Source organism: Protomyctophum parallelum, assembly GCF_964188405.1.
Source record: "Protomyctophum parallelum genome assembly, chromosome: 14".
Taxonomy (NCBI): Eukaryota; Metazoa; Chordata; class Actinopteri; order Myctophiformes; family Myctophidae; genus Protomyctophum; species Protomyctophum parallelum.
Window position 1 is genome coordinate 17,752,836 of NC_139709.1, and position 64,265 is coordinate 17,817,100.

Genomic DNA, 64,265 nt, shown 5'->3' on the forward strand with positions numbered 1-64,265 from the left:
AGCCAGTTATACCCTGGCATTGGTACGTATCTTCAATACGTCACTCTCAAGCCAGTTATACCCTGTACCCCAATTAACCTAGTAAAGAAAGCGGACTCACCGTCTTTCTTCTTCTTGAAGCCTCTGGGAAAAGTAGTTTCCGCGGTACCGAGAAGCTTTCTCGTCCTTATGGAAATAAATCAGATAATAATCCGTAATCGGGAGACTTCGCTGCGCTGTGCGGGCGGGGTTCAACGTTCTTACATCTTAAAGTCCCAGCCAATTATGGTCTGTGAGTTTATAGTAAATGCTTCTGTGTTACTTCACGCCAGGAGGCGCAAACTCCCATAAGTGAGCAGCCTTGTGAAGCTGATTATTAGAACCACAGTATACTACTTATTAACTTACAAATGATCAACTTGTAAATTACATATACATAAGGTAATGCCTCTATACATATATGTAATCTGAAACCTACCTTTATTACGTCACCATCGAAAGCCAGTTATATCCCGTCACTCACCTGTATTAATTACATCATTGCTTGTTATGCTTTGTAGTTCCTGTTGTTGATTACGTAACCGATCAATCGTTTTAAAATGTTAAACCTAATAACTCAATATTGAAACCAATATTTCACAGAGAGGCTGAGATTTGAAAGTCTGTAGTGGTCGACATTACTTGCGTGCTCGTGTGCAACGCGCAAGCTAGTAGGCACTCTAGTAGTGCCGTTCTAGTTATTATTATTATTATATGCTTTTTGGAATGGCTGGAAAAAATGAAGAGTTTACATAGTACACATAGTGTATGCATAAACTTTCCTTAATGATTATATCTGGTTTCAGTATTTATTTTCTCTATTATTAAGGTTATTGTAACGGTCAATTTGTATTGGGGATGGGGAGGCAGGGGTCACGAGACATGGTCAAAGCATTTCCGGGGGGCCTCAGCCAAAAACATTGACAACCCCTGGATTAGACAATGCCACAGCAGTCTGAGAAGCAGAGAAACATTGTTGTGTGACCTCACAGTTGTTTTTGTTGATGTTTCTCTGGTTGCCAAGGTGATGAAGAAGAACAAGCGTGAGCGTGATGATGACAGTGTGCGTCATGGCGACCAGTACGACACCCAGCTCCTGTGGTTCCTGATGAGACACATGAGGAACAGGCGGCCCCAGAGGGTAGGCTTCCAGGACACTGTACATTTTGGTTTGTGAAAACAGTTCTGTGGACATTGTGTCAATATTTGAAATATGGCATCCAGGGCAGGATGCTTAACAACAAGGAAGTCAACTGAGTGAGTGCGTGAATGGTGAGTGCGTGCACAGAAAATTCCAAGATCTGTAAGCTCATGCGCTGTGGACGCTTGGAGCTTGTATATACACGGAATAACAATAAACATTTCACAGAATAGCTATACCACTTTGAATTAAAACAATCGTTGTGCATAGGGGGAGTATAATGGCACGATTGAAACACGGGTTGTTCAAGGACGCTCTGTGATTGGCCAGTCGCTGCGATTGGCAGCCTAAACCTAACCTCAGTAAAACTACACCTAACCCTACCATCAGTAAACTTAACTTGGGGGCGTGGTTATAAGCACAACCCGTGTTGGATTTAGTATGTCGCGGAAGTGAATGGTCCGTGCAATCATAGTTTTTGGCATATCTAAGTCAAATTAAGCTCTAATCAAGCCCCGAAAATATTATAAGCCATAATGCAAATAAATACGGTGTGTGTGCGTGCGTGCACGAGGGGATTTTGGTCGTTTTTAGGTGGACACGATCGGTCGTTAGCTAAAAATGCTATTTAAATTATAAATCCTGGATAAACCACAATAAATAAAATCTCATTCTCTCGGGCAAGGCTACCTGTGCAAGGGTAAGTTTATCTCGTTCTCAGTATTCAAAGAGTTAAGTTCAACTCGTTATTGACATGGACAAAAAATTGTTTTATTTGACAGCCTTGCTGCACTCGCAGTTTGCCCTAAAAAATATGGCAATGCCAAAGACCAAGTGGCCAATCTGGTTTGACATCATTGTCAAACCAGTGTAAGGGGATCATCATTAGCTGATTAATAGGCTTAATTTGTCCACTTTCTAGATGGCCGGCCTGAAACGTACCCATACTGTAAGTGCACTGACGAGGCATCCGCCAATATTAATACTGGGAATAGTTGATAACTAGAAAAAGTGCCCTTCCGGGCACAGGTCTCCACCAGGTTATCCACAGATCCGTGCAGTTAGAGGTAAAAACACTTTTGGGCCAGTTATAGCGCCACCTTGAGGCTGAGTTGAAATTGTTCATGTGGCATTTCGTCCTCGGCCTAGTGGGAATGTGGGTGCACAATTTCACGGAAATCACGCGATGTGTTCATGATTTGCAGCATTTTGTTTGAAACTGAGCACTCCTGTGAACTTTGGAAGCCAATCTTAACCAATCAGGATGGAGTCTGATAAATCTGAAAGACCCGTTTCGTTGAATGGCTCTAGAGAGACTGTGTACCAATTTGCGTGATGTTTGGACAAAATCTGTAGGTGTACTGTGCAAAAACTTGTTTTGCACAAAGCGGCCTCCTGGTGGCGCTATAACAGGCCGTTCTGGAAGGTTTGGGGCAGAGGTTCATCGTTGGCATCCAGGGAGTGTGTGTGCAAAATTTGGCATCGACCGGGTTGTTTTGCACAAAGCGGCCTCCTGGTGGCGCTATAACAGGCCGTTCTGGAAAGTTTGGGGCAGAGGTTCATCGTTGGCATCCAGGGAGTGTGTGTGCAAAATATGGCATCGACCGGGTTAACGGTGGCCGAGATTAGCTGTTCACGGACACACGGACGGACACACAAACGGACGGACGGAGTGCAAAACATACTCTCCCCACATGCCTTCGGCCTGGTGGAGACAATGATCAAATTGATCATTGTCATTGATATCAGGCTTTATGTGAGTGTAGAGACACAGGAAACCATATAACACAATTTTCTGACCGGAATCAAACCAGAGATGTTGCAATTATGTGCTTGATGGTTGATGGTGCCTTTTCGTGTCGATTTGTTGATATGATTTATTTTTTTAATTATGACAAAAACTCTGTGTCCACAGACTCGTCGTGAGGGTGGGGAAGGTGACACGGATGAGTCCTGGAGCTCTCCAGACTCCTCTGACGAAGAGGAAGGAGCGCCGGACCACGTCCAGTGCATGTCCTCCTGAGCCATACATGCATACAAACAACACACACACACTTTATTGTTCTAGAATTGATGCACATAGGCAAGCATGATTGACACACTGGCACACACAAGGCACACATCAATGTACAAATACATTTTACTCATAGGGAGAGTGACCGAGATGCTTAAAACCTGGTTTTCCCACGAGACAACAGTGTACAAATGGGGGACTAGACATACGCCCTTCCAGTGTCCTGATTTTTGACTATTGTATGAAGAAAGTTCTGATGTGCGCTTATGTCCCTATAAACCACTTGGAGGTCCCCTGGTTGTGTGGTTGTGTGTGTGTGTGGTTGTGTGTGTGTGTGTGTGTGTGAGAGAGAGAGAGAGAGAGAGAGAGAGGGAGAGAGAGAGAGAGAGAGAGAGAGAGTGAGTGAACGGCAAAACGCCTCCACATTGAGCACCCTTTAGTAAGCTATAGAACACCAGCATCCAAGCTCCATCCTTCTCCTTCCCTTATAGCACGTCACCATTCTCTCCCCTTTGTAGCGTAGTCTATTTATATAAGAAGGGTTTAGCAGGAGGGCTTAAGCCTGATTGTACCCACTCCTTTCCCCTTACACCTCACTTTTTCCCCTTACACCTCCCTGTTTCAACACCAAACCTCAGTAAGGGTGACTGACTACACACTGTACGATATTGGCCCTCTTGTCCAACATAAAATGTTCATATCGTAGCATAACAGTGGGTGGAGAAAATGTCATGAGCGTTTGGCATCGATTAGTGTGACATCGTCACTGAATGATAATACTTTGGCTGATGTTGGTTGTAGTATCGTCAGAATGAGAGAGGTAGGCTCAATTCAACGTACGCAGTCTGGCGACTGTCACACTGTCACATGTAATGGATGTATATAATGGCCAGAATTGAGCAGTGTGCAAGTACCTTGGTTGTGTCCATTATTTGTCTTTTAGTCCTGCTTAGCAGCAGATGCTCTCAGGATGGCTGTGTCACTCCTGCTTAGCAGCAGATGCTCTCAGTATGGCTGTGTCGCTCTGTCGGTTTCTTCACCACTTTGGTCCCAAACAACATATTGGATTGCCATGGGGTTGGCTGTGTACCTCCCATGAACCCCAGTGAAAGCCTAAGGATTTTGGTGACCTCATGGCATTCCTCTTTGCCAAGCTTTCCACTTGCAAACAAGTTATCTCAGAATCTAATGGGACAGGTAACAAAGAAAAGATAAGGTATTAATTGCATCAAAATCCAATGGGAAGATTGCTGTGAAACTTGTTGAGTGCTTTCATGCTCTCTGGGAGGTTAACCCAAACTAGATGAGCGACCCCACATGCTATGATCCTCCATGCGCCTCCTTGAGGCCAAAATATCAAAGGATGCACCCTACAGATGTTGGTGGCCCCCCCATGGCTTGTCATTTAGCGAGTTGGGTGTAAGGAGCAATACAGACTCTAGGGACTGCTAACAGGGCTTTTAGATACTAGAGTCTTGTGTTTTTGCTCACTCATATGACTACTAGGTTTCCACGTGCCGTCTCTCCCCCTCAGACTCCTCAGAAACTACACCATCCCCTCCATTAGCCTTTTCCTGCACAACTGGGTGCACTTGTAATCAGGGATGTTTTTTGGTTTGAGACGACAACAAAAATGTGCACTTGTGTACTGTGTACCAAAGGGGGAATGAGTGAATAATTAATGTCTTTGTTAATGTCAGTTGCTTGCACTTACCGCTTCATTGGAATGCTTCCCCTGGTTAATTAAAAGTGTGTTCATTTCAGGTCATACAGGTATTCATCCTGTAAGATATATATATATTTTTTTTCTGCTTTTGTTTTATTTGAGTGGGGGGGGGGGTCTTTTTGCACTTAGCAGGCGTGTCTGAGCGCCAAGCCGAGAGAAGGAAGAGAGAAACTTCCACTTTGCTTCCACCAGCACCCCTCTTCCGCTTTCTCACACCAGTCCTGGACAAGAAACCCTCTCCTCATTCCCCGGATTGTGGACATGAGAATTCATGAAGCTGACTGAAGTTATAACCAGACAGTATATTAATTTAATAATGTGCATATAGGGACTGTCTGGGAACTGTGGGCTTTCTCAGAAGCTGGGCCACCTTTTTGTCGAATACAAGTGAAACAGACCTGGGTCAATTTGTACTTGAAACACTGCCTAAAGAGCCACTTGAGTGAGTTGAGATTGCTAGCTGGGTTTTCGTTTATTGGACAAATGTATTCAATTTGTTCACACTGTGTTTCTCAACTGCTTTCCTTAGGAAGTGGGGACACAGGCTGGCTGTTTTCTATTCTACCCAGATAGTATATTGCTTTCACCAATGTCCCAGGTCTAAATTATGGCTATTTGTCACTGTTGTACAATTAAGTATAAAATGGAGTGTAAGTAGTCTCACATAGCCAGACAATCAGATCTCCATGTGCTGATACATCTGGTAACATTTTCTGGCTCAAACATTTTGGAAATAAAAAAATTACTGCATTGCAGAGCCAGTGCAAAGATTGGTTTTCAAAGCAGTAGACAGAGGATTGTTAGATGCCATTCTTGTAGCCGTTATGCCCAGATATATTTTGATGTCAATCACCAGACATATCAGAAGGTGGAGCTCTACGATTGTCTAGCTATGCAAGAAGACTAGTGTTGAAGTTGTTAACCATTCCCAGGAAATACTTTTGACCCAGGTCTAGTATCTGAGAGGTTCCACATACCACTTGAGATGAGGGGTATCTTGCACTTCTCTTGTATCAACGGGGGGGGGTCAGTATGCTTGCCAGGCATTCGTTTTGTGTGAGAGCGATAGAGCCCCAGCTTTTCTCATTTTCTATGAGAACTCTAGTTAGTTGAATTTATATGTACATATATAAATATATATTAAAAATGTAAAGAGAAAGGAAAAAAAAAAGTTTGTTAGAAACTGTTTGACTTCCAAAAGAAAAAAAGAAATGTTTGATTGGTATTGATCCAGAGGTTTATATTCTATACTGTATAAGGAAAAAGTACTTTTGAAAATGAAGAGGGGGGGGGGGGGGGGGAACAGTTGACTTTGAGACATTGTTTAGTTTTCCCTTTACAGACTACATTAAGAACAGGAAAGCAGTCGGTTTGATCATAAATAGCCTAGTTTTGGATCCATCATGTAAAGACACAAAATTACACTTTTTAAATATTTATCTGTTGGATAACCAGACATTCATATCCAGATTTTCCTACAGACTGTCTTATTTGTTTTTTGTTCTTGTATTGTATACATTACATATTAAGGCTTTTGATCAATTTTCTTTCTCCACCACTGCCTGATATTGTGTTCTACCAGTTCAGTTGGACATGTACGATTTGTGCAATAAACAAAAAGACAGTGCTCTTTGTGTAGTCATTATTAGAGTTCGACCCTATATTATTAGGCAACTATGCTTAAACAAAATATCGTTCCAGACATAAGTAATTGCTGAAGGACTCTGAAAATAGGGATTTGCATCTGACTGAAAACTCAGACTAAAGTCCTTTTCTCAAATGATGAATTGTGATGTACTGTACTTGAGCCTGATTTAGTTAAGAACAAGTGTCTGACATTGAACATTTTCAAAGTATGAATTGGGCTGTCTTGGGAAATTTGGCAAAAATATGTATGTATCAGATAGAGATCACAATATATCAATATATTTTATTGTCATGTTTTCTGTCTGTGCATATAAATTGCCAGTTTACAGACATACAAGGTTATGGATGTTTACTTAATTTTAAACCATTCTCTTCTCATGTCGATACCAGGATCGACACTGCAATTACTTTTGTGTATTTCTAAACCATGTAAATTCTCAGAATTGAAGTGTGTGTGACTGACTGTGTGTGTGTGTGTGTGTGTGTGTGTGTGTGTCCAAAGGTTGTGCTTTATTATTACATCTTGTGTACAGGTAGGCTAACCCCTTATAGTCGATGATTAGCTCTCTTTGGTTTTGTCAACGTTGAGAGCCAGGGTCTGTTCTCCACTTCTCTCCTGCAGAGTGTAGGGCTGTAGGCTGTCTCATCGTCCGTGATGGGGCGTGTGTGTGTGTGTATGTGTGCTAAAAGGATAAACCCAGGAAAGTACTATGGCTTATTCCATTGGGATCCTGTGTGTATTCAATTAATCGAAAATATAAAGCCTTTTGCGGGTCAGACACAAACCAAAGTCATTTCGGGTGGTTTAAACACTGTATTTAACCAGGCTAATTTGCAAACCCAGACTTACGTCATGGTTTTCATCTGTTTACTTGATGAAACCATGGATGAATGCATGGTCAAGCTGGACCTCCAAAAGGCTTTTGACACTGTGAAGGCGTGAACCACTTCATACTGGTTAACAAGCTAAAAGCAATTGGTATTGATAGCATTGAGCTTGATGCAATCCTACCTGGAGGGGAGAGAACAGATGGTGGAGGTGAAAGGAACACTGGTCCTTAAAACAAGGCTCCAGACTTCCCTAAACAAACTAGTCAGGCTACTACTTGGCCTCACTCCCCGAACCCACCTCACCCCTGCCACGATTGGCTGGAATGGCTTAGGGTTGACGACAGAGTAGGCCTGCAGCATCTTGCAATGGGTCTGGTCCACAAGATTTGATACACCACCAAGATACCCATGTCTAAATACTTTAATGTCAACGAAGTCCACACCCATAAAACCAGAGGGAGTTCAACAAACCATGTGCAACCCAGATTCTACAGGACTACATTATTTTCGCTCCTATGCCACCAAAATTGGAACACCCTACCAACAGTCATTAAGACATGCGAATCATTGGACTCCTTCAAAAACAGCCATAGCCATAGCCCAAATGTGTTGACATCATCACATTTGTGATGACTGCTATGGCCGTGTTTAACCCAAGGAGTGTTTTTGTGCAAAACTAATGTTTGGAATGGATTCGGCATCATGAAAAACCCCTAGTTTGACATGTCACAGCTACATAAAGCATGACATTTTGATTTATTTATTTTTGCCTTCTATAGGTCACATTATGCCAATTATGAAAATTGCTCAACATAATATGCAAGTTAGCATCGGGCAGTTTCTACATGCTGCAGGGGGACATTTCTAACATTTCAAACTTTGGTGTACTCAATATGTCCACTTGTATTGTCCAGGTTCACATTCTGGCAAGTGGACTATAATGCTTTATGGTGTCAGTACAGTTTAACAGTTTTGTATTGAGTTGTGCTTGAAATGTAGGCTACTGTAATCCAATCTGTTAATAAATCTTTCATTCAATCAATCAATCAATCAATCAATCAATCAATCAATCAATCAATCAATCAATCAATCAATCAAAATACCACTTCAGCCATTTGAAAATAGTCGATCTCGAAGCTAGATCAGCTATGAGTACTTTCTACTTTCGGTACTTTAAGTACATTTGTATACCAATATTTTGTGTTTTTACTCGAGTAAATGTTTAATTCCGGGTTTGTATATACGGTACTCTAAGGTCTGTACAACTTGTAACAGACTAGTAGTATTTCTACATTACTTTTACCCTAAGCTCTTACTGCCTACCTCCACCACTGGAGGCAGCAGCACCCTGTGAACACTGCGCCATTTCCCACCACACTAGCACTAGCTAGCTGGCTAAAGCAGTCGGAGTGAGAAAGACAGACACACACAGACAGACAGTCTGGGGTCGAACTGCGCGCTTAGTGCCAACACTATCACACAGATTTTACTGAATCACATCCATTTTACTCTTTACCCTCGTGGTGAGTATTTTGTTCAACAGACGTTTTTTTCCTCCATTTTTCCTTCCTTGTTTTGTTTTTTGGATTTTGTTTTTAATTTTTCTCCACGATGCCTTTTCTCTTTTGCGGGTGGATTTGACTTAGCAAGGGGAAGGGGAGAGCTAGCTGCAGCCATTTAGCATAGCTGGGCTGGTTGCCAAAGGGTGAACTGTGTTTTTTTTTTTAAGAAATTCAACATTTTGGACTGACTTGCAGATTTTTCATGTGTTTTTATTTTAGCTTTTTCTTTTTTTGCAACCCATAGTTATATTTTTCTTCCAACAATTCGGAAGTGCATTGTATTTTTGGCAGCTTTTCAACCACATCACCAGCTAACGTCTTAGCATCTGGCTGACGCCGTTAGATTTCGGTTTTGTTTGACAAAATGGCTAACGGCTTCATGTCGACCCAGTTCATTCGGTGCATTAACGTTATCATGTAATGCAACTGTTATGTGGCAGTATCTTTTTTTAAATTGGTGGACACTGGAAACAAAGCATTCATTGACGATTGTTGGTTTCAGTGCAACTGGTAAAATGGTGGTTGTCTGGCGGCAGCTGGTTTTTGTGTCCACGCAGGGCCTGGTTGCTTGCTTTAACCAACCAGAACCTGCAGATGGCGCCGTTTGTCTAGGATAAAGATATAATTGTGTCTTTATTCTAGGCTTAGAGTATATATGAAGATTCTAGGTCTACGGTCACGGCCTGTGACTGTGGGGAGGATCTTTTTTCATTGCCCGATTTTGTCCACAGGTGTACTAGTGTGAGCTGTTTTTGTGGAATCGATTTTTCCTCAAACATTTTTCCTTCCCCTTTTTGAGGTGTTTTCTGACATTGGGAATTTTGGACTGTTTTGGGGGAATACATATTGTTACAAGCACACACAAACACACCATTAATTAAAAGATGATCCTGAAATACTATAATGCATTTTATCAATGGCTATATTTTATCATATTGAGACAGTCCTTAAGTTGCATCCCACACCTTGATTATGTTTATTTTCTCTGTTATATTTCCCCAACACATACCCTTGCCCAGAACATTATGGAATGAACAAAAATGGGACAATACGGTCTACACACATAGAGTGGGCTCAATTGTGGATTGTCCCTGGAAACAAGATTATAATTCCTTAAAATGTACCTTAAAAAGAATCCTCCAACAAATGACACAATTTTAGGACGTATTCACTTTGAACGGACATTAGCCATAGAGTTAGATATATCTAGGTGCTTATAATATGCCACAGAGCTGGCATTACTTGACTTGTGTGATGATGACTGCAATGCATGCACATTATGATGTGATGTAATTTATTGATTGGACATACTGAAATAAAAATGCATATCGTAAAAGATAAAGGTTAACCTAACCATAATTTCAAATGTTCTAAATCAAGCAATGGTCAACCATAGCGCTATGCATTACCAAATGTAGTGCAAGTATGTTAAGATTTGATTAAATGTGAAGCCCTTCATTGTTACACTTTATTAATTGCATTGAGAACTAAGGTCCCTTGAAGAGGAATTTAACTGAAAGGAAATTCATGTGACCAAGCTTTAAATCAAAACCACTCAAGTCTATGCTGTGTTTTACTTTGTCCTTAAAATTCTGAACATACAGTACAAAGTACTGAGCATTGTGTCATGAAGGCTAATAACCACATGGGAGCATATTAAGTCCACATGAGTAGGAAGTTAATTCCTACTAATTAATGGTCTAATCCCAGTTTAGCCTATATGCATTTCAGTATCAGATTTCACAACTGGATGTTAATTTAACTCAAAATGACACTCAGGAATTTACAGTCTAGACTCTGGTGTACAGGGGTCTACCTCCAATCAATACACCTTTTTTCCCATAATCATCTTAACAAATTTTCATTTCATTTTTAGACAAATGTTTAATTTCTTAATGACATGGATTTCCAATTCCAACCCTGAAAAGCTGAATATTCAGATCAGCATTTTCCTTCTGTCATAATTCATGTGAAATGGTCCACTCTATATGTACTGCCGTAAATATAAGATTTCTATCATTGACTTGTTTTGTTCCGTGTTCAACTTGTCCCATGAGTTGCCAGAAGCCTAACCAGGTCATATTTGGCAGCAGATAAACCCTGTACAACTTGACTGAGGTGTGTTTCCTGTCGCCTCAGTAGTATAAATCCCCTGGGAGTCCCGAGTGTGAAGGTCACCTTTGAGAAGGGTGCTGCTGCTATAATTTGCAGAGAGCAAACCCCAACCCAGCACAGCCCCTGAAACTACCAGCCCGACACAATCTCACCCACAGTGTCAAAGAACAGGCAGACGACGTCCCACCGCAAAGACGGCAGACGCCATGGAGTGAGTGATGGCCTCTTTAACTCCTTGTCACTGGGGCATGTTGGTGATAATACCTCTCCTGTTTTCACTGCTGCTTATCAGGACTCCCTAATGTTTGTGTGAACCTACATTTCACATTCTACATGTTTTCTGTCTGGATAAAACACACAAAACATAATGGATACTACTTCTTTTTTTAAATGTCAAGCATCACATGCATCTTCTATGATGGGTACCCCTTATTGACACCTTTTAAAATAGCATTACTGTCCAATCCAATGAGTTACACAGCACAATATATTTGTCTTAGCAGGGACATCTCCACCCTCATACTTGGCTTATTAAACAGACACCAGTTGTCCAGCAGCAGAACATCTGCTCTTATATCTCCATGATATAGATTATAGGCTGACACGGTAAATCCACATGAAATATAATGAAGTTATAGCATACACTTCACACATGACACAAAAAAGGGGTACATAATAGTAACGGCACATGGGTGCAGATTAAAGTCAATCACCACGGTGGGGACTGAGGATAACTTCTATGTTTTTGGCCTTTCTGTTTTCTAGAGAATTCTTGGATCAGTTTGCCTTCGTCTCCAGCAGATGAACAACATTCAACATGTTCAGCATTCTGATCCAGTGTTGACACGCTTTGTGTATTCATGATGGCCGTTTATTCTTCCAGGGCAACTAGGCTGAGCAGCTTAAGCACCACCCAGCTTCACACTCAACACGCACCCCTGGGAGTGGACATCCACTGAGAAAGCACAGCCCTTTGCTTCTCCTAAAAATGAGTTTTACAATCTTCTCCCTCTCGCTCTCCACTTTCTGTCTCTCCACTCTAGTCGCTCACCCACCACCGCCAGCCTGATGGCCAGCAACGTCACCAACAAGACAGACCCGCGCTCTCTCAACTCGCGGGTCTTCATTGGCAACCTCAACACTCTGCTGGTGACCAAGGCTGATGTGGAGGCCATCTTCTCCAAGTACGGCAAGATCGTGGGCTGCTCCGTCCACAAGGGCTTTGCCTTTGTGCAGTACTTCAACGAGAGAATCGCCCGCGCTGCTGTGGCCGGCGAGGATGGGCGCATGCTCGTTGGACAGGTCCTTGGTAAGGACATTCAATCGGACCATATTAAAGCTTAGACCAGTGGTTCTCAAAGTGGGGTCCAGGGACCCTCAGGGTTTCCTTGAGGGGGTTCCAATAATCCTTTAAGGCCTGTACATGTTGGGGTTCTGGGTGTCCTTGAAATTTAAAACGTTTGAGAACCACTGCCTTAGACCTTTTTGTACTTTTCCTCCAAAAAATGCAAATCAGAGTGATGTTTAATGTCCTGTGATGTCCTGCTCCTCAGACATCAACCTGGCTGGAGAACCCAAACCCCACAGGTCCAAGACCCCAGGCACAGGAGGCAAGCGTTCAGCTGGAGACATGTATAGGTTAGCTCCCACACCCCTCCATGGGCCACTTTAGGACAAACCCTTTTGTCACATCCATGGTTCAGTCATATTTTCCATTTCCTCATCCTGTTTATTTTCCTCTCCAGCAGCGGTTCTTCCTTTGAACTCGACTACGACTTTCAGAGAGATTATTATGACAGGTGAGGAGAATATTTCAGATTTATTCATGAAATAATATTTCTTTTTATAACACACTTTACATTTGAAACTAATTGATTGAAATATGTATTAACAGTTTGCAGAATTACAGTACAATTCAAGCACAACTCAATACAAAGACTGTTAACTGTGAGTGGATGACCCAATAAAGCATTACACTTGTTCAATTCATCAAAACATTTAGAGACGTACAAATATACACTTCAATAAAGTCAAAGAGCAGAACGGGAATTCATCATAAAGGAGGTAAAAAGGGGAAAGAAAAAGGGGTGGGTGGGCAGGGGGGATTCAGATTTCACGGGGGCCAGTTTCGAATTGCAGCCGTCTGTAGGTGCCCTTTTGAGAGGGGATTTGAAGGAGTCAAGGGATCCTTTTAATCTCTTTAAAAGGACAAGATCTAAAAAGTCCAACTAGGCAAATGCCTTGTTAAAAAGGAAGGTCAGGTGATCGGGGAGGGCATTCCACAGCCGAGAAGCAGCTGCGCAGAAGGTCCCGTCCCCCATTGTGCGGAAGTTAGTCATTTTGCATTTGAGTGTGTTTGAAGTACCAGAGCGGAGGAAGCGAGTGGAGGTTGGGGGTTTAATGAGTTCCTTTAGGTACGTTGCTGTGGATGTACTGATGGGTGAGGAGGCAGACCTTGTATTCTATCCTGAAGGAGATGGGAAGCCAGTGCAGGGAATGGAGTATGGGTGGGATATGTTCGTATTTCCGCGCTCTCATCAGGATCCTAGCAGCACTGTTCTGAATGTACTGGAGCTTCCCTAGCTCTTGCTAGAAGTGCGGGATGAGAAGTGTGTTGCAGTAGTCGACCCTTGAGGAGAACAAGGCGGAGACAAACGCCTCTAGAGAAAATGATAACCAATGGCGTCATGGGTTTCCATGTGCTCCGCTTTCTCTTGTTTCCATGTGCTCTGCGTTCTCTTTTTCTAGAGTGTACTCGTACCCGTCCCGCGTGCCCCCTCCCCCGCCCCCACTGTCGCGTGCCGTCATCCCACCCAAACGTCCACGGGTCAGCATCAGTGGCGGCGGAAGCAGACGCGCCAAGACCAGCTTCTCGTCTTCCTCCAAGAGCAGCCAGCGGACATCCTCATCCAGAACAAGTACATTCCACGTTGACATGACATTCCTGATATTAATAAACACTAGTATGGACTAAAATACTAAATTTTACTAAACAGTGTAGTAGAGCTTTGTTGTCTTCTGTAGCCAGAGGATGTGTGTTGGTTGAATAAAGCAGTGATTTTCAAGTGGGGTCTTGGGTTATTTGGGGGGGATTGAACAGTGTTTATTCATTCTGAATTGACCCCTCCCTCACTCCAGTGAAGGTGGATGAGCTTCAGACCATCAAAAGGGAGCTGACCCAGATCAAGAGCAAGGTGGACTACCTGCTGGAGAGTCTCGAGCGCATGGAGAAGGACCACAACAAGAAGTCAGGTAAACTGACAGACGGCAAATATACGCTATCTTTGAAACACTCTCAGTTGGGGTACATTTTACCCTATTATTCTAATTACTATGTCTATGTAGTATGCGATTGCTACCTTAAGGGGTCATGGGGGAAATGCACTGTGCAGAGGAACATGTCAACATGGTTTAGAGTTGATACAGAGAACACTATCTAGCACCCTCTGCTGGTCACATTTAAGTCCCCACACTGCCAGCATACTTTAACAGGACAATCAGTATAATGGCACTAACGCAGATCTACAAGCTGTAAGTTTGCAGATTGGCTATGTTGGGCAGAGTGTGTGTGTGTGTGTTCCAAGTGGAGGGAAAACTCAAGGAAGGTCCAGTTTATTAAGGCTAGAGGGTTTAAGTGGTTAACAGTCGGGTTTCTCTGAGACATTCTTATACTTTTGTCTATTCAAAGCATCTTGCTTGGTATCATTTCCACAGAGTCCAAGAGTCCGAAGCCAGAGCCAGGGGAGGTGACATCACCCCATCATTCCAGCAGCAAGAAGGATGAGAGCATAAAGAGAGAGCGGGAGAACCAGGACATGAATGACTCCGAGGAAGAGGAGGAAGAAGATGAGAGAGACCTGCTGGAGGAAGAGGAGGAGGTGAGAGGGAGATTTTTGTACTACTATAAATGCCCCACGTCTTTGTACGTACGTTTGTAATCCACTCGAAAACCGTTTGCCTCACCGACTTCAAATTTGACACACGTATTCCACACCACCACAGGGAGTGCAGTGCCCGGTGTCGAGTCTCGGAGTCGACTCTGGTTGTCCAGAACCACCACAAAAGGCTCTGGTCAGTGGACCTAATGAGCCTAAGTCCCCTCACCTGTAGAATTTCCCATCCTCTGCCTCAACCAATTGATTGCCATGGCAACCCCACATCTGCCATTTCATTACTTAACCAGTCCACTTTACACAGCACTCTTCAGAGACTGTTCAAACGGGTGACAACGTGTACAATATGACAACGGGTATTGCATACTAAGTACCAAGTAGGCCAGTGGCCGACAGGCACAGGTCTAGTAGAACATATTCTGTTTTATTTTATTTTTGGGTTGTTCTATCCTTCTGCACGGTACTCCTTGCTGTTCGCGCATGCGCGCTGCTGTTCACTTCCCTGTTTAGCGCTCAGAAAGAAAGGCTCGCTACGCGTAATCTAGGGAGCTCTCCGTGGTTTTGACCAGATGGCTATACGTCTTCATTTCTGACTTCAACATGCCTCTCTTCCGCCATATTAACGCATCTAGAGAGACTTTATCGTAATCATCGTAAGGTAAGCTTCTATTTTGAAAGAAATCCCGGCGCTGATTGTGTGATGTTGAAGAGATTTACAATATGACATGCCCAAAATCGTTCTGCCGTCTTAAAAGTTGTTAAACAGGCAAAATAATGTTGCATCATGTTTTTTCTCAAACGGGGGGCCACACAGTCCTAGCTTAAAAAACTGACAGAACATTAACTTCCCATAACTTCGTTCTCTGAACCATTATCTATCGCCAACCCTACAGGTGAAGAGTCAAGACAGAGAGGAGGAGGAGGAGGAAGAGGAGGAGGAAGGGGAGCACGTGGAGAGAGACGATGAGGCCGACAGTCTCAACGGAGAAGAGGACTCCTAGAAGAACCGCACCGCCACTCTCCACCACACATCCACAGCTTCCATAGCGATCATGGACTCTTGTTGTAATGCCTACATCGCCATTGCAGATTTAGGAGAAAAATAGAAAGGACGCATACACTCAAGCATGGTGAATCTCCACACTAATGATGTTCCATTGTTCCATAAGCCTCGTTTGATTTTACCTTTTAGTTTTTTCTTGTTTCTTTTATTACAGTTGTCTGCTATTACTGGCTGTATGTTTTTGAAGAAATTATGTGTGCCGTTATTCATCGTCTGTCCAGCGGGGGTGGGGCGCGACAGGAACATATATATGGACAATAACTGTTCTGTTAGAAACCACAGCTTGAAGAAGAAATGCGATCACGGGAGTTCATCTACAAAGTACCGATGACGTTAAAGAATTAAATGTGTGTTTTGTTGGGGTTTTTTTGTCCGTTGAAAGGTTTAATTTGTTCTGTATTATCATGTCACTGTTTTTTATACTATTTCAGTCTCAGTTGAACTGTAATAAAATATTGCAATAAAATATTAAAACTGGCTAACTGTTTCCTGTTTACTGAAGTGTGCTTGTCATTTGTAGTAAAGAAACTAGTCTGATCAGTAATCAAAGTATAATCGATCTGGTGTTCCTGTTTTATTTTGTTAAGTTATGGGAAAAGGAGTTTAAATGAATTACAAGTCTGGGAAACATACAGGGCTCATATGGCAGTATCTGACATAAGCTGACATTCGATTAACTAAACTCATATTTATAATGGCACTTGGATTGATTTGCCTCAATAAATTTGGCATACTGTTATTTGTATATTCGATGGGTACTTGGGGATTTGTAAATGGACATTTTAACCCATTCTGACGATCAGATTCTAAAAATGTCTTCGAAATCCTGACAGTTTTCTGAAAAAGCTATGTTTCTATGTCAGTCGTTCTTCGATTTTTCAAAAATAGCAGACCTACAAGCTCGTGGCGCGCTACGAGCTTGTAGGTCTGCTATTTTTCAATAGCTAAAGCATAACATAATGCTAACACCAAAAGGGGTTCCCGCCCAAAATGGGTTAAAATAAGAAGTAAACATTGTGTTTAAAATAAGGTGTATGTGGTTAAGAATAATGCTCTGGTTATATAAAATCACTCATGTCCTCAAGTATTGTAGTGTTGCCAATGGTATTGACAACCGTCAAAATAAAATTTAAACTTGAGATACATACATTGGATTAGTTTCTAAAATGAATCTTGTCTAAAACAAAATGAGCTCCATACAGAGGAGAAAAAAGGTAAAATGAATTGCTTTAATGATCCCATAAATTGGGATTGGCATTCAAATTAATCTGTGATCTTATGTAATTTTCACATAATGGTTTCAAAATAATTTGCATACATTACATTGTTTTACATACCATGTGAAGGCAATATAGACGTAGGCATCCTTTTCTCTATTATAGTACAGTAATGCATAATAATGGCATCTAGATCAGATCATAGATTGTTACGAGACGTGCAAAGTTGTCTGGAAGGCATAAAAACAGAAACATACATGGTATTGTCAGATTTGTCACATGGGACAAACTACTGAAAGTACATCCATATTTTTTTTTTCAAGATATTTTTTGGGCCCTTTTGCCTTTATTGATAGAATATAGATATACAGTAGCTTGACAGGAAACGGGGAGAGAGATGGACACACACACACACACACACACAGCAAAGTTCGCCGGGATCGGGACTCGAACCCGTGACACATGCTGGATTACCTGTCAAGGTGCCTGGACCACTAAACCGGCCCAGGCCATCTCAAGTACTATTTGACTCAGCTGTTCTTTCAACTCAAGATGATTTTCACAGTGCCCATCATTTAAAATTAGTATCACAAAAGAACATCTGCCTAATTCATATTCATAATATTATTCATATATTCAAATAGTAGGCATCCATAGATTGTTAACTATCAGTTTCTCTGTAGAAGTTCTTCCCTATATCTTCCCTACTGTACTTCATTGTACTTCATGATCTTCTTCTCAGCACATCTGGCACATCTGGCAATATCACGGTCCACAGCAGGAACAGCACAGCTGATCACACAGAACGACATTGATTGATGAATTACTAACTTTTTTGTTAGGCTTTTTTACACTTAAATAATCATTAACTCCATTTGTAAAGCACGTTTGAAAACAAAATGCAAAGTCCTGCACACAGATACAGCAAATACGTTAATCCCATCTCAAATATATGTGTATTTTGGCCCCATTTACACTGGCAGACACATCTAGCCTGAATCAGATCTGTGCCACATCGAGATTGAAATCCGATTGGTTTAAATGAGTCCAACATGTCACATGACTCATTTAAACAAATCAGATTCCAATGTCGATGTGGCTCAGATCTGATTCAGGCTGGATTCAGCTGCCAGTGTAAATGGGGCCTAAGTGTGATCGGCTTAAGCCACTATGGATAAGCTTACTAACTGGACTTCCAAGTTCCAATTTCCCATGGGCCTGTGAATCACCACTGGCCCTTAGTTGCATCTGCAGTATTAGCCTACCTGGTGCTGGTGGAGAAGCACTGCCACACCAATGGCACGTTTTTGTCTTTTCCATGTGTCTGGGAGCAGGCCCCATGACAGCAGGTATGTCCCTTTGCACAACTACATTGTTGGCACCAAGGTTTGCTGAAGATAGAACAAACAATAATAATATTAAGACATCAATTTACTTTGACAGTTTGAGATGGATAAAGTTTGAACATGCATGTGTACATGCATGTGTGTGCAATTGCATGCAGTCGTGCACATGTTCACTAACATCTATTCATATCTGTGTGTGTGTGTGTGTGTGTGTGTGTGTGTGTGTGTGTGTGTGTGTGTGTGTGTGTGTGTGTGTGTGTGTGTGTGTGTGTGTGTGTGTGTGTGTGTGTGTGTGTGTGTGTGTGTGACTTGTGCGTAAGTGCTTATCTTACTGCAATTGGTTGTCCCGTTCCCCAGGTTGTTTATCTGTACAGTGTACACACACATTTGTTATTATACCATTATGACTTGTGGTCGTTTTCATTCAAGATCAAATTGACGCTAAAATAAATTGTCACTACAGGATGGTTATAATGTTTGTGTGTCTTACTGTGTAGCGATCTATAACACTGTGACTGTGCACATCTCAGCACCCACTGAGCATTGTGAGCATATACCTGTGTTTTGGTGGCAAGAGAGAGATCTGTTCCATGTATGCCTGGAGCCAGGCAGACGATCACCGTGGCAACCAGCAACATCAGTTCTCTGGTCATTCTTAAGCAGAAGAGGGCTAACAATGAAAACTAAAAGTTAAAATCACACTATCAAAATATACAAGACAAATATAAACATCAGAAAATATATGAAATTACTCTACATGAAACAATAGTAACCTACAATGAAATTGAAAGTTAGAAACAAGGGCTTGTATTAGAGCTTCTTAGTGGCTCTAAGGCAGTGGTGGAAAGTAACACAGTACATTTATTTAAATACTGTACTTAAGTACAATTTTGAGGTATTTGTACTTTACTTGAGTATTTCCAATTTCCAATACTTTTACTTTTAATCCACTACATCTCAGATCCAAATATTGTACTTTTACTCAACTACACTTAGTTGTACTACTAAACTACTAAACTTTAGTTAGGCCTACTAGTTTTTTTGTTTTTTTGTACTATTTCTTATTTATTTTGTATTAATGGTGCATCATAGTGCACCATTAATATGAATTGATTTAGATGACTTGACTGGACTGGACTATGACGGACTAACAGTTTATGCCATGCCATGTTTCTTTCTTTTCTTTTCCTTTGTTGACACTGCTGTGTGTTATGGTTGCACTAAATAAAATTTCATATGTTTCATACAGTGACAAATAAATATCTTATCTTATCTTATCTAGTTACTTTGCAGATTTTGATTATCATACAAAGCATACATTAACCACTTCAGCCCTATAGTAGGCCCTATACACATTTCAGCCATTTGAAAATTGCCGATCTACAAGCTCACGATGCGTCGCAAATATAATATCTTTATACATTTGAAAACTATTGGTACAAATGTTGGTCATACATTTGGGATTTCCTTTTATTTTGAAGTGTACCATAGCATAAAAAAGTGACTGAATAGATTTTATTTTAATACTATACTATTATGGAAGATTGTGATCTTAATCTGGTTCCACATGACGATTATTATTGCACCCAAGACCAACCAACTAAACAACTAAATAACTGACGTTACAATTATCAATTTGTTGAGTAAACTGCACATCAGGTTTCTGTAAAGTAAATTGTCAACATATTACACACGTCTTTGCTGCACTTACCTGTGTTTTAAGATCAGTGATCGCTGAATTCTCCTTGGTTCCTCTCTGCCTGTCTACCTGTGTTTAATTCATGTAGATGTGTTAAACTAGATCTTTATATGGCGGATGTTTAAGGTGCCGAAGTGGGTGGAGCTACTGGATAGCTAGCCTGGCATTGTCAGAACTTCATGCTCCCACGTTATCAGTCTGGTAATGCCAGGCTGATAGCATCATTTTGAACTGGGGCCATGCAGGTGGGGATTTCAAGCTATTTAAACCTGCTTTGCCATTCCCATGAGGAAGCTTTCTACATTATTGTGTGCTCGCTTCAGCTTAAAAAGGCTGAGCTATTTTATGACTTCCATTGCTGAATAGAATGATGAGGATGTTGGATATAGATAGAAAAGGCAATTCTGAATAGTAGGCTATAATGAATCCATAACTCGATGTCTGGGCCGGTCCAACTAATTAGCAAAGTATACATTTTAGGCCGGTCAGCATTTCAGAACTCTACTCAGGGCAAGACCACTAAACTGGTAGCTTGTACAATGAGGCTGGATTATCCTGACCTGCACAGCCTGGATTCTGTCTGAAGAGGGAAGTCACTGGATTGAGTTCACTCGTGAGAACGATTGCTTCCATTTTCGCATTGCAACTTTTCAGGAATAGAAAGCCTGCATTTTCTATTAGTTTGGATTCCCCATCAATGATGTCACTGGTGTACGGGTTTCTGAACTATGGCCAGGACTCATTTTATACTACAAACTATAATGGTTGGAATGGACATCCCACAAGTTATCTTGGCCACTTACATTTCTTTCTTTCTTTTTTTCTTTTTTGGGCCAGGCTCCCAACTTTGATTGATTCCCATGAAGTTTCCCATGAGAGTTGGGTTGGTACAAATCGAGAGGTGTTGTTAGTAGACAACTATATGAACAGATTTATGAAGAAATATATTGGTAAGCATTTATTTTGCGGATTGGTCAAACAATGGGCTAATCCTTTTTGGACGCAAATGCAGGAACTGAGACCTCAAAATAAACGCAGGACATCAATAAAGACAGTTAACGACAACCGACAACTTTACAGTACATCACAAGCCCAAAAAACACTAACCACATCATTCTATAACAATGACTTGTTGTCACCCTGTTGTGTTTTCATTTGTTCCTTGTTTCTTTTGGGTTTTACTTTACTTCCGTGTATCTTTTATTTTGCAGTAATCTAGATTTTCATATATTACATTATATTACATTACTGGAAAAAATGTATTTGTTTTGAATTCATGAAAAATGTAGCTTCTTTTGGGAATGTTTTTAGAAAATGTTTTTAAATAATAATTCAAAACAAAACAAAATATAGGAAACAAAAAAAATAAAGGAACCCATACAAATATGTCTGTGACCCTCAAATGGGTCCCGACCCACTGTTTTGCACTAGGCAACCACAATTTGACATTGAGTCCAGAAAAAAACTAAGTCTATGGTCTTTCCATCAGGACATTCAAACGTTTGGTTTGTTAAAACATTTTGAAGAAGAAAAAGATACATTGATCTTATATCAAGAACAAAATGGGCTCCATACAGAAAAAAAAGGCTAAACTAGTTAATTGTTATTCATCATTAATTAATGATCCCCATTGAGATTGATGTGTGATCTTCTGTAATCATTGTCATTTTTACATAACGGTTTCAAAATAATTTGCCTACATCCTGGGTTAGTTCACATTGTTACATACCAAGTGAAAACAATTATAGACAGGCATATCCTAAGCATATCTCTATTATATAGTATATCCTAAGTTCCTAACAATGCGTTATAATATGATCATAGATATAGATAGATATATTTACACGTAGACATGTGGATACCGCAATTGCTGTTAATTGGAGCTGCCTCCTATTGTTCCTCAACGTTTGGTCCACAGACCACCAAATGTCCAAATGGACTTACGGATCTGTAACTCTGAGAGTTACAGATCCGTAAGTAGTAAGTACAAATGGAACATATTTGAGTGCATGTTGTTTTTTCATCTTTCATCAACATCTTTGTCAGGGCTAGAGGTGACTTTCACAGTGCCCATCATTTAAAGATACTAACACAAAAGAGGACCTGCCTAATTCATATCCATAATCATATATTCAATAATATACAGTACATCCATAGAAGTTTCTCCTTAGTTTCTTCCCTTATTGTCAAACTTCATTGTACGGTATCCCAATGATGTCCAATGATCTCCATTAGGTCCTCAGAACAACTGACCACATCAGGGCACACAGCAGGAACAGCACAGCTGATGGGAACACAGAATGACATTCAATGATGAATTACGGTATCATTAACTCAATTTATAAAGCAATGTCCTGTCCTGCACACAAAACGAAAAAATAAAGCAAATAACCACAAATAATCCTGTCTCTCCACATCAATATGCTTTCTCTCTTCTCTTAAATACAAAATATGTATACTATAATAATACTATATTCAATGCCAGACAGTGTTGCGGGCCGGAAATAGCTTGTAGATTGTCTATTTTATTTAACATTTCCATGGGCCTCACCACTGGCTGCAGTGTTAACCTACCTGGTGCTGGTGCAGAAGCAGCTGCCATGGTGGTTGGTGCTACCATGGTGGTTGGTGGTGCTACCGTGGCTACGTTGCTGGTAGGATCGTTCAGATCAAGTGCAGCTGTACGCAGGACTGTTTTAATGGCACCAAGGGCAAGGGTTGCTGAAGACCGAAACAATAGTACTATTAATTAGACATCGATTCACTTGACAATTTGAGGCTGATAAAGTTTTCAACTATGAATATGTGTGTGTGCATGCATGCTTCCTTATTTGCATTTGTGCTACCACTTGCTAATACTTAAACAACCATTGATATTATTGTGTGTGTGTGTGTGTGTGTGTGTGTGTGTGTGTGTGTGTGTGTGTGTGTGTGTGTGTGTGTGTGTGTGTGTGTGTGTGTGTGTGCGTGCACGTGCGTGCGTGCGTGCATGCGTGTGTGAGTACGTTCATTATCATATTATCTATATCAGTATGTGTCTGTGCGTAAGAGTGACTATTGTATGCATATGCTTATCTATGTTTGACCTATGACCTATCTATGTTTGACCTATCTATGTTCTATTTTGAAAATGTGTTTTTTTTTCTATCAAATTGTTTTTTAAATGTTTCCATGGTCATGTTTTCTCTTGTTCTCTGGGCTGGTTGTCAAACTTCCGAGCTCTGGTAGAGCAACTACACGAGCCTCCACAAGTGGTAACTGTATTCCCAGGTGTAACAACTCACTCGGACAGTCTGCCTTCTCAATAAAGGGGCAAACCTTTGGAACTCCTTGCCTATATGGTACTAAAACTAGAGACGGGCGGTAACGTGTTCTACAGAGGACTCAAACTATGGTTGGAATCAAATCAACTGTGCTCACATGTATAGTTTCTGACTGGTTATCTGAGTGATTATCTTTACTTTACTTAATTGATTTGTAGGTTAATGTAATGGGTATTGTAATTTTGATGTAAATATTATTAGTATAGTATATTATTAGATTTCTATGCACTTGCATGTACTTTGTGTAAACAATTGTTTTTAGTATAGGTAGGTCATATTTGTATAGAAAGGCCTAACCAGGGACTGGGGTTGCAAATTGGCCTTGGCTATAAACCCTATCTACTGTACAACGCAACGGTTTAATGTTTTTACAACTTGATACATTGTTTTTTGTATTGTGCCTGTTAAATAAACGTATAATAATAAAATATGTGAGATGTATAGGGCAGGCTATACTTACTGCTATTGGTGGTCCCTTTCCCCAAGACGACACTCACGACAGTGACATTGGAGGACGATGCATTGTTGGCCCTAGGAACTTTGAACTCACATTGAATCATGCTTCCATTTACAGAGCCACGGATCTCCTTCACCATCTATGATAAAGATGGTCAACTCTTTATCATTATTGTTGCTATGAATAAATAGAGCAAGCCAGTGTCACAGCTCTTACACATGCAAGACCTCACCGTTTCTACTGGAGTGAGTGTAGAACCATTTTGTAGAAGCATTGTACGGAAGAAGAACATGCTGGTGTTCTGAGCACATACAAAAACCATTGTATCCTAGACAGACAGACAAACAAACAAAGAAGGAAGTAATGAACAACTGGAAATGCTGGAATCACAGGTTGTCTGCGTGAGACGTACCAGATCAGTTTAGTGTTCTGCGTGCGTGCGTGCATGCGTGTTACCATAGATCCGTGCATAGTGAGTCCCATGGCTATATATCCAGTGGACATCCCACTGAGCCCTATATGAAGGTAAGGCATAGAAGCGTTGGCATGGACCATTATGGAGGTGAACGCACAGTCACTGGTCTCCGCTGGATCACAGTCATCTGGTGTCTCAATGCACAGTTTAGTCTCCCCACAGCCTGTACGACTGATGTTAACCTGGTGTACCACACGCACACACACACACACACACAATCATCCCAGTTTTCATTTACCAATTTAACATTTTTTTTCACTATACTATACTATACTACCATGGGCATGCAGGTATTTCAAACTAGATTAAAATTGATGTGTCAATCGTGGCTACTCTTTCAGTATGCTGATGTTCCAGGAGGTGATCCAGTGCTGCTGTTAGTTGTTAGTAGCACTCTGAGCAGTGGTGGGAAACATACACACATCAATACCGCAATATAGAAATACTCCAGAATATAGTAAAAAGTAAAAGTCCAGAATTACAAATTTACTTGGGTAAAAAGTACAAAAGTATTGGTATCAAAATGTACTTAAAGTACCAAATTATGTACTAATTATGCAGAATGTCCTATTTAAAGTTTTCAAATGTCGAAAAATCTAATGAAATTAGCAGATCTACAAGCTCACAATGTGTCACAACGTTATGCATTGTGAGCTTGTAGATCAGCTATTTCCAAATGGCCGAAATGCATATAGGGCTGAAGTGGTTTTGTAATAATAATCTTAATCTACAAAGTAGCTAGTAACTAAAGTTTTCAAATAAATGCAGTGGAGTAAATTTGCCTCTGAGATGTAGTGGAGTAGAAGTAAAAGTACTGGAAAGTAAGTAAAGTACAAATGACTCAAGATTGTACTTAAGTACAGTACTTACGTAAATGTACTTAAGAAACTTACTACAGAAATGGTACTATATATTAGTGAACATCAGTGAAGATATACTGTATGGTGATATTGTTGGGGGGGATAAGGGAAGTTTGAACCTTAACAGTTGTGCTATAACTATACCACTCAGCCCCCACTGAGCAGGTTGTCAGGCTGTCAGGTTGTCAATACCTGTAAGTTAGAGGCAAACGAGAGATGACTTGTTCCATGTATGCCTGGAGCCAGGCAGACGATCACCGTGGCAACCAACAACATCAGTTCTCTGGCCATTCTTAAGCAGAAGAGGGTTAGCGGGCAAACAAAAGAGTAAGCAAACATGTAAATAGAAGCAAATATTGTCATTCTTTATTTGGATCCAGCTTCCTCAAAGTAGTTGCTATAGTCTTCCTGCATGGGGCCCACACAAAACAGTAAAACCAAACAAAGGTTACAATCAAACTGCATCAAAAGAGAAAAAGATCTGAAAACATGTAAAATGACTATGTATGAAACAATGAAAATAGAAAGCTATTAATGTGAAATAACGTTACAAATAAAGGCTTGTTCCAGACCCTCTTAGTGGCTCTGGGCCAGGGTAAAATATTTGTCATACGTTTGATCTCCTGATATTTTAAAAGCATACCATAGCAGTGTATGCTTTATTTTAATTTACAGACATCGATCACATTTGAATTGTCCCACATTATCATTTACGATAAGAATATGATGATGATATGATTATTATGATTATTATTTTATTGCACCCAAAACAAACTAGGACTAACTAATTAAATAAATAAATAAAGTAATGTCAGAATTGTCAATTTGTTAGTTTGTCTGCAATGTAGTATAATTGGTCTCAGTACATCTGATGAGAAAATCATTCTGTTTCATTGTTAGTACTAATTAATATGTTGATATATGATGTAATGCCAATATATTACACAAATGACAAATCTTTGCTCCACTTACCTGTGTGTTAAGATCAGTGATCTAGTATCCTGATGAATTGTCCTTGGTTGTTCCTCTCTGCCTGCCCACCTGTGTGTAATTAATGCACATCTGTTACATATTAGATCTTTATATGTCTGGTGGTTAAGGTGTCCAAGTGGGCGGAGCTAGTCGAGAGCATCATTCTGAACTAGGGCCAAGGTGGGACTTTGAGTGGGTGGTTAGGGTTACCTATTAAAAGCTATTTCAACCTGCTTTGTCATTCCCACGAGGAAGTGTTCTGCATTATTGGATATAACAGATACAACAGCATTACTCGAAAACTCACTGATTACTCACTTACTCACTGATTATTTCAGAAGTATAAGTCCTATTTAACAGTCCTTTATGTAAATGGTAAAAAAGTAATCAGCCCTGGGAAAATTACTTTCTTGATTATTCTTGATTTTCTCTGTTTGGTGTTTTGATAATGTTGAGAAGTTGAGAAAGTGTTAATTTGAGGTGTCAATAATGTGACTAGATTTTCACAGCCGTTTAGTGTGTGTAGTACGACTAGTACGTAATCCACGTAACTCAAAAAAAGTTCGTCCCGCCGACTTCAAATTTGAGTCTTGACACCACCACAGAGAGTGCACCAGCAGGCTCTGGACAGGGCCCAAATTAGCCAAATCACACCAACACCTGATCACCCCTAGATCTCCATATATGGAGCTGGCCTGTTCTGACATCACAATGCTGATCTGACATCACAATGTTGCGTGACCTCGCCCTAACTCGAGAACCGTTCGCCCCACCGACTTCAAATTGTCCAGAACCACCACAAAAGGCTCTGGTCAAGCTATGCCAGTGGACCTATAATGAGCTGAATCATTAGGGTCAATGTGGGTCAACGTGCAACAAGACATATCACACCGCAGGGACAACGCTAAACCCGTCTTGACCCTTTGGTGTAGTTAGAGCTCCCCTCACCTGTATATTCCATGACATCACATTGAGATTAGGCAACACACTTCATATTTGGGCATGCCTGACACAGAACTCCATATATAGGAATAAAGGGACACAGAGAGACAGATACAGAAATCTCCATATATGGGCATGAAAGGGACACAGACAGATGAGTGGAACGGGTACTCTGACACGGGTACAACGGGTATTGCATGGATCTCCAACTTCCATCGTTACCAATTCGGTGCTCTACAGACGGGCACCGGTCCAGTTCTCATAATGATAAAGGAACTGTTTTGGACATACGGTAGGAACGAAGGTTTCCACCCAATAGCCATGATATTCTGTTATGTTCACCAGAAGCATAAAGTCCATAAAGTTGCATAATAAATATTATTATTGTCATCATTGTCATGTGACAGGAAAAATGATACCGTTACACAACCACTGTGGGTATCGCCACAACACATCCACATGATGCTTTGACATTCCTCACAATGCAGTCACATTTTCTCAACAAGGAGGTGCAGGGAACTCAATTGAGCAACTTGAGATAAGATTCTACCGGTTTTACAACCCCTTGCCCAATTTAAGTAAGCCTTGCTGAGCCATGACGCCCAGGCAGGATCCTATCTCCTGTTTCTGTAGCATGAAGCTGTTCCTAATATATGTAGCATGTGACTGTTCGCCGATGACTCAGCACTGCTGGTCTCGGACAGGAACAAACTGCAGGTTGAAAAGGCTCTCAGCTCTGAACTCGGTAATATGCACCTGGCTCGAGTCAGGTTAAGATACCCATGTACCTGTCAGAGGGAGTGCAACAAACCATGTACAATCCAGATTCGGCACAAACAAGGGACTAAATTATTTTCGCTCCTATGCCACCAAAATGTGGAACGCCCTACCAACATTAAGACATGCGAATCCCTTGACTCCTTCAAAACCGCTCTCAAAGGGGCAAGGGCACCTACGGACGGCTGCAATTCGAAACTGGCCCCTGTAAAATGTGAATCCCCCCCCCCCCCACACCCCTTTTTCCCCTCACTGTAAATGTTTATTTTCCCTTTTTACCTCCATTATGATGAATTCCTGTTCTGTTCTTTGGCTATATAGAAGTGTCTATTTGTACGTCTCTAAATGTTTTGATGAATTGAACAAGGTGGACCCTCTTGTAAACAAGTGTAATACAGTCTTTGTATTGAGTTGTGCTTGAAATGTACTGTAATTCTGCAAACTGTTAATAAATATTTCAATCAATCAATCAATCAAGCAGCTTGATGTACAAGTAGTACACCCTCTGGACATGACTTAACCCCAATCCAACCCTTGATGCTGAGAGCCAAGCAGGGAGGCACTGGGTCCCATATTTCAGAGTCTTTGGTATGACCCGGCCAGGGATATTTGAACCCCAACCTTCCAGTCTCAGGGTCGACACTCAAACCACAAGGCCACTGGGTTTCTTTTTACCCATCTATAAAAGCAGTGTAGATTCTGTCTAACACAAACAGTAAATGCCATTGACAATGAATGGAGAATTGGCTGTCGGTATGTTGGTGGAAACTGGAAACCCTTGGCCAATAAGGGACCACCATTCTTGGTGACGTAACTAAGGTATGTTTCAAGGTTGGTATAAGATTTGATTAGAGCGCCCCTCACTTCACACGGGTGTGATTTTATTTTCTTACAAATCAAATTTGAATGTAGTGCAGTGGTTGTTATGTTGTGGCTGCATGGAGAGTTTAAGAAACTCTACCATGTTTGCTTCTTCACACTGGTTTTACTGGTTTCAAGAATGATGTTCTTGTGTCAATATAGTCTTTTGATCACTGTTTATCTTTGTCTGAGTGTTATTGGCAATGGTAGCAAGAGACAGGGAATCAGTTCGGAAGAGATACCAACCGAGAGAGAGAGAGAGAGAGAGAGAGAGAGAGAGAGAGAGAGAGAGAGAGAGAGAGAGAGAGAGAGAGAGAGAGAAAGAGAGAGAGAGAGAGATAGAGAGAGTCAGTGACTTCAGTTGTAGTGAAAAGAGTAGCACAAATTATACGTAATAGTAGTAGGCCTACTGTACACTGTATTGGCAATGCATAAAACACAATAAGGGATATTATTGGTCAATAAGGTTCTTAACCTGTGGACGAATCAGAAACTTGTCTACCAGTGTCATCATAGTGATTTTATATTTTGTATTTGACATGAGAACAATGGCTTCCATTATAGCATGCTCCAGGAATAGAAAGCCCGCTATTAGCTTGGATTCCCCATCGATGATGTCACTGATGGGTTTCTAAACTGTCCACAGCCCTTCTAAGAGACACAGACTGAGTAGAAAATAATGGTACCATATTATAATGAGCATTAGTGGGGAGTGGGACCAGTTATATGAAGATGGGTGAAGTGGTCCTTCAACCACAAGATAATGGGTGATTGGTGACTAGGATGACTAAATCCTAACAAACCAAATGTGGGACAAAGAGGATATGTTCATTTCATATTTATTTATTTCATTTCAGTTACGGTTTTACATGATTATATTTATTTTACTTTGTACTTATTTTTTTACATATTCCATAGCAGAAAAGAAAAGGAGCAGAAAGAAGATAAATCTTATTTATACCAGCCCCTATCATTAAAAAACATCTAATTGATGCTGCTACCAACCATACATTTTATATCACCATGATTACATCAAATAAAAAAGAAAGAAAACAACAAAGACAAAAGAACATAGAGCTCAACAAGAGAACAAACAAAAACAACGCTGAGGGAACAAAATATAAAATAACACTTTATCTAACCTTCTAATTCATATTTTATAATTTTTTTCCTTTTTAAACACTTTCTTTTTTTTTTTTTAAGATATTTTTTTTGCGGCTTACGCCTTTTATTGATTTTGTAAGGGACAGATAGTAGGCTGACAGGAAACGGGAGAGAGATGGGGGGATGACATGCGGTAAAGGCCGTGTCGGGTCCGGGAGTCGAACCCGCGGCACACCGCGACTGGATCACCAGTCCGGTGCCCAGACCGTTACGCTACGGCCTGGGCTTTAAACACTTTCTTAAACTGAAACACTGTTGTACTCTTCAACTCCTGGTTTTGTGAATTCCATAACTTTATACCTGTAACAGAAGTGCACATTTGTTTTAGTGTAGTCCGAGCAAACAGATGTTTAAAATCATGTCTTCTTCTAGGTCCTCATCCTCTGAGCTAAACACAAATGACTTCTGTAACTGTGTTGGTATTGGTAATGATCTGTTTTTCGCTCTGAACACCACCAATAATGTTCGTAATTCACACCTGATAACATAAAAAGCCTATTGGTGTGTGCTCTGAAATCTTCTTTATACATGATTCTTAACGCTCTTTTTTGTAACATAATCAAAGGAGTCAAATTACTCTTGAATGAGTTGCCCCATACTTCCAAACAGTAAATAAAATATGGTAAAACCAGTGTACAATACAACATCCTCAATAAATTCGTATCCAAATCATATTTTACTTTGTTCAAAATAAAAATACTTTTTGACACCTTGGCTTTTATATATGCTATATGATTTTTCCATGATAATTTCTCATCTAATATAACACCCAAAAAACCTAAATTCATTCACTCTTTCAATATTCACTCCATAGAGAGAATAATTTAATCCTTTTTCATATTAGAGAAAATCATAAACTTGTTTTTTTTTTTCAAATTCAATGATTCAATTCTTATTTTTATTAAACCATCTTTTTAATTTATCCATTTCATTTGTAATGCTTTCTGCTACACATTTTATATAAGCCTTTAAATAAAAATGAAATGTCATAGGCCTACCTATATAATTTCAAATAATGCAATCAGTGGAAACTGGAAAGCCAATAGGTTACACGCTACACCTAGCATGAAGGATAACTTCCTTGTTTTTCTTTTCGGTCTCTGAGGCTGTGGAGTGTGGCTGAGGCTGACCAACAACAACAAGTTGGCAAAGGGGCGAGATGACCTGTTACCGTGTGGCTGTACGTAATTATGTCGTCACAATATTGGTTTGGTCTTGATCAAGGAAGGTAAAAAATAAAGTCTGGTGAGTGAGTGGTGTGGTGGTGAGGTGACGCGAGGAGGTTAAGGTAAGGTAAAACAGCCATGGTTCACACGATGACGCTCGTACAGTCATGTTTCAGGGCTAAGGTAAAAACGGCAACGGCCTGAGTTGGCCTGCAGCCGTTTTGTGCTCCCATGACATAGTCAGAGGTGCATGATGTGCCGAAACTGCCAACTGCCAAGCGAACCAAAACTGATGATGGTCAAGTTGGTCAACAGGCGGGTCCAAATCATTTAATGTTGTTGCATGCTTTATATATTACCCCGGATGGCCAGCAGATGGAGCCAAATAATAGTCTAGCATTGACGCTGGACTCTAATTTGTGGTCTAGCACCGACAGTGTGGGAATTTACATTTACCTTTTTTCAGGCCAATTTAGAAAGAAACCATTGATTACATTTAGTTTAATGGATGGTGTCAGGGCATTCCACATTTTTTTATGGTTGGACAACATAGATGTATGAATTATGGTTGGACAACATAGATGTATGAGTTATGGTTGGACTTCTTCTCTGTGAACTGGACTTGTTAAGTTGTTATCCACACACCGAGCATCACAACATAGATGTATGAGTTATGGTTGGACAACATAGATGTATGAGTTATGGTTGGACTTCTTCTCTGGACTTGTTATCCACACAAGGAGCATCACAACATAGATGTAATCAGTGTGTTCAGCAGTAACATAATGAAGCTTGAAGTTTGGCATTGCGTAGTAACGACTTTGGGAACTATTTTGAATGCTAGTCTTTTAGTGGGTGGCGTGAAGGCAGTGAAACTACATCCTATAACCTGGACTCAGTGGACTGCTCTGTGCTTAGCTAGTTCATTGTAGGCCAACCGGCTGACACTGCATCAGTCACCTAGCTGTCTTCATCAGTCCCCAACATTCTCCTTTATGAGGCTGGGTTCGCTTTGTGGTCCAGCCAAAAAGTTCCTCAAGATTATATTGTTGAAGAATACAAATATTTCATACGATACTACAGTATATCAAAATATTCAAAAGTGTAAAATGTAGGCTACTATGTAAAAAGCTGGTACAGTGCTACACTTATAAATCAGTACACTCATTGCTTGTTTCATGCTGTGTTTATTTCAGTCACCACACAGACAACACATACTAGTACAGAAAGCATTACGCTAAATATCAATAGTGTAATCAAGAGAAGAATACATATAATCAGTTTCCAACGTTGTAATAATGATTCATTAATATTATTATTATTAAAAAGCTAAAGCCTTTGTCTCTTAGAAATGGAGCGTAACAGTGTTTTTCACGGGCGCTGGAGTCGGAAAGTAAAAATACCGTAATTTTCTCCATAGACGTTTCAAATCATTATGTTAAGAGTTTTAAGAAAGGGATAATGCATGGCTAGATGGTCATGACCACCTAGCCATGCATTATCCCGCTTATTACATGGCTACTTAATACATCAATTAATACATTTACCCAAAACACAACAAAACAAGGTATTTCCTTGCTTACCGTCTGCCCAGCTCAGCTGCAGCACAGTCGGAAAACAAGGAAATGAGTTGCTCAAATAGAATCCAATTTCTGGTACGGCATCGTCTATTTCTCGCTTCAAATGTTTTCAAAAACATTTTTGTGAGCAATTCTTTGCTGTAAATGCCATTGTGTATGTGTTTACATGGCTGTCATGTTGAATTCAGCAGTAAATCAAGCAGCACAGCAGGTGCTCCTAGCCTTTGATTATGCATCATCGGTCTGTTAGAGCAGAGCGGTTTGTTATCCAAAAAGCAGCGTAATAAAGGATAATAATAATAATACACTATTTGTAGCACACTTTATATTTTTGCAAACCTCAAAGTGCCTCTGCTGAGGACCTAGCATAATGTTACAACAACCAGGACACCTAGGAGAAAGTGACTTCTGACAGCGCACTGTTTGGCTCTATTCATCAGGGTTTAAAAGGTGTTGAGTGAGAATGGTACTGAAGGACGTCTAGGCACCGCTAGGATCTGTTTGGCTCTATTCATCAGGGTTTAAAACGTGTTGAGTGAGAATGGTACTGAAGGACGTCTAGGCACCGGTAGGATCGGTCACAGTCATAAGGCCGCTCTCCAGGGCTGTGTTGAAGACGCCAAGGGAGGCTGACGGTAGAACAAAACATTGGTAATGCATCGATTCACATTCAATTTGTACATTTTAACTATGAATATGTGTGCATCCATGAATTGAGTAGCATACTGTATGTGTGTGTGTGTGTGTGTGTGTGTGTGTGTGTGTGTGTGTGTGTGTGTGTGTGTGTGTGTGTGTGTGTGTGTGTGTGTGTGTGTGTGTGTGTGTGTGTGTGTGTGTGTGTGTGTGTGTGTGTGTGTGTGTGTGTGTTTATTTAATTTTATTATACATTTGTATTTTCTGTTTATTAGAAATCTGGAGAGACAGGGATACCACTGTTCCTGATCAAATGCTAAATAGCAACCATCACAATTTAGAACTGTAACCCCTTAACAAAAACCCTGTTGTTTTAACCCAAAATGATCATTTACACAACCTTTTAAATGTACTTTTTCTTTTTTACAGCTGGAAGAAGCTGCAGTCACTCAAAGTTAACACTATTTAGTAGGGATAGCAGTTTGAAATTGGCACCCTGTGACCTTAAAGAATACTGCAGTAGAAAATGTTTCCCTGGCTTGCTTTCACTGTACTGTATATTAATCCCAACTACCACCATCCTCCCGAAGCCTCTCCTAGTAGTCCCATTTTCACCTATTAATATGGTCAAATTAGGTACGCCAGGTTGAAAGTTGTTCAAAATCACGACACATCGGCTGCAAAATTTAAAGTTAAATAATAAGCGATATATCGGCCTGCCACTGGTGTTATGTATTACAGTCATTCTAGAGCTATTAGGTCTGTGAGATCTGTACTTACTGGCTTCAGCTGTCCCTGAGCCCAGGATGACATGCATCTTATCTTCTACATCCGGAATGTTGAACTCGCATGTGATCTTGTCCCCGTCCACAGAGCTACGGATCTCTGTCACAAACTATGATAAAGAATCAAGATAGATGGTCAACTGTTATCATTATTATTATTATTATTATTATTATCATCACTAAATGGAGCAGCTCTACTTGTCACAGTTATTTAACTCAAGTGCTCAAGCAGTTCTTAATAATTTTCACGTCAAGGACCCCTAAATTGATTGAATAATTTGTCCTCGAAGCCTCATCTGAAAATATTTTGTGGCAGGGACCCCTAGAAAAGAAGATTAAAAAAAAAATCACACCACCAATGTGCAGTGAGCGGTGCCTTTTGAGTCGAGCAAAGTTGTTGACTTACCTCTGGGTGTAAGGAAAAAATCACAACGTGTGAAGTGAGGGCCACTAATATATTAAAGTCTGACTCATGTTGATTAGGGGATGTAATGGTGATGTAAAACAAACGGTGCAAACTCAAACATTAAACGACATTAACAATAAAGAGACAATATGACGTCAATGTGTTTACAAAACAAACATTGAACTAAAGACAAAGTAAGTGTGTGTGTGGGTTGATGAACTGCAACTGCGCAGCTGTAGGTCATGGGACAAACAGACATTTGTGCTGAAACAGACAGACAAACATACACACAAAGCTGTTCTTTGGAGCTGCTGCACCGCTCAAAAAGAAAATGTCAAAACGATTTAGTATAAAATCGGGTTCAAGTGTATTGGGGGAACCCCCTGGGACCCCTTCAATGATGACCCCTGAGAGGACCTGCTTTAACAGGAGCTTACCGTCTGCGTCTCTGTAGTCTCTGGAGTGAGATTACCCTCGCTGTCTTTCTTCTGTGTACGGAAGAAGAACGCGCCATTGTTCGCGTTGTTCTGAGCACATACAAACACTACGAATGGCTACAGAGAGAGAGAGAGAGAGAGAGAGAGAGAACTAATGAATTACTGGACATTTTGAATTTGGCATCAGAGGTTGTTTGAATATTTCCTTTGATGAAAGTAAAATCTTCAATGACATTAGTGGACGGTGTGTATCGTGTGTATCGTGTGTTACCATATATTTGGTAACACAAAATAATTTGATTGATTCAATTTTTATTCACATTTCAATACAAAAACTGCTACGAGGAAGAAACCAGAAAAGTACTAAGACTTGTTTACCTCGGTGTCCTCCAGGTCCCTAGTCAATCCCATGGCTATGAATCCAGTGGACTCCCCGCAGAGCGCGACAGTAAGGGTGGTAGGGCTAGTGGTGGTGTTGTGGACAATGGAGGCGAACATACAGTCAGAGTCCTTTGGATCACAGTCAGCTGGTGTCTCAATGCACAGTTTAGTCTCCCCACAGCCTGTACGGGTGATTTCGCTTACCTGGTGTACACACACACACACACACACACACACACACACACACACACACACACACACACACACACACACACACACACACACATACACACATTATTTTACATTTTATTTCTGTTATTTACCATTATAGCGACACATTGTAGCTTATAGTCATTTTCGCAATCCCCCAAAATAATATTTGAACCTTGACAATCACTTGGAATTGTAGTTAGGAATTGTAGGAGTGTAACTTCAGGAATATTTGGTGTAGCGATCTACGTATAACACTGAGCAATGTTGTCTTTGGTCTTTCTAGTGTTGAGATTGGATGTCTGTTTGAATGGATGAATTATAATACCTCTACGCCAACGGCAAACACAAGATGATGAGTTCCATGTATGCCTGGAGCCAAGCAGACGATCGCCGTAGCAACCAACAGCATCAGTTCTCTGGCCATTCTTAAGCAGTAGAGGGTTAACAGGTAAACAAAGAGAAAGCAAATATGTTAATAGAAGGACATTATTTATTATTGGATACCCATTACAGCTTTCACAAGGTGTTTGCTAGTCTTCCTATGGGGCACACTCTTCTGAGTGCAGATCTCCACCAGGCTGGGTCAGCGACATTTGTGGCATCCTGATATGGGTGTAAGTGAAACCACCTTTGGCTCAATGTGTGAGCCAAAGTTGTGGCCGATCAGACGCGGCATTCATGACTTGTGGCATGTATTGCAAAACCAGCCACCTATATTGCCAAAGCAGCACAAACATGATGCAAAGCTCCACCAGTCAGTAAAGCAGATGGGTCAGGTTTTAATTGGCCAAGAAGGACAAAATGTTGGACTGACTGAATCATAACTTTGGCACTGCAATCCCCCGGGTTAGACCGAACAGAGGTTTCCTGTTCAGCGGCAACAACGACGCAACGCGCAGAAGGAATTCTACACTTCTGGTCAGATGAAGGAGGAGCCACATTGCCTTTAGAGCTCCCTATAGTGTCGCCAACACCTGCTGCTAGCATCATCCCAACTGTCTGTCTCTAAGCCCCCAAGAGACAGTGGGGGCAGTAGCATAGAGACAGTGGGGGCAGTAGCATAGAGACAGTGGGGGCAGTAGCATAGAGACAGTGGGGGCAGTAGCATAGAGACAGTGGGGGCAGTAGCATAGAGACAGTGGGGGCAGTAGCATAGCATGCAACGTAAAACTCTGACAATCAGCCAATAGGTTGTGTTGGCCAATCCGCCGGAGTTATGGCAGACAAACAGAGATTACAGATTCTGTGAATTATTGGGACTAATCAACTAACAAATGTTAGAACTATCTTTCATATATCATTTTCAACATTTCATGAACACCTTATTAAACCAAATTTGAACACATCAGGTTTACTGTAAAATAAGAAATAAAATAAAATAAAATAAAATAAACATTTAGCTGAGTACATACAGAAATGCTTTCTTAGTTAAATTGCTTGTTACTTTTAGAGTGCATTAACAAATAAAATAAAAACATAAGGAGCTATCAAAACATAATTCACACAAACTAATATTAGACAAATCTTCGGTCAACTTACCTGTGTGTTAAGGTCTATCCTATAGTGAATAATGAATTTCCCTTTGGTTGTTCCACTCTACCTATCTGTGTTTAATTCATGTAGATTTGATACATTTATATTGTTGTCAAGTGGGCGGAGTGTTTTGTGTGAGTGTGAACCTACCGACTATCTAACTATCATTCAAAAATATTGCTTTTTCATGCACTTCTCCTTCCGGCTCTCAGTGACTTTAGTACATTCCATCAGACTTCCGGCTCCGGGTTTCCTCTCGGGTGTGTCAGTGGCCAGGTGTAGAACATTTCTGTTCCCTTCCCTCTTCATAAACTGGCAGTTTGATTGATGGTACATTTAAGTCAAACTTTCTCAATGAACCAGCTCCTGTCAATTGGCCTGATTATTCTAACTAGTGTACAACAATAATAAAGTAATATACTTAATGGAGAATTTACATTTTGTGCCCAAAGCACACCAATGTGCAAGTCAAAATGCTCAAGGAACACCGGTATTCCTATCCAGGCAAAATATCCTCTATAACTGTTTAATTTTTAATTACCGGTACTAATGACAATTAAAAAGTGTGTCTAATTTGCTGCTGTATTGGGAAAAAGTACTGATCTAGTTACTATACAGTAACTGTATAGTACATATTGCAACAATAATGTGAGGTTGTCACCGGACTTAACCACACACCATGTGTGGCTCCGCATACTGCTTGGTAAACATTGCTCTAGAACACGTTTCCTTGTTATGGAATGGATGCTTCAAACATGGAAGCTAGGTGTGACATTTCCCCTTCCTTCTGACCTATTATTAACAATATTGGCACAAGTAGCAGGAAATTGTATGTATTTTTTGGGCCGTACAGGTTGCACTGAGATGACTGATATGGACCCCAGCAGGGAAAAGTAGTCAAGGTTGTCTTAAAACAACCTGCCGACGAATCATGACAGCTGAGCTAAAGGCGATAGATGAACCTACATGTGAATGAATAGTTTATTTCGGTACTTACATTTTTACATTTTATACATTTTAAAGACAGATTGTAAAGTCAAGTTTAGCACCGAAAAGGTGTATGCTGAAGCCGAAGCTTATTTTGCCTACCCTTTTTAAAAGTAACATTTGTTACTGACAAAACAAAAACAAAGTAAGAAGACAAAAGCGAGAAAACAAAAAACAGAATCAGAGAAGAGAACAAAGCATGTTTTTTTTGTTTTTTTTTCTTCTTTTAGTTGTTGTACAGGATGTGACAGGCTTATTTAAGAAAATATGCCGAGAGCAATCAGAGCTCCGTCCAAACGGGGAATTTAAGTGATAATGATGAACAATAATAAAGCTGTAAAGTTCAATTATAATAGGAATTACATTGATCTTATAGTGTTTTATATTTATTAAGTACCTTGATTTTGAACAACTTTTTGAATCTGATGAGTGACGTACATAGTTTTAACTCTTTATCTAGACTATTCCAAAGGTCTACCCCTATTATATATATACATCTTCCTTTTGTGTTGGTCCTTGCCCCTTTTTGTTTTAGTACACAAGTCCCCCTGAGGTTGTACTGAGTCTCCCTGGTTTCGAACAGGTCCTGTATGGAAGTTGGTAGTAGTATTTTATTTATTTTTAACATGAATATTGCAGTGTTGAGGTTGACTATGTCTTCTAGTTTTTTTTGTAGCATATAAATTGGCTGTATTATTGTTTTGTATGTGTTCCCCCATACCTCCACACAGTAAGTTATATATGGGAGCATGAGGGAACACAGAGTGTATATAGGGAGTCCTTGTTTACAAGGTCTCTTAATTTATATAATATAGCTATTGTTTTAGAAATCTTTGACTTTATATGCACTACGTGTGGTTTCCAATTTAGTTTGCTATCTATGATTACACCCAGGAATTTGTTTTCGTATACTCGTTCAATTTCTATATCATTAATTGTTAATTCAACTGAATTATCTATTGTTTTGTTGCTGAAGATCATATATTTCGTTTTACTAAGGTTCAAGGATAATTTGTTGATATCGAGAGTTTCCAGGTCTCTTTTCACTGTACTGTATGAGTTGTGTTAGGTCTTTTCCTGAGCTGTATAGACTGGTGTCGTCTGCAAATAGTACGCACTTGAGCGATGTCAATACTTCACATATGTCATTTATATATAATATGAATAGTTTCGGGCCAAGCACAGAACCTTGGGGCACTCCATGGGTAATTTTTGGGGTATTTGAATCTACATTTTTAAAGTGGACGTATTGGTTTCTTTCTTGCAGGTATGTTTTAAGCCACTCCTTTGCTATCTCTCCAGTTTTTGGAGAAGTATTTCATGGTCAATTGTGTCGAAGGCTTTTTTTTAGGTCTATGAAGACTCCCACAGCATATTCCCTTTTATCTATGCCACTTGAAATGGCCTCCACTACCTCCATCACTGCCATCGAGGTGGACCTATTTGTTCTGAATCCATACTGGTGGTTGCTTAATAAATTATATTTATCGATGAAGCCGTCTAATCTAGTCACAAATAATTTTTCTATTATTTTGGAAAATTGTGAGAGCAGGGAGATGGGTCTGTAGTTTGTGAATTGATGTCTATCACCGGTTTTGTGAATGGGAATGATTTTGGCGGTTTTCATACCTGTCATAAATTATGAATTACAGATGTGGGTAAATGGTTTAACTATTGTGTCTATTATGCTTTTTTTTATTATTGCCATGTCCAGGTTTGTATTGTCGGTGGATTTCTTGTTTTTGAATTTATTGACAATATTGGTGATCTCTGTTTCATTAACACTGCTTACGAAGATAGAGTGCGGGTTCTGTTTGACATGTAGGTTCATCCATCGCCTTTAGCTCAGCTGTCATGATTCGTCGGCAGGTTGTTTGACGACAGACTACTGTACAGGGTTTGATGGATTGATGAAGGCCGGGACTTTCTGGCCTGTTTAGAACTCTAGTTTTCGCTGGCTGCCAGGCGTGGCTGCACTAATATCTTTGGGGCAGGCCCGTCTAGCATTTGAATGGACAGGTATCAGTCAAAAGGGAGACATCGAAGAGGAAGTATGGATGGGGAGGGATCAACATAATGGAATGTCAGAACCTGTTCTGGCATTTCATATGGGCTTCCATATGGGCGTAATTGTGACAGCAGATCACATTTACTATGACATTAGGGGCTCCATTTTCGTCACCGCTAAACCCCTTATCCCTAAACTTCTTTACCTTTTTTTCTTTTTTTTTTAAGATATTTTTTTGCGGCTTACGCCTTTTATTGATTTTTTAAGGGACAGAAAGTAGGCTGACAGGAAACGGGAGAGAGATGGGGGGATGACATGCGGTAAAGGCCGTGTCGGGTCCGGGAGTCGAACCCGCGGCACACCGCGACTGGATCACCAGTCCGGTGCCCAGACCGTTACGCTACGGCCTGGGCCAACTTCTTTACCTTTTTAAACTGCTAACATTTTTGAATAGTTAAAATGGCCAGTCTACAAGCTCACAATGTGTTGATCTAAATTGGCTAGTTGAACTACCGGTATTAAAAAAAGTGTTTCAAAAAGTGGTATAGCGGTGACGAAAATGGAGCCCTAGGGGCTCAAATTTCGTCTCAGACTTTACCCACAATGCGGCCCGCAATTCAGCCGCTGCCCGAAAATTACGAATATAGGAGCTTTCTCTGTCCCTTAATGGTATTTTCGTCCAGCATCAACCGCTATCTTTTTTGCCGACACCGGTATTTGCGCCTAGAGTTGTGGTCATGGGCGTGTTGGCACGCTTTCCCCTAAATTGCTATTTAGCAACGCAACACTCTTTCATGGGCTATAGACCGTAAGGCTATGAAGCAATATAGCACTAACGGGAAACGGATAAGGGATCTATTAAAGGCAATGGCACGTGGACTGGTGATTGGTTAATTTGTGGGCTTGTTTTGTTTGCAGGTATACAAGTTTACAACATATAGAAAATGTACACAGGGACCTTATTTACCATGTTAATTTAACTCCCTATGAATTATTCTATATGATATGTATTATGCACTATGATGCACAATATGCAGTGGTGTCATGCTCGTTGCTGCTGTTGTTCGGATACCGGCGATACTGGTATCTGGTACTCAGGCTGATACCACCCTCAAGTACTCGTACTCGGAACGGGCTCCGATACTCTGACCCGAATACCATCCAATTGACACTATGGCTGAACGAATGCAACGGGAGCTGACAAGTCTGACCCAACACCGCAGCAAATCGCCAAAAACAGCCGATCTACAAGCATACATGACAACTGACAAGTATAGATCGGAGATCCATTTGCATGAGAAAAAGGGACTTACTCGACAAAAATAAAGAGTACTCGTATCGATACTCGGTATCGGCAAGGACTAATATCGATATCGGCAAGGACTAAAAATTAAGTAGTTTGTACTCTTACTTGGTTTGAAAAAAATTGCATCGGGACAACTCTATTTGCACGGGTTACCACAGTGTGGGAGCAGAACGATAAAATTATGTCTCATGTGCAGGTACTGCCTAGGTCCTAGAACGTCTCCCCCCCCCCCCCCCCCCCTAGATTCAAGACGCACCAAGTACCCAAATACATTGGTTACCTGCATAACTGGTTTACAGGCAGTGAGTGCGCCCCCTAGAGTCACGATGTGTCAAGTACCCAAATCAAAAAAGCAACACAGCAGTATGGCTCCAGAGCTGTTTGCACGCAGAAGAATTTTGCCTCCTCCTCCATCAAAGAAGAGGAGATTCGTCCAAAGTAAACCTTTTAATTTAGCTATTGCAGCGCAGTAAAGAGGTTGTCTGATTACTATTGTGTTTGTATGTCTAAAACATTATATTTTGTAATTGAATTAACAAATAAAAACTCAACAATACAAATGTTGAGCCTACAGTACATGCGCATATGTAGGCGCACACGCATGCATGCACATGCACGCACGTAGCGAAACTAAAAAGTAAATTTAAAATGTATTTTGCACATATTGGTGTATCACAGTACAGTACAAATCGTATCAGATAATTAATTTATATTTCATAATTTGATACTTGATACACCCATGGGTCTTCAATGGAGGAGGAGACATAATATACAGTATGAACAAAATCATACCAAAGTATTTTAACTGTTTGTGTGCAAGTTGTGATATTTTTAACAATATTTTGGAACCTTTTCTAAAACTAAAATGTACAGTTTGTCTCACATGACGTATATTTACACAAGTGCATGTTTTAGTATTTTGCAGATTAGAAGAACCTATACACTGTCGCCCTCTTGCAGATCAGAGGAATAAACATTGTAAGTGACCTGCTCGTTGTGTTGTTTCATTAAGGTACAGTTCAGTCAGACAACTCACGAATAGATTTACCAATATTTATTACAGAATGAGTAACAAGTGTGCATATAATATTTGACTTGGCGTTCGGCTCTGCTGGATTTCTCACCAACATAAAACATTAAGAGCAGGGAGATAGATATACAATAAACCCCCCCATGGGGAGCATAAATAGCAGAGCCCACCGGTGGTGCTGGGGTGGTGGTGGGAGAAAACATCACATACAACCAGGTACCATATGCAGAGGAAGGCAGGAAGAGCATGCAGTCTAGTGAGCTTAAGTAGCCCGCCCAATTGATCAGCTGACTGCCGCATCGGCGAATGACGTTTGGGACTTGCATACACTTATACGCCCACAGTAATGCAGCATGTTAACCCCTTGAGTATAGTATGCGCCTTTGAGCATGGCATGAACCCCCTCGAGTATGTGAATGAACTAACTCTGCGAGCTACGTCTCATTTATAAATCAGTACACTCAATTTCTTTTTTTATTGTCTGTTTACTTCAGAGACCAGACATAATCATGCAGAAATCTGTTGAGCTATTACCAGTTGTGTGTGTATTTGTGTAATCAAGAGAAGAATAAATATAATCAGTCTCCAACGTTGTTACATGTGGCACAAGGACGAAGGGAGAACACCATCCACCTACTGGCAATAATTCAGTATTGGATCCTTCCCAACAAAATGTGATAATATGTGCGCATGATGTCCCTGTTTTCATTCACGCATACTTAATTCTAAATATGTTCTGTCATTAACATTGTCTAAGATTTTTTTATTCCCAATTTTGTTTAGGCTATCATTCAATGATTGAATTTTAAGCGAGACACTAAAGTTGTATCCTTTGATTGAATTTCAATCAAAGGTTACAACTTTAAGTGTCTCGCTTAGAGAGAGAGAGAGAGAGAGAGAGAGAGAGAGAGAGAGAGAGACAATTTCGGGGGTGGGACTGTGACGCTCTAGACGTTTCAAATCTTTATATTAAGAGTTTTAAAGAAGAATTTGGATTAACCGCTTTCTTACCATAATCTGATGTTATTATATCCAACAACAAAAGTGAAAAACTATCAGCTCCAACCGGGCACGGCGGATTAATCGCTTGAGCAGGATTTATTTATTTGTTTCATAAAAAAGAACCGGAAAACGCAAAATAGCTGAAAGTACAAAATCGTGTACATCCTTTTTGATAAATTCTCCCATAAACCATTGCCTTACCAATGCTTCCAACCAAAATTATCCTTGTTTGTTTTCAACTTTAGTTGTTGAGCTTTTATTATAGTGTTTAAATTGTAGTGTTATAGATTCTACACTTCAATTTAAACACTATAATAAAGGCTCAATATTGAATATTGTAATTGATTGGTATAGTGATGTTCGACGATGACGATTGTGGATCTAGGATAGCAGAAACCCAACTAATTAAATATTTCTCCATGCCATTGCAAATTAAACATGGTTTTTCACAAAACTAGACTAACTGCATGCACTACAGACATGTAGTAAAATAATAAGAATATACATTATTTAATAATAATACACTTTCTTTATAACACACTTTATATTTTTGCAAACCTCAACATGCTAAATGTGGTTTCTGCTGAGGATCAAACATCACTTTACAACAACCAGGACAGACGCGTAAGTCTACATTCATTGTTAAGACATTTAGACCTGAGTTAGATTCTAGACATGCCTTCTAAATCCTGACAGTTTTCTGAAAAACCTCTGTTTCTATATGTCAGTCGTTCTCAAACATTTTCATGTCAAGGATCCCCAAAAATATATGTAATTGGCCGACAACCCCCATCTGAAAATATGTTGTTCCAGGGACCCACAGAAGCGAAGATATGAGTTAAAATATATTTGCGCCACATTTTCACGATTTCACAATAGCTGAAGTACAACATAATGCGTAAAACGCCAAAAGGGGTTCCCGTCCTGAATGGGTTAAGACCTTTCAGTTGTTGATAATGCAATTCTCTATGGAGAAAATAAATATGATTTTGACTGACAGCACACCGTTTGGCTCTATTCATAAGGGTTTTAAACATGGATGTGTATGTGTTGCGTGAGACGCTATCCATGGTGCTGAAGGACGGGTTTTAAACATGGATGTGCATGTGTTGTGTGAGACACTGTCCATGGTGCTGAAGGACAGGTTTTAAACATGGGTGTGCATTGTGCATGTGTTGCGTGAGACACTGTCCATGGTGCTGAAGGACGGGTTTTAAACATGGATGTGCATGTGTTGCGTGAGACACGGTCCATGGTGCTGAAGGACGGGTTTTAAACATGGATGTGCATGTGTTGTGTGAGACACTGTCCATGGTGCTGAAGGACGGGTTTTAAACATGGATGTGCATGTGTTGTGTGAGACACTGTCCATGGTGCTGAAGGATGGGTTTTAAACATGGGTGTGCATGTGTTGCGTGAGACACTGTCCATGGTGCTGAAGGACGGGTTTTAAACATGGATGTGCATTGTGCATGTGTTGCGTGAGACACGGTCCATGGTGCTGAAGGACGGGTTTTAAACATGGATGTGCATGTGTTGCGTGAGACACTGTCCATGGTGCTGAAGGACGGGTTTTAAACATGGGTGTGCATGTGTTGCGTGAGACACTGTCCATGGTGCTGAAGGACGTCTAGGCGCTGGTAGGATCGGTCACGTCGATCAAACCACTTTCCAGGAGTGTGGCCATGCGGATAAGGTTTTCTGAAGGTAAAACAAAACTTATTGTTTGAACCCATCACTTACACAACCACCGCTGGAAGAAACTGCAGTCACTCAAAGTTAACACTATTAGTAGGAAATGGTAGTTTGAAATTGCACGGCATCCATATGACCTTAAACTAAGAATACTGTAGAAGAATGTGTTCCTCTGGGTTGCGTTCCACTGTACATTACTCCCAACTACCAGCATGCCTTGTGCACCATCCTCCCCTCCTATAGTCACATTTTCATCTATGGCCAAATTAGGTACGTCAAAAAGCCAAATAATTATATCAGGCCTGCCACCTGTGTTATGGAATACTTGAAATGCATTGAATAGCAGCCATTCTGGGGCTGTATCGGTCTATGTGAGATCTATACTTACATACCCATTCTGGGGCTGTATAGGTCTGTGTGAGATCTATACTTACATACCCATTCTGGGGCTGTATAGGTCTATGTGAGATCTATACTTACATACCCATTCTGGGGCTGTATAGGTCTATGTGAGATCTATACTTACATACCCATTCTGGGGCTGTATAGGTCTGTGTGAGATCTATACTTACATACCCATTCTGGGGCTGTATAGGTCTATGTGAGATCTATACTTACATACCCATTCTGGGGCTGTATAGGTCTGTGTGAGATCTATACTTACATACCCATTCTGGGGCTGTATAGGTCTGTGTGAGATCTATACTTACATACCCATTCTGGGGCTGTATAGGTCTGTGTGAGATCTATACTTACATACCCATTCTGGGGCTGTATAGGTCTGTGTGAGATCTATACTTACAGCCATTCTGGGGCTGTATAGGTCTGTGTGAGATCTATACTTACATACCCATTCTGGGGCTGTATAGGTCTGTGTGAGATCTATACTTACAGCCATTCTGGGGCTGTATAGGTCTGTGTGAGATCTATACTTACAGCCATTCTGGGGCTGTATAGGTCTGTGAGATCTATACTTACCGCCGATGACCGTCCCTCTGCCCAGGACGACATGGACCATGTTTTCATCGTCCATCTCACTCCGAGGAACATTGAACTCGCATGCGATCATGGCCCGGAGCACATCCACAGTCCCACGGAGCTCGTTCACATTCTATGATAAAGAAAGATGGACAACTGTTATCATTATTATTATTATTGTCACTAAATGGAGCAGCCCACTGTCACAGTACTTTAAAAGTTAGAAAGCTGTTCTCAAGCATTGTCATGTCAAGGACCCCTATACATTGATTGAATAATTTGGCCACGAACACCCATGTAAATATATTGTGGCAGGGAAAAAAAATAAAAAAATAAAGAGATTCTATATTTTCCAATTTCTTGGGAATAGTCGTAATATAAAAGTGTTTAAACTGATTGTCATCATGCTACAAATTTTATTGGGGGACCCGGATGGGACCCCTTCAAGGACCCCCTGAGAAGCCCTGCTTTAACCCATTCTGACCTGAGATCAGATTCATACGCGGTTTCCGCCGGACACACACTGGTCTGATGAACCCATTCTGACCTGAGATCAGATTCTAAAAATGTCAGTCGCTCTTCGATTTTTCAAAAATAGCAGACCTACAAGCTCGTATCGCGCCACTCGGTGGCGCGATATGAGCTTGTAGATCTGCTATTTTTAAATAGCTAAAGCATAACATGATGCTGACACCAAAATGGGTGCCCGGTCAGAATGGGTTAACAGGACCTTACCTGCTTTATTGGAGTGAGACCGCCCCTGCTGTCTCTCTTCATTGTACGGAAGTAGAACTCGCCATTCTTTTCGTTGTTCTGAGCACATATAAATACTAGAGCGTCCTACAGAGAGAGAGAGAGAGAGAGAGAGAGTGAAGTAATGAATAACTGGACTCTTCAGTGACTGTCTGTGTGGGCAAATATGTGTGTTGTGTGTGCGTGTGTTACCCTATTTGGCACCATAAATCCTACGGCTACGTATCCAACGGACATCCCACTTATTGTTATATCAAGGCTGGAAGGGCTAGTGCCGGTGTTGAGGACGATGGAGGTGAACAGACAGCCAGATGCCGTTGGCTCACAAATCCCTGGTCTTATATTCTGCAACTGGTTTACTCTAAAGCACAGTCTAGTCTCCCCACAGCCTTCACTGCTTGGTGTGTTTACCTGGTACACACACACACACACACACACACACACACACACACACACACACACACACACACACACACACACACACACACACACACACACACACACACACTGAGAATTTGTAAAGACTGATATACGTGAAAAGTGAGAAGTGTTCTATAGTATAGTTTGTTGATTACTTCTTGATGCAGTAATGGACTTTTTTGTTGGTATTGAATAGTTAAATTGTCACATCGCTGTGTGAGGTAGGATGTCAGTTCGAATGTATGAATTCTAATAGTCCTACCTGTGAGTCAACGGCAAAAATATGTTCTTGTCCATGTATGCCTGGAGCCACGCAGACGATCGCCGTAGCAACCAACAACATCAATTCTCTGGCCATTCTTAAGCAATGGACGGTTAACATGGGTAAACAAAGATAAAGCAAATATGTTAATAGAAGGACATATTTATTATTGGATCCCCATTACCGCTTTCACATGGTGTTTGCTAGTCTTCCTGGGGCACACGAAAGCAACAATAGAAACTAGAAGAGACAGCTCTTCTGAGTGCAGATCTCCGCCAGGCCGGGTCAGCGACATTTGTGGCATCCTTATATGGCTGTAAGTGAAATCACCTTTGGCTCAATGTGTCACGTGTGAGCCAACGTCGGGGCCGATCAGACGCGGCATTCATGACTTGTGGCATGTATTGCAAAACAATCACCCTCCTGAATTATATTGTACACTCAGCCACCTATATTGCCAAAGCAGCACAAACATAATGCAAAGCTCCGCCAGTCAGTAAGGCAGACGGGTCAGGTTTTAATTGGCCAGGAAGGATAACACAGTGCCTTTAGAGCCTCCTAGTGTCGCCAACACCTCCTGCTAGTATCTCAGTAGCATAGTATGCCACTTGGACACAGGCCTGGTGGTCTGATCAGCCGTTGGCCTCCGTCGGGTCTCCTGGAGGAGGGTGTCTTTTGCGAGACCCGAAACATCCAATGATTCCAGATAACACTAATGATTTGTCCAAGTTTATGCATCAGTAGATGTTTTATTTACTGATTGGGTTAGATGGTGCCTAAGTCATGCTCTGGACGTAAAACTCTGCCAATCGGTGAAGCCGATGCGTCGTTTTGGCCAATCGGGGACTCCGGTGCCCACACTGCCCGAGTTATGCCAGACAAACATACTCTAGAGATTCTGTGAATTATGTAGAGATAGATTTTGTCACTCAAGACAGACTAGGACTAATCAACTAACACATGTTAGAATTATCTTTCATATGATATACATTTTAACATTTAATGAAAACCTTATTAATCCAAATTTGAACTCCCATCAGGTTTACTGTAAAATAGATAATACAATACAAATGTAGCTGAGTACATATGGCCAAGAACGCTTTCTTAGTTAAATTGCTTGTTACTTTTAGAGTGTATTACTATTAACAGATAAAATACAATAAAAAATAAGGAACTATCAAAACATAATTCACGCAAACTAATATTAGACAAATCTTCGGTCAACTTACCTGTGTGTTAAGGTCAGTGATCTATCCTGGTGAATAGTGAATTTCCCGTTGGTCTCTATACCTATCTGTGTTTAATTCATGTAGATTTGATACCTTTATATTGTTGTGTGGGCGGAGTGTTCATGTGTGAGTGTGATATGTCTTTTATTTCCCTGAACCGATTATCTAACAAAGGTCACAATCATTCAAAAATATTGTTTATACATGCACTTGTCCCTTCGGCTCTCATATAGTGCATTCCATCAGACTTCTGGCTCCAGTTTTCTTCCCGGGTGCGTCAAAGGCCAGGTGTAGAACATTTCTGTTCCCTTCCCTCTTCATAATGATTGCCACTGGCAGTTTGATTGATGGTTCTCAGGCCTCATTCACATGTGTTTGATTGCAGGGTGGAATATACTTAATGGATCATAATTTACATTTTGTTCCCAAAGCACACCAATCTGCAAGTCAAAATGCTCAAGGAACACAGGTATTCCTATACAGGCAAAATATCCTCTATAATTGTTTAATTTTTAATTACTAATTCCAATTGAAAAGTGTCTAATTTGCTGCTGTATTGGGAAATGAGTGCACCCAAAGACTGATCTAGTCAATAAAAGAATAACTTTTTGTATAGTACATATTGTAATTACAATCATAATGTGAGGTTGTCGCTGGACTTGTCTAACCGCACACCATGTGTGGCTCCGCATACCGCTTGGTAAACATTGCTCTAGAACACGTTTCCTTGTTATGGAATGGATGCTTCAAACATGGAAGCTAGGTGTGATACTTCCCCTTCCTTCTGACCTATTATTAACAATTGGCACCAGTAGCAGGAAAGTTGTATGTATTTTTTGGGTCGAATGCCACAGGTTGCACTGAGATGACTGAGATGGACCCCAGCTTGACTTCCTGTCAAGAAATTCCTTGCAGGTGATTTTTGAGTGGTGCAACCACTCCAAGGAACAGCAATGTCCGTCCTAACGGACATGTGACTATGTTTAGAGTACCAGTAGGGGCAAAAGTGGCGCTGTTGTGCCAGAAACAGAGAAAGAGAGAGATAGTGTTGCACTGTTGCCTGCTAATTACAGAGCGAGAAAGAGAGAGAGAGAGAGAGATTTTTTAAGTGTTGGAGTTTGGAAGTGCTCGTCGTCAACGACAACGGCCCATGTGTACCACCTGAATTTGCACAATGCAGGCGGCAGCAGGAGGTTTCTTTACTGATAAAGGGCACTTGCTAAACTTGTTACTAGCTCATAACGTGTCTACAGTGGATTTTTATGAAACAATGCAGATAGAGGATAATTCAAGCTTTTCGTACAGCTGCAATGTTAGTGATTTTGTCGTTGTTTTATAATACAATCAGATTGGACTTTTCTGTTTGGATGAATGGGCTGTCAATGGGAAATTGCACCTAGTTACCTCTTGCCAGCGGTGTGTATAAGGTCAATTGGCCCTGTGGACGGTCGCATCACCGTCCACTAAGCAACTCCTCTCTCCTCTATTGCCCCCTTTTGGGGTTTATGATCCGTTCGGGAGCGGATGATATCTTACATCATGTTGTAGTCATTGTTTTGTAGTCATCAAGCCGGAACCCTCAAACTAGAACTTCCTTTCCCTCAAACTGGAAGAATAATACCTTCCCAATAAAAGCGTGACTCGCTCTATCGTAGCCTGCGGTGAAAATAAAATTTCCCCATGGGATAACAAAGCTATACAGACGCTAAATAGTCTCTGAAAAGCACACTCACATTTATATTTATTTTGTATTTATTTTATTTTAGAGATCAGCGAAACTACACTTTAATTGTCATCAATGAGATGACAGGACGGAAGAGGATCAAGGAGGGACAGGTTGAGGGACTCAGCCCTGCAGGAACTTGGTTCAATCACTTCCGAAGGTTGCTGGGCAGGCACCCCCGGGGCAGACACCTAAACCTAACCGCAACCCTCTCCCGACCGGCAGGCAGCGCACCTCGGGGCTGAGGGAACATAGGGCTGAGGGAACATAGGTATGACCCCGCTGGGCACAACAGCAGATGGAGAGGAGGATGTCATACCACCATTCCTCCAGAACCTCAACATCAATTTCAAAATATTGTCGAAGAATACAAATATTTAATATGATACTATGTCATCAAAATATTCAAAAATGTAAAATGTATGTAGGTAATTATCTGATTTTTTTTTTTTATCATTGTCATGCCACTTAGTAGCATCATCTAGTGGTTGCTTTGAAGACTGCTGTCAGCTAATGTGTTCTAGTTTCCCTGTGATCTTATTGGTAGTTAGTTGTGATCACATGTCACAAGGCCTTACTTCCTGGTCAGCTTTTGTTTGAGAAAACACACAGTATGCTCTGTCTACACAGTATGCTCCAGAATATTTAATCGCTTGCCATCCACCTGTTTTGAGCCTTGGAGAAGCTTTGTCTGTGAGTTTATACTACATGTTTCCTCTTTAAGAATATAAGTAATGATGCTGTAAGTAGAATTTAGGTGTTACATTTATGTCTTATTAAGAGCCTTTTTTGTGCATTTCTTTTTAGTTTCACAAATTGCTGGAAAAGCATTGTAAACAAGTTGATGAAGAAGTGTGAAGTAGGCCTAAACAACCTCCAGTTCTACGTCCACGTCTCGTCAAGTCTTTCTGTGCCTAGTACCTTTCTGTTTAGCTATCTGTCACTTCGTGGAGTCACACACGGGACAGAATAATCATCCTTGTGACAATGTTGTTTAGAGACTGTCATTCAATCAAAGATAACTTCTATTTAAAGGACCTATAATATAAAATTAAACTTTTGTTTTTGGGGCTCCCATATGTGTTTTCTATCCCCACAAATAACCAATTTTGAACAATCAGGCTTTCATATCATATGGGTGCTTTAATTGAAACTGCTCTCAGGAACAGCTCAACTGATTTTGTCCTTTTGTCATCAATGTCACCCTACTTTGTATAATTCCTCCTCTTCAGTCTTCAGTTCCAAATTTGCATTTCCACATTGTTTACAATGTCCGCCATTGTTGGCATGGAATGGAAACAAGCCTGGGTTTATCTAGAATCAGTATTATAATGACTCAAATATTAAATAATCTGCATATCAGCACCCCCACCACCTCAGGACATTGTGGTATTGCAGCTAAAACTGCTTTCAAAGTCCAGAAATAAATGCCATGGACTAGTTATATCAGAGTGGTGATTGAGGCTCAGACATACACAATATGATATTAAATATTAAAAGCCGTTTTAAAATTCACGTTATTTCTGCCTTAAGTGTCTTGCTTTTTCCTGCCTATACACCAGAAAGACAGAGAGAGAGTTAGAGGGAGATCATTATTATCTTATATCTACTAGCCCTTACCCGTTGTGAGATATTTGGCCGTGGGGGGTACTGCGCCCGGGTGCGTTTGCAATTGACTAATGAATTCATTAATAATCATTAATGTGTCAAATCGAAAAAAGGGCTTCGTTACGCCCTCCATATTCATATGGTCAATGCCTGTGTGAAAAGTGGGGGTGATTGGTGCAGGCAGTAAGGAGCTACGGCAGTGTTTCTGACACACACACACACACACACACACACACACACACACACACACACACACACACACACACAGACATTGTTAGAATTATAGTATGATGATGATGATGATGATAAATGGACCAATACAAGTCTCTGTACGTCTGTATGTGTGTACGAGGGGCCTATGTAAGCAACCACACTTACAATTTCTCAAAAAATTGCGACTTTTCTACTTAGTCGCATTATTATTATTATTAAACTCAGCTTCCCATCATGCACCTGTGCACAGTGTGAAGCTCAACACTTTGTCACCTTTTGGTACCCTAAACAAACAGGGACAGGGACACATTGCTGTTGCTTGGAGTGGCTGCACCACTCAAAAAGCTAAAGCCTTGTAACAGCGTAACATTCTTTTTCACAGGCGCTGAAGTCGGAAAGTAAAATTACCTTCATTTTCTCCATAGACGTTTCAAATTTTCTAATGTGAGAAGGAGTATTAAAGGAGAATTCGGATTAACTGTTTTCTTACCTTAATCTGATGTTATATCCAATGAGAGGTAAATGTGAAAATTTATATTACATCCTGAGTGCACCACAGCTCCGACCGTGCATGGCGGGCCGGGTTAATAGCTAAATCACTTATTTTGATTATTGCACGAGTTTTGTCCCAAATGAGCTGCCGTAAAAGGTAAACTGACGATAAACCCCACCTCCGAGCTACAGCGCGTCAGAGAAGTCTTTCTTTCTTGCCTCTACCACTGGTTGTTGGCTATAGCCTGGAATCAAGCCAACCAGCATCCTGTTGACCATAAAGGATTTTAATCCTTTCATAAAAAAGAACTGGAAAAAGGCGAATTATAGTGTTTAAATTGGATTGAGTTGATTGGTAGTGATGGTCAACAATTGTGATCGTGTATCTAGGATTGCAGAAACCCACAAATGACAATTCAAAATTAATATGGTTTTCTCAAAACTAGACTGACTGCGTACACATGTAAAAAAAAGTAATATTTTTTATATATATATATATATTAATAATAATAATACACTTTATTTAATAATAATAATAATAATACACTTTATTTAGAACGCACTTTCTATTTTTTGCAAACCTCAAAGTGCAAAATGTGGCTTCTGCTGAGGATGTAACAACCAGGACTCTCGTAAGTCTACATTGATAAGACATTGGAGTTGATAATACAATTCTCTATGGAGAAAGTGAATAGGATTTTGACTTCTGACAGCACACTGTTTGGCCCTATTCATCAGGATTTAAAGGGGATGTCCATGTGTTGCGTGAGACGCCGTCCATGGTGCTGAAGGACATCTAGGCGCTCTGCGTGAGACGCTGTCCATGGTGCTGAAGGACATCTAGGCGCGCTTAGGATTGGTCACGTCGATCTTACCGCTGTCCAGGTGTGTTTTCATGACGCCAAGGATTTCTGAAGGTAAAACAAAATAGTGTTAATGGATCGATTAAATTCGTGCTGATATCGGTATGTTACAAAAACACACGCACGCGCCTGATTACCAATATCAGCATGTGTGTGTGTGTGTGTGTGTGTGTGTGTGTTATGTGTGCGTGCGTGCGTGTGTCTGTGTGCGTGCGTGAAATGTGTGCGCGTGCGTCTGTTTCTGTGCGCGCCAAATAACGACAAACATATCGGCCTGTAATACTTGAAATGCATTGAATATCAGCCATTCTGGGGCTATTAGGTCTATGTGAGATCTATACTTACTGCCATTGGCCGTCCCTGAGCCCAGGATGACATGGAGCATGGTGTCCATTATCATATCATCATCCGGCTCATCATCCTCATTCTGAGGAATGTTGAACTCGCATGTGATCATGTTCCCGTCCACAGTGCCACGGATCTCGTTCACATTCTGTGATATTAAAAGAAAGATGGTCAACTGTTATCATTATTATTGTTATCACTTAATGGAGGTTAGTTAGAAAGTTAGAAAGCAGTTCTCAAGCACCCGACTCAGTTCTCAAGCATTTTCATGTCAAGGAATGTCAATGTCTACATTGATTGAATGATTTGGCCACAAACCCCTACGAAAATATGTTGTGGCAGGGAAAAAGAAAAGAAGATTTGTGTGTTAAAGATCCCACCCGTGTGAAGTGAGGGGCACTAATATATTAAAGTCTAACTCATGTTGATTAGGTGATGTAATGGTGATGTAAAACAAACAGTGCAAACACAAACGTTAAATACCATTAAAGGACCACTTCACCACTTTTCAACATCTCTTCATATAATTGGTCCATGATAAAACATCACATTTTACTCAGTCTGTGTCTCATAGGAGGGCTTTGGGCAGTTTGGACACCCGTCCACCAGTGACATCATCATTAGGCAGATTTTTTAGTTTTAAAATATATTTAGATTTTTATTATCGTGAGAACGATGGCTTCAACTTTTGCATTGCAACTTTTCAGGAAAAGAAAGCCTGCCGTTCTATTGGCTTGGATTCACCATCGATGATGTCACTGGTGGACGGGTTTCTGAACTGCCCACAGCCTTCCTATGAGACATAGACTGAATAGGAAAAAATTGTGGTATTTTATCATGAACATTAGTTAGGACCAATTATAGGAAGAGAAGTTGAAAAGTGGTGAAGTGGTCCTTTAACAATAAAGTTTTCCCTTTATTGTCAATGGCGTTTACAAAACAAACATTGAACTAAAGACAAACATTAAACCATGTGTATAGGAGGGGCTAGCGACCCTCAAAAATAAATGTCATCATCCATTCATTGTCAATGGGAATGTAATGTTTCTGTAAGACGAAAATATACTACACTATAGCTGAATAAAATAACTAAAAAGATTCAATATTTTCCATATTTTTGAGCTTTCTGGATTTTTGAATAGTCATAATATAAAATGGGGTCCACATGGGTTAACTGATTGTCATAATGCTACATTAGCTCAAGGACCCCCTGAGAAGCCCTGCTTTAACAGGACCTTACCTGCCTCAATGGAGTGAGATTGCCCTCATTGTCTCTCAGCATTGAAAAGAAGAAGAACTCGCCATTATTTTCGTTGTTCTGAGCACATACAAACACCGCCACGGGCAACTAGAGAGAGAGAGCATTGAGGGTTGTTTGTGAATATTTCCTTTGATGAAAGTAAAATCTTGAGTGGCATTATAGTACTGTGTGGGCACTGGGCAGGCATGTATACAGTGTGTTGTGTGTGCGTGTGTTACCCTATTTGGCATCCTAGTGAATCCCATGGCTATGTAGCCAGTGGACTGCCCACTTAACGTTACATCAAGGCTGGAAGGGCTGGTTTTGGTGTTGTGGACGATGGAGGTGAACAGACATGCTGGGTGCATTGGATCACAGTCATCTGGTGATTCAATGCACAGTCTAGTCTCCCCACAGCCTTGACGGCTTATGTTGCTTACCTGGTGCACGCACGCACGCACGCACGCACGCACGCACACACACACACACACACACACACACGCAAATCAAAATGCATGAGAAATGAGAATTAGTAGAAGACTGATATACAGTATCTCTCGATATATGGAGACATGGAGACATACATTTAAACATTTTAAATTAATACTAGAGCAGTGTTTCTCAACCTTTTCAGGCCACGACTCCCCAAAATAATCATATTTGAACTGGGGATCCCCCAAAATAATTATGTGAACTGGGGATCTCCGACCCTGACACGCACTTGGAATTGTAGGAGTTGAGGCATTTCATTTTGTTTGACTCGGTTCCACAAATAAATATTGTCAAAATAGCTGAATTTCGTGCCTCTTTCTTATATTATTAGACAATTCGGCCAATGTTTGAGCAGTTTTTATAGTATACCAGTGATGTAAATAGGTTTTCAGTGTAATGAGTCCCGGGATGCAGGGATGGTCTTTTAGATGAGTCCCAGGGACATTTTATGAGTCCTACTTCAACGATGTTAGGAGTCATATTTTGCCATTTTTACAAATTGCAGCATTTAACTCATTTCATTTTATATGGTTATAATGTGGTTATATTCATGTATTGTAGAATATATATATGTAGAAATGATTGTTATAACTAAAGCTATAGCAAAATAAACTAGAATAAAAAAACAGTACAGTAGTGCATCCCGTGGATGCAGAGGTCATTGTTTTATTGCGTCCCTTAACTATAAACTGCATTTTGGGATGCAAAATGCACACTATATTTAGTGTTGAGGTACCTGTGAGTCAACGGCAAACAAAAGATGTGCTTGTCCATGTATGCCCGGAGCTAGGCAGACGATCGCCGTAGCAACCAACATCAATTCTCTGGCCATTCTTAAGCAGTAGAGGTTTAACAGGTAAACAAAGAGAAAGCAAATATGTAAATAGAAGGACATTATTTATTATTGGATCCACATTAGCTTTCACAACATGTTTGCTAGTCTTCCTGGGGCACACACAAAAGCAACAATAACTAGAAGAGACTGCTCTTCTGAGTTATGAGATTCTGTGAATTAATAGATGTAGATATAGTTTGGCACCCAAGACAGACTCAACTAACACATGAAATAATTAATATATTTCATATGATATTAATTTCAACATTTCATAAAAACCTTATAAAACCATCAGGTTTACTGTAAATATTAATAAACAAACAAACTTTTGGCTCAGTACAACTATTTTTTGTTTAATTGTTCGTTACTTTTAGAGTAACATGAGTAAGTTTTCCTTTTCTTTTGAAAGGAAATGCATATGGTCCCCGAGGCTATACTTTTAGAGTGTCTTAAAAAATAAAAGAATAATAACTAAATAAAAAGTTACACAAACAGCTATCAACAAAACTAAATCAATAAGTAATTACATTTTAGACAAATCTTCGGTCAACTTACCTTTGTGTTAAGGTCAGTGATCTATCCTGGTAAATTGTTAATTTCCCTTTGGTTGTTCCTCTCTACCTATCTGTGTTTTGATATCTTTATTATGTGGTCAAGTGGGCGGAGTGTGTTATGTGTGAATGTAATGTATTTTATTTCCATAAACCGACTATGTAACAAAGGTCCCAATCATTCAAAAACATTGTTTATTCATGCACTTGACTTTAGTACATTCCATCAGACTCCAGTTTGCCTCTCAGGTGCGTCAATGGCCCGGTATAGAATGTTTCTGTTCCCTTCCATCTTCAGAATGACATTGATTGTCATGGCAGTTAGATTAATGGTACATTTAAATCAATCTTTGTAAAAGGAATATAGGGGAGGATGGGGGAAGATTAACCACTTTTTACTTAAGTTGTCCTGAAAGCAAGGCAAAATGAGATGGCAGTCAAATTTAATGATCTACACATATTTCAGGATGTCCTCTATCAATTGAAATGATGAGTAAGCAGCTATGACAAAGGGCCATGAAAATATGACCTTTTCAAAAAAACTGGTCATGTGGCTCAATTTGCCCCAGGTAAGGGGTAAGTTGATCCAAAATTGAACCACATGATATTTTAATGTAAAGAGCTTAAACTTGAACAGATAATGTATTCACTTATTGAAAATAATTTAATAACAGTTTTCCCTTTTGCAAATAGTCTTATTTATCTGTTTATTTATTATTTAAACAATATAAAGACAATTAAATAAAGTTTGTTATTCAGAACCTTATAATATTTGCAATATTGTTAATACAATATAGAACATTTGCAAACATTTGCAAACATCCAAATGAAAGGTCATTCAGTATAATTTGAGTAGCAAATACTTAATACAAAAATATGAATGGTGATTCACATTAAGAAAATTGGCTCAATTTACCCCAAGGAATTGGTTCAACTTGCCCCATGGCCACTTTTTGACAAAACATGGCTAGCTTAATGCTCCAGGCTAATGTTTAGCTAAATGATTAACATGGGTTTTATACATTGGTATATCACCAACGTTCATGATATATAAGTTTAGACCTGGGTGCTTTTGCTTTAACATAAAAATGATTATTCCAGAAAAGTGTTTTTTTTAACTTTGACCAGCAAAAAACACTTTTTTGTTTATAAATGTACTTTCCACTTTGTCCATGTGTCTCTCATCTTCACAGTCAGGTTAAAATGGTGGGTGTGTCCTGATTTTGAGGTCACATGACAACTCATGTGTGTAGTTTTAAAGATACAGGGGGTGGTTCAACTTACCCGACGGTTCATCTTCCCCCATCCTCCCCTACTTACATTTTGGGCCAAACATGGAAGGTAAGTAGGTGACACTTCCCCTGGTTCCTTCTGACCTATTAACCTATTAACACAGCTGGCACTGGTAGCAGGACATTGTATGCATTTGAGCAACTGACATAGAAATACAACAAGTGACCACATTTACGGGTACGAATCAGTGTTGGAAGTATATAAATACTAAATAGTAGTAGTATTTGAAGTAGTTTCAGTGTGGAAGGTATAAATAGTAGTAGTATTTGAAGGAGTTTCAGTGGTGGAAGGTATAAATAGTAGTAGTATTTGAAGGAGTTTCAGTGGTGGCCTAGAAGAAGATCAAGAATGTGAAAAGGAATCACAGGTACAGGTATTTTGTCCAACGTTTTGTCCGTATCCTTAGTCTTGGGCAAGACACTTCCAGGCCAACAAAATGTAAGGTGTGGAACACTAATTGAGAAACAGCTGGGTATCAAGGAGATCAGAAAATACGACATTTTATTTCTTTTTGACGTTATGTGATATCGGTAGCCTGTCATTGTTCCGACTCACCCCATTACTAACCCTATCCCTAACCCTAAGCCACGTGGTCGGAATAATGGGAAGTTGGAATCACGAGCGGACCCCATGGTATCATGGTATGATTTAAAAACAAAAATATCATACTAAACAGTTGTAAAAAAAACAAGAAGAAAAAAAATGACGCATGTTATGCTATTGCTATTTCATCAGAAAGTAGTAAAACAGGTATAAAATCAAAAACAAGACTTGTTCACGGGGGAAGTTTGTTCAGAAACGTGCAGAATAGCACGGTCACTTGCAGGCCCGGCGTCACGGCATCGCCCCCTCGACCGGACCACTCCCTCAGTCAAGACTGGCAATTTAAAAACAAACCTTCTGGTATTTTATTCATGAGCTAGAGTGAGATCTTCTATATTCCTATATCTCACTTCTCAGCTGCACTATGCACATTGTTTTTATATGCTTACAAGGACGGCTCCCTCAAAGGCATAGCAAGAGCCGTGTGTGTGTGTGTGTGTGTGTGTGTGTGTGTGTGTGTGTGTGTGTGTGTGTGTGTGTGTGTGTGTGTGTGTGTGTGTGTGTGTGTGTGTGTGTGTGTGTGTGTGTGTGTGTGTGTCAAAGTGTGAAAGGTTCAAGGAGACATGTGCTTGGGAATGCTGCCATATACCAGGAAAGTTATCTTTTCTTTTTTTGGCAGAGATTTCTGCTGGCTGACACTCAGTTACAAGACAGAACTATTTTGTTTCCTGTCCAAGGTCCTCCCTCAGGCATTCTGTGTCGAAGTCTCAAAGACAAATCATTTGTCCTCGCTGATGGGAAGGGAATCCTGCAGCACATGAGTGCATCTCAACTCCGATCTGCATGAGACGTTCGGTTCAAGCACAGTCTCAGTAGGCCATGGAAGAACCAGCTGGCCAAAATCTTTCAAATTGGCTTTAAGGTTGTGCTAACAGGCTGCTTCACATTTGACCTATAACTCTTGATATGATACTGACATGATACTGCCATGATACTGACCATGATACTGACATGATACTACTATAATACTTAGCCTATTTATGAAAAACAATTATTTTTTTATCTCCTCTCCTTAATTATTAATCACCTGCACCACAGTATCTTTTCTCCAATGCTATATACATAAATTATTCTTGTGACAACTATAATCATGCACTTGCTCTAAACAAATTTAGATGCAAAGTGAAAATGATACAGAAGATGGACTTGATGGCCTTATGTTTCTAAAACACTGCATTATCTACATCACCACAGAGACTTGGAAACTTTGTTTCAACTTTACAAACTCAAAGCTAACATAAAACAGATTGCGTCATCAGTAACAAGATGCCTGCTGAGACTGACTGAATGATGGTTGTGGTCTAATGATCAGACTAAACACAGATTCCATTTACAAATCAAACTTTATTAACTGAAGGCTAACATAGAAAAGGATAGTTCAACAGTAAATCACATCTGCAAAGACTGGCTGGAGTGTTGATGTAGTGTAGTGGTCTAAATGGGGACTGGGGAGGCACTGGGGAGGAACTGGGCAGACACTGTGGAGGCACTGGGCAGACAAAGGGAGGCACTGGGGAGACACTGGGGAGGCACTGGGGAGGAACTGGGCAGACACTGGGGAGGCACTGGGCAGATATACTGGGGAGGAACTGGGCAGACACTGGGCAGACACTGGGGAGGCACTGGGCAGATATACTGGGGAGGAAACTGGGCAGACACTGGGGAGGCACTGGGGAGGAACTGGGCAGACACTGGGCAGACACAGGGGAGGCACTGGGGAGGAACTGGGCAGACACTGGGCAGACACAGGGGAGGCACTGGGCAGATATACTGGGGAGGCACTGGGGAGGAACTGGGCAGACACTGGGCAGACACAGGGGAGGCACTGGGCAGATATACTGGGGAGGCACTGGGGAGGAACTGGGCAGACACTGGGGAGGCACTGGGCAGATATACTGGGGAGACACTGGGCAGACACTGGGCAGGCACTGGGCAGATATACTGGGGAGGCACTGGGCAGATATACTGGGGAGGCACTGGAGAGACACTGTGCAGACACTGGGCAGATATATTGGGGAGACACTGTGCAGACACTGGGCAGTTACTGGGCAGATATACTGGGGAGGCACTTGGGAGACACTGGGCAGACACTGGGTAGGCACTGGGCAGTGGGCAGACACTGGGCAGACACTTGGCAGACATTGGGCAAATGTTTGGAGACATGACCTGAACTGCTTTAGTTTCCTGTCCTTGTTAACGGAACACTCAAATCCAATTGAGACCAGAGACACACATTACTGAGTTGAACATCTGAGGATGATACACAAAAGAATACAAACTTTGTATTGTTAGTTAACCTTTTTCTTGTAATGTTAGAAATGAATAAAAGAAAGAAAGAAAATAACATATTGGTTAAATAAATGTGCTGTATTGTTTTTATTCTATTACAGTGTTCATAGAACAATGTCTAAAGTAGGCCTATATGAATGTGGTGAGCCTGAACAGTCTGCCAAACATATAATTAGCTCCTCTCCCCTGTGCAGACCATCTAAAAAAACATCTGTTTTGGGAGATGATACCCAAAACCAGGACACACTGGCTTGTTGTGTTTGCCTGGTCTGTTGGGGTTGTAGGTGCAAGAGAATGTCATTGACGGTATGTAAGGTCTCCATATGTTTTTGTAATTGTAAAGTTATGAGCAAAATCTAAGTGTTTCTTATTTTGCAGGCTTCTGACAGTGGGAATCCCACCCTGGTATAGGCTGCTTGGTTTCCCCCCAGCTGTTGTAGGCTATACTATAGCTTCGTATGACTCTCATGCGGAGCTGCTGTTTGTTGGCTCCTGATCGTTTAGTGGCTTTCTGCCCCATGGACCAGCTAGAAGTACTGACTGCGTGGCTTCTCCACGCCATGGCCTCGTATGCATTCATGCGGTGCTTTTCCAGCTCCAGTTGTTTCGGTGGCATGCTCCAGGGACCGAGCACTGATGACAGCATGGCCTCTCATTGCCTAGTGTGGCATTCTTAAATCTGAGGTAAAGGGCTGCCTCTAACATATTGTACTTTAATTTGTAATTATGTCTATTCATGTATTTTTGTTTTATTAGGAGGAGCTCTGTGCCCCTGCTGTTTTTGTCCATTAGTTTGGTTATTTGATTTAGTTTTGTTTAAGTTTATTTAGTTTTGTGCAAAACAGCTTACCATTGAATTGATGCGAAATGATGGTTTTGAATATAAAGTACATTTGCCTCTGACTGTGCCAGCAGTATCAGTAGTACGGGTGGGCCCGGGTTGTAGTCCCGAGTCCCGACAGGTGGTGGGTCACGTGGTATAGGCTGTCTTGGGGTTTTAACTAGTTTAGTGTATGGTTTGTGAACTCGGTGTTGTGTGTGTGTGTATGTATCTATCTTTATCCTTTTGTCTTGCAGTGCGAGTGGCTTGAGTGTGTCGTGTGCTCTTTGGTTGCGGTGCAAACCTCTCCCCTCACTCCCTGCCTTCCCCCTGTCAGCACTCAGCAAGGACACCTTTTGTTCCCCCTGGCTACTGGTATTGTGGTAATGGTTAGCATAACTGACATTTTAACCTAGTTTCTGATATGTTGTAGTCATCCCTTTTTAAATGGGTTGTTCAAATAAATAATTATATTTCTGACCTGATGACCCTTCCCTGTAGTTTTAAGTGATTAAAGTATTCTGCTTTGAGCCTAAATAAATTATTAAATGTTTGCACTGGAAATGCGCGTCTCTGCTCCCTTTATGTAAACCCGTTGGGTATTCAAGTGTATATATTATGTGTTATCATATATTCTCTGGGTGAAACTCCCAGGGTGGCATAGTCTGGCGTTCTGTGTCATGGGCTTAGTTCCCTGGTCACATACTGTAAATGTCTCAAATTTGAACACTATATTTCTAAAACTATGAAACATTTCAAAGATTCCTTTTCAGGCAAACCTGTCCACCGTAAGATGAACATAAATGGGTTTGAATGGGGTTTCTATATGTAGGACTAGTAGCATGCCAAAGTTTGTGCTATTGCCATAGAGAATGCATTGGGCGTTTAAGTTAAATAACTCATAAACTACAAAACATAAAAATAAAAAAAAGTTCCAGCATGTGTCTCCACAGTAAGCTGAATAATAAAAAGTGTGAATGGAGTTTCTAGGTGAAAGTGACTTTTGACGTGCCTATAGAGCTGCCATTGAGCCCCATGTTAAATGTCTCAAATTTGAAAGCACTATATTTCTAAAACTATGAAACATTTCAAAGATTCCTTTTCAGGCAAACATGTCCACCGTAAGATGAACCTAAGTAGGCTAGAATGGGGTTGCTAGGTGTAAGTATGTAGGACTAGTAGCATGCCAAAGTTTGTGCTATTGCCATAGAGAATGCATTGTGTTGTGGAGGATGAGAGGAATGCTCTCATCCTCCGCAACACCCATTCTCATACACCGCTATACACCACAAGGATATGGGCTATAGTCCATATCGTACGGCATACTATAGCACGCCGTTTTTCATTATTTTTGAGGATTTGAAAAAAATGAAAAAAATAAAAAAAACATGGGTTATAGCCCATCGTTTTTTGAAATTTTGATATTTTTTTTTAACCTCGTTTTTCATCATTTTTGAACATGGGCTATAGCCCATACCGCACGGCATACTATAGCACGCCGTTTTTCATCATTTTTGAGGTTTTGAAAAAAAATGAAAAAAAAACAAAACATGGGTTATAGCCCATCGTTTTTTGAAATTTTGAATTCTTTTTTTAACCTCGTTTTTCATCATTTTTGAACATGGGCTATAGCCCATACCGTACGGCATACTATAGCACGCCGTTTTTCATCATTTTTTAGGTTTTGAAAAAAATGAAAAAAAAACAAAACATGGGTTATAGCCCATCGTTTTTTTAAATTTTGATATTTTTTTTTAACCTCGTTTTTCATCATTTTTGAACATGGGCTATAGCCCATACCGTACGGCATACTATAGCACGCCGTTTTTCATCATTTTTTAGGTTTTGAAAAAAATGGAAAAAAACAAAAAAAACATGGGTTATAGCCCATCGTTTTTTGAAATGTTGATATTTTTTTTTAACCTCGTTTTTCATCATTTTTGAACATGGGCTATAGCCCATACCGTACGGCATACTATAGCACGCCGTTT

General features: G+C 40.5%; 5 protein-coding genes across 7 annotated transcripts in view; 2 read left to right on the forward strand and 3 right to left on the reverse strand.

Annotated features, from left to right (window-relative positions):
• dcaf8 (DDB1 and CUL4 associated factor 8) overlaps positions 1-6,526 on the forward strand; it is an 18,231-nt gene extending 11,705 nt beyond the window's left edge. For both annotated transcript variants that reach the window (XM_083781603.1, XM_083781602.1), the window contains exons 12-13: positions 1,043-1,159; positions 3,075-6,526. In XM_083781603.1, the coding sequence (XP_083637729.1) occupies positions 1,043-1,159; positions 3,075-3,182 (225 nt within the window). In that variant the 3' untranslated portion in view covers positions 3,183-6,526. The remainder of the gene's footprint in view (positions 1-1,042; positions 1,160-3,074) is intronic.
• A 2,237-nt stretch (positions 6,527-8,763) lies between these two features.
• LOC310870399 (heterogeneous nuclear ribonucleoprotein C-like) lies at positions 8,764-16,488 on the forward strand. Of its 2 annotated transcripts, none has more exons than XM_083781604.1 (9): positions 8,764-8,900; positions 11,079-11,265; positions 12,098-12,363; positions 12,608-12,692; positions 12,800-12,853; positions 13,803-13,972; positions 14,193-14,306; positions 14,769-14,932; positions 15,841-16,488. In XM_083781604.1, exons 2-9 carry the CDS (start codon positions 11,261-11,263, stop codon positions 15,946-15,948), a joined length of 966 nt encoding a protein of 321 aa, XP_083637730.1. In that variant the 5' UTR covers positions 8,764-8,900; positions 11,079-11,260; the 3' UTR covers positions 15,949-16,488. The 2 variants fall into 2 exon arrangements, with proteins under 2 accessions (XP_083637730.1, XP_083637731.1); XM_083781605.1 differs by having other exon boundaries at positions 12,803-12,853.
• A 5,941-nt stretch (positions 16,489-22,429) lies between these two features.
• On the reverse strand, positions 22,430-26,463 carry LOC310870400 (uncharacterized protein). Its single transcript, XM_083781606.1, has 7 exons — positions 26,360-26,463; positions 25,580-25,679; positions 24,509-24,709; positions 24,285-24,380; positions 24,056-24,191; positions 22,847-22,993; positions 22,430-22,556 (listed from the first exon to the last, which is right to left on the reverse strand). Exons 2-7 carry the CDS (start codon positions 25,676-25,678, stop codon positions 22,504-22,506), a joined length of 732 nt encoding a protein of 243 aa, XP_083637732.1. The 5' UTR covers position 25,679; positions 26,360-26,463; the 3' UTR covers positions 22,430-22,503.
• A 6,009-nt stretch (positions 26,464-32,472) lies between these two features.
• LOC310870402 (uncharacterized protein) lies at positions 32,473-37,297 on the reverse strand. The gene is made up of 6 exons (XM_083781608.1): positions 37,244-37,297; positions 36,030-36,129; positions 35,489-35,695; positions 35,111-35,227; positions 34,263-34,377; positions 32,473-33,478 (listed from the first exon to the last, which is right to left on the reverse strand). The coding sequence occupies exons 2-6, from the start codon at positions 36,126-36,128 to the stop codon at positions 33,408-33,410; spliced, it is 609 nt and encodes a 202-aa protein (XP_083637734.1). The 5' UTR covers position 36,129; positions 37,244-37,297; the 3' UTR covers positions 32,473-33,407.
• A 16,248-nt stretch (positions 37,298-53,545) lies between these two features.
• Positions 53,546-57,306, reverse strand: LOC310870401 (putative ferric-chelate reductase 1). The gene is made up of 6 exons (XM_083781607.1): positions 57,274-57,306; positions 56,620-56,716; positions 55,631-55,831; positions 55,392-55,499; positions 54,152-54,299; positions 53,546-53,854 (listed from the first exon to the last, which is right to left on the reverse strand). Exons 2-6 carry the CDS (start codon positions 56,713-56,715, stop codon positions 53,784-53,786), a joined length of 624 nt encoding a protein of 207 aa, XP_083637733.1. The 5' UTR covers position 56,716; positions 57,274-57,306; the 3' UTR covers positions 53,546-53,783.
• Between the last annotated feature and the right edge of the window lie 6,959 nt (positions 57,307-64,265).

Excerpts from the sequence above, each read along its gene's own strand:
- LOC310870401 (XM_083781607.1), bottom strand. The coding sequence starts at position 56,715 with ATGGCCAGAGAATTGATGTTGGTTGCTACGGCGATCGTCTGCCTAGCT. Across the intron at positions 55,500-55,630 it reads TCACTAGGATGCCAAATAGG|TTGCCCGTGGCGGTGTTTGT; the intron begins GTAACACACGCA and ends CTCTCTCTCTAG. Across the intron at positions 54,300-55,391 it reads ATCTCACTCCATTGAGGCAG|AATGTGAACGAGATCCGTGG; the intron begins GTAAGGTCCTGT and ends TTAATATCACAG.
- LOC310870402 (XM_083781608.1), bottom strand. The coding sequence starts at position 36,128 with ATGGCCAGAGAACTGATGCTGTTGGTTGCTACGGCGATCGTCTGCTTG. Across the intron at positions 35,696-36,029 it reads TGTTTGCCGTTGGCGTAGAG|GTAAGCGAAATCACCCGTAC; the intron begins GTATTATAATTC and ends TGTGTACACCAG. Across the intron at positions 34,378-35,110 it reads AGACTACAGAGACGCAGACG|TTTGTGACAGAGATCCGTAG; the intron begins GTAAGCTCCTGT and ends TCTTTATCATAG.
- LOC310870400 (XM_083781606.1), bottom strand. The coding sequence starts at position 25,678 with ATGGCCAGAGAACTGATGTTGTTGGTTGCCACGGTGATCGTCTGCCTG. Across the intron at positions 24,381-24,508 it reads TCACTATGCACGGATCTATG|GATACAATGGTTTTTGTATG; the intron begins GTAACACGCATG and ends CTGTCTGTCTAG. Across the intron at positions 22,557-22,846 it reads TGCTTCTGCACCAGCACCAG|CTGTGCTGTTCCTGCTGTGT; the intron begins GTAGGTTAACAC and ends TGTTCCCATCAG.
- LOC310870399 (XM_083781604.1), top strand. Across the intron at positions 12,364-12,607 it reads GCTCGTTGGACAGGTCCTTG|ACATCAACCTGGCTGGAGAA; the intron begins GTAAGGACATTC and ends CCTGCTCCTCAG. Across the intron at positions 13,973-14,192 it reads GACATCCTCATCCAGAACAA|TGAAGGTGGATGAGCTTCAG; the intron begins GTACATTCCACG and ends CCCTCACTCCAG.